This window comes from Psammomys obesus, unplaced genomic scaffold, assembly GCF_907164565.1.
Source record: "Psammomys obesus unplaced genomic scaffold, mPsaObe1.curated_primary_1811, whole genome shotgun sequence".
In the NCBI taxonomy this organism is placed as follows: domain Eukaryota; kingdom Metazoa; phylum Chordata; class Mammalia; order Rodentia; family Muridae; genus Psammomys; species Psammomys obesus.
The window spans coordinates 150,400-222,488 of NW_026585687.1; the positions used below are offsets into that span (position 1 = coordinate 150,400).

Below are 72,089 nucleotides of genomic sequence, written 5' to 3' on the forward strand. Positions count from 1 at the left end.
GTTGGGATTGGAATTCAGATTACTTGACCTTAAAGACTAAACTCTCTGATATATAGTTCTAAGTACTTTAAGTTATTTATTATTATGTATTAAAAATGGGATTTTATTATATTTATTTTTTCAAACTATTCCCTAGAAGACAAAAATTCTCAAAATTTCTTCCTAATAGTTTCCTCAAACAACCTTCTAGAGTCCAGAATCACATGAATAATTTTAGACAATTAAAAAATTTTAAGTATAAGGAGAATTAAGGTAAAATTATATTTTTTAGCTTTTTTTAATATTTTAAAGATATAGTTATTAGCCAGGAGTTGTGGCATATGCTTTTAATCCCAGCACTTAGGAAGCAGAGGCAGGCAGATCTCTGTGAATTCAAGGCCAGCCTAGTCTACAGAGCAAGTCCGGGACAGCCAAGGCTACAGAGAGAAATTCTGTCTCAACCCCTCCATAAAATCATTTATTTTTATTTTATGTGTGTGTGTATTTTCCACACATGTCTGTTTGTGTGCTGTATGTAGAGTTCCCACAGAGATCAAAAAATAAATCCGCTGGACCTGGAGTTACAGGCCGTCATAAGCCACCTGATGTGGCTTCTGGGAAGTGAACCCAAGTCCTCTGCAAGAACAGAGGACTTAACAACGAAGCCATCTCTCCAGCCACTATTTTTTCTAATTGTGTATGAGAATTTATGTCTGTGTCTGTGCACGGGTATGGCATGAATGAGTACAGGTGCCTGTGGGAGTCAGAAAAGGATGTCAGGACCCCTGGAGCTGGAATTATCAGGCTGTTGAGAACTGTCTGACATGGAGGACAGGAACTGAACCTGGCTCCTCTGCCAGAGTGTTATTACCTGAGGAGCTGTTTCTCCAGCCTCCATATCCTATTTTTAACATAGTTGGGACCTAAACTCTAGTACAGGACTATGCGGTGGCCTGAAAGACCCTTACACTAAAGATAGATCAAATGAACCTCCATCCCATTGCAACGTACTGAAGCAATAAGAGCCTTAAACTGTTCCCTGAGAAAAAGAGAAAGAGAAAGGAAAATGGACAACAATCCCTGTCATCAAGAATCCAGCCTGTTGACACACACACACACACACACACACACACACCCCGAGGGAAGAGCAGCCTTGCCAGGCCACAGAGGAGGACGTTGCAGCCAGTCCCGGTGAGACCTGATAAACTAGGGTCATATGAAAGGGGAGGAGAACATCCCCTATCAGTGGACTTAGAGAGGGGCAAGGAAGAGATGAGGGAGGGAGGGAGAGATTGGGCGGGAATGAGGGAGGGGCGCTACAGCTAGGATACAAAGTAAATAAACTGTTATATATATAAAGAATCTGGCCTGGTTCATACAGGCAGGACATATTAGTCTCTTGCTCGACATAAATTACTTGGGGAATGCAATATAATGAGACAAACCTGGGCCACTTAATTTTTCTAAACATATACTAAAGGTTAATATAAAATACCCCCATAGAGAAGTTAAAATGTGTGCATCCTTCTTTCGACATTGTGTACATGCTTACATGTGCACACGTGCACCTGTGGAGGTCAGAGTGCAGCTTGCAAAAGTGTGTTATCTCCCTGACCCTCTGGGCTCGGAGGATCAAACTCGGGTCATCAAGGTCTGTGTCAAGTTGTACAGTCTCACCAGCCAGGCTTCAACTGTTTTACTAAATATAACTTTATTTTTCTAGTCTTCCCAGATACAACTTAGCTAAGATTTATTGAGTTACTACTTATAAATAGTTCCATTTTTTTTTTTTGGCAGCATCTAATCTAGAGCAACCCTCTACTTTTTACATATCAAATATTATTACTATTTTTATTTATTTATCATAAATAAATAAATAATATTTACAGCCTGTTTCCATCCCCCTCCTTCCTCTCCTCCTAGCCCTACCTGCTTGTACCCCTTCTCCATTCCTCCACTCTTCTCAGAGAAAGAGAGGTCCCCAAGGGATACCAACCCACCCTGGCACCTGAAGTCACAGCAGGACTAAGGGCATCCTCTCCCACTGAGGCCAGACAGGGTAGCCCAGCTAGGGGAAAGGGATGCAGCACAACAGACATCCCTTACTCCCATTGTTATGGAACCCACATGATGACCAAGCTGCACATCTGCTTTATATGTGTAGGAGATCTAGGTCCAGCGCATGTGAGCTCTTTGGTTGGTGGTTCAGGCTCTGTGAGCCCCCATGAGCCCAGGTTAGTTGACTCTGTGGGTCTTTTGTGGTGTCCTTGACCCCTCTAGCTCTGCCTTTCCTTCTTCCCACTATTCCATAAAAGTCCCTAAGTTCTGCCTATTGTTTGGCTGTGAGTCTCTGCATCTGTTTCCATCAGCAGCTTGATGAAGCCTCTCAGAAGACAGTTATGCTAGGCTCCTGTCTGCAAGCATAGCAGAGTATCATTAATAATGACAGGGGTTGGCTCTCTGCCACGGGGTAGGTCTCAAGTTGGACCAGTCATTGGTTTGCCATTTCCTTAATCTCTCCTCCATCTTAATTCTTATACTTCCTCTCTCCCTGTCCTCCACACTCCCAACCCCCACTCCTACTCTCCTCACACCTCTTCCCCTCTCTTCTTTAAATATTCCACCAAAACACACAAAGACCAAAATCTGCATTATGTTTTAATACGTACGGATCCATTCTATGGTCCTCTGTAATATGCATTACCTTTCTCTGCAGTGAGGACTGGAAAAGGCTTGGTAAACCCCAGGTGCATTCCTTGCATACCTTTGACAGAGGGCACTGACATAAAAGTTATATTAATGGGTCCTGGTCTGCTATCAGGGTAAATCCTGAAGAAGCACATTATTTAACCATTCTAGCTCATGGAGACAACAGAAAAAGCCATGGGAAGCTCTAAGGTGCTACGCATTCTCTGCAAAATGGCAGGAGAGTCACCCACGTTCCTGATATTTATATGTTTGTTTGTTTTTACAACAGTGTCTCTCCATAGCCCAAGATGGTATTAAACTCCTCCATAGCTGAAGCTGGCCTTGAACTGCTCCTCCTTACGGATATCCACCCACCAAGTGCTGGGATTACAGGTGTGCACTGCCAACCCCAACTTTAAAACTATTTTTAAGTTACTTCTATTTTTTACTGCATACTAACAGTGGCACAAGAAAAAGGAACTAATAGTGGTGGTATAAGTTTGGGGGTGGGAGTAAATTTCAAAGCCAGCATTAATCATTGTGAAAAGTGTGCGGCTGTCTGTATTTACAAGCTGCACATTGGCAGAATCTCTCGTTTCTTTATAGGAGGTTGTTTTTCTACATACTTCCATTTATTGCAATTCCAAAGAAAAGCACCAGAACATCTATTATTATATTTGGGAGAAGGACTTGATTTTGAAAGTCTTATCTGGAATGGAATAGAAAAAGGCAAAGCTTTTCTTTTCTGCCTTGGTTGAACCAGACAGAAGGAAGAAAAATAGGCAGGGCTAGAAACTTACCTCTCTGGACCACAGTTTGAAGCAGGAGGCATGTTCAATAGTGGATAGAAGACTAAGTCACAGCAGGCCTTTTGTACTACTTAGATTCAGTGACATCTCACCACTGAAGATGGAAGCGTGGGTAGGCAGCAATAACAAAACTGAGTTAGCATTTCCTTGCCACTCACAGCTTCTTTTTTATTATTTCATAATTTTTTTCTTTATTAATTACACATTATTCACTTAGTATCCCCCTGTGGTTCCCTCCCTCCTCCCATCCCAATCCCTCCCTTCCTCCTTCCTCTGCATGCATGCCCCTCCCCAAGTCCACTGATAGGGGAGGTCTTCTTTTCCTTCCTTCTGATCCTAGTCAATTAGGTCTCATCAGGGCCACTCACAGCTTCTATGTGACATGAAAGTGACCAAGAAGGTCCCTTATCCTAGGGAGATAGATGTGATTCTCCATAGAATTTATCAAAAGAAGTCAAACATCTGACCAGCTAGATCCCACTGTCCCCAGTCAATACTTCCCTCCAGTGTCATAAGGTGATATATACAAGTGACACTGTAGAAGGATAGATAAGAAATTTAAAATATAGACTAGCACTTACATTATTGGGCAGTAATGAATTTATTGGATTAATTAAAATTAAGGATTTTGTTTCCCTGCAAGCCAATCTGGAGATTAAAATTAGATAAGTTATAAATAATTTTAGAATATGACTGTTAGACAGTGTTGGTAAATTTGCATATATATGTAAACACATACCAAAAGAACTATAGAAAATAAATTAAAATATTAACAGTGTTTATCTGGTGAAGTAAGAAAATGGCTTTTGATTTTAATGTATATTAATATTTTTTATATGTGTCTTCCAATGAACATACTTCCTTTATAGTTAAAATGTTTAATTTTTAAAACATAAAACATCATAAAATTTTTATTTATTTTATTTTTCAGTGAATGAACAGAATATGAAATATGTTTTCAGGAATGGTGAAGTATCCATTTCAATGAATGATTAAATATACTATAAAAGAAAAGTATACACTATAATCACAGTTTACACAATTACACAGATCAATATTTGCAGCTTTTGAAAATACACTAACTCACACTTCAATGGTAAACAGTAATTTCAATACAACTGAGGTTTATTATTTATCACAGTTACATACAATCAGGAGCCTTGCACAAGCTGTTAGCAATAATAAATATGATTTTGCCTGGAATTCTCAACTATATGCAGGCCTCTTAGGCATTAAATTTTTTAAATTCTACTGTATTTTTACTGCAAAATAAAGCCTATTGGGTAAAGCACTAAGAAAATAAGGGGAAACAGCAAAACACTCTTAAGTGGGTTACCAATATTTTCTTTGTAAACAAATAATCTCATGTAGTACATCTAATCTAATAATATCCACAGCCACAGATTAATAGCTACATGGCACAAGGACTTCAGAAGACTTATACTACCCACTATATTAATGTGTTTAATCATTTATTACAGTCTGCATGCCCTGAAAACATCATAGCACTATAATGCAAGGTCACATTAATTAGTATTTGAATTTTTAAAGTGGCATGACAGGAAAAAATACAGAACCCAAGACTATGATTAACTGCTTACATCTTCAGTAACTGCATGTAAGGGCAGCTAATTTCAGAAGCATCTACTCTGTTTTAGCGATCAATATCTTCTACCATTGCCTCAAGATTTTTGCAACAGGCTTTCACCTCCTCAATTGCAGCCATCCAATCATCATAAATAATCTTGTCATAAATTTCATCATTAACTTCCCTAACTACACCCTCCTGCTGAGATTCAAGTGCATCTCCTGAGAAAAACAGCACTGATCTCGGAATTATGTAAGTACGCAAATTATGACCAAGTAAAAAATCATCATTTTCATCCCCTCCGTTTAAGTTGATCCCATGAGGAGAGAAGAAATGGAAGAAAGAGTCCTTGGGAAAATCTTCAGTCACGGTTCGGACTGTTCCCCAGACGCGATGCCTCTGTTTTTTCTTGATGGTTCTCATAGTGACGTTCTTCCCTTCATTCCAATCTATGTCGCAGCCAGTGGCATACTCAATGGCAGTTCCCCTATAGGGGTGGGGATCATAGCACGCAAGCTTGGACTTCAGCACATAAGTCTTTGTCAACAGCTCATTTTTAAAATACTCATTGGGTTTGAAGTGAAATTCAAGCGTGAAGCTGAGAGGCTCACCGGGTTCCGAAAGCTTCACTTTAATATCTGTCAGCAGCCTCAGAATGGGCTCGTCATACTTCTTAATCAAAGGAGTGAGTGCTTCAACGTTTTTTAAAACAGTCAGCCAAAAATCCGGAATTCCCTTAGGATCTTCTTCGTTAGTCTCTTCTCCTCCGTTGGCTCCAGTGCTGTCATCTTCCTCCTCCTCTTCATCGTCATCATCATAATCATAATAACAGTCCTCATAGCCGTCATCTTCATCCACGTATTCATGCACCATGCCCTCTTCGTTGCCGTTCGTCTCTTCCTCCTCATCCATCTCCTCCTCAAAATAGTCCTCACAGTCTGATTTATATTCACATTCCTCTTCTGTGGGTTCATAGACTGCATTGATGATCTGACGTCTTTTTTCCAGTAAGGGTTGATACATTTCAGCAAACTTCCTTTCAATGTCATGAAATTCCCTCAGGAATTTCGATTCCAAATGAGCTGCTCTTGTTTGAAGCTTTTTAAGAGCTAACACGCGGTATTTAACTTTCACCGGGAGACTTTCAACGAAGTCGGTATCTAAAAGATAACCGATAAGTCCTTTTGGACGGTCTGAGTCTGAGTCATCAGCATCCTTGCTTTTCTCACCATCTTCCCCAGACCCTGCAGCAGCCTCATCACCTTTTCCCTCTTCCGGGACTCCAGCAGCCGCGGCTCCTTCACCGCCTTCCCCGCTAACTCCAGACTCAGCGGAGGCACCTTCACTGGGGTCCTGACTTTCCCCGGGCCCTTCCGCCATTACCTGGCTAGCAAGCTCTTCTTGGTTGCATTCAGACAGTTCCTTCTGTTCGGCTGACTCAGCCATTGTTTTCAAAAGATCGCCTGCACTTATGGTGGCTAAGCCCGCAGATCAGGAGACCTGACCTACGCAGGAAGACTCACCAGTATAGCAGATGCGCGGTGGCTGGTGGCTGGTGGCAGGACGGAGATGGACCAAGAGACAGCCTCGGCCGCGGGACTGCTGAAGTGATGACAGGCAGGAGACGATGCTGAAGCTGGGATGGCGGGATGGAAGGCGGGCGGTCTCGGCAGAGACTCAGGGCCGCCGATGGCTGCTGTGATGGCTGCTGCGGTGGACCCTGAAGGAGCAGGCTCGAGACTGCAGAAAGCCGCAGTGGGCAGACCTGCGCAAGCAGCTGCTCCAGCCACTGCAGGGGGTGGGGGCGGGGTTAAAAAAACCTGGTGCCGCAGTATGATTACGCAGTTGTCTCCTGGCTTTTTTTTTCAAGTGTATGCAGCTTGCTGCGTCACCCCTTCCCTCCCAGAACTCTTCACTAATCTCATTTGTCAGGCTGCAATGATTGACAAATCCTGAGCCAGTAAATTAGTAGATGAATCAAGTTTCCGACTCCACTTGACTTCCCAGGTTCTCTAATAGGGCTGATTCGTTCACCTATGGCTCATCTTCCACCCTTATAACTTGTGAAATTTTGCAGAAATGCTGTATCATTCATTCAGTTTTTCAACTGATACTATAATTTCAAAAGAGCTATATGAAAACAGTGACCGGGAATGAAAAAACAAACAAACAAACAAAAAAACTGGCAAGGCACCCACTCATTTTAAGTCTATTTCTTTGATTATAAACTGAGGCTCTAGGGAAGAGAGGAAGGTGGTGGAGGAGCTCACAAAGTGATTCTTTGAGATTTAAAAATACTGAAAATAAGCATAGGAAGCTTTTGGATGATGTAACTGACAATGGCTGAAATATCCTGTAGTTTGATTTTCTGTATTTTTCACAGCCTGTATATGGCTTTAAATTTTCAGATTTTCCAACTTAAAATCATACACTGTGAAAAAAAAACACAGGCTAACTAAAAAATTCTCATGATATTTCCTAGTGAAGAAGAGATGACAGATGAGCAAAGGTGAAACATTGGTCCTGTGTGTGTGTGTGTGTGTGTGTGTGTGTGTGTGTGTGTGTTCATGTATCTATTAAAGCCTGTGTAGAGAAGCCAGCTATATGACTGGTGAGCTTATAGGACAATAGCCGCAGTCCTAACTAGACTTCCCACTTTCGCTTTTGTGATGTTGCTTTAGCATGTAATTTTGTCCTTAAAAACAACAAAACAAAAGCCATTGGGATTTTAACAAAGAAAAACCAAATGTAAAGTACTATTTTGTTTGACATTTTGAAGTTTATTGGAAATAATACAAATCTCAGCACTAAAGAGATAGCTAAATAAATGATAGGATACTCATTAAACAGAATGCTATGCAATAAATCCAAATTTCCTCTAGGTGATGTCCCAGTGGATAAAGGGGCTTGCTACACAAGCCTGGCAAACTGAGTTTGCTTCCTAAACCCACGCAAATGTTAGAGAGAACTGACTCTATACAGTCGCCACCTGGCCTCTGCACATGCTTCTTAGAATTCACTACCCACAACAACAAATACAATTTTCAAAAATCGTTTTTAAAGATTATCAGTATAGTCAATTTTGGAAGGAAAGCCCAAACCATAACTAGATACAATTCCATATCTACTAAGAGAACTTAAAATACAGAAAATAGCAAGTTGTGGCGAGAGTCAGGACAGCGGAAATCGTTATAGCAACACCTCAAAGCATTAAACCATGATGATAATGTGAGCTGGCAATTCCACTTCTGGATATATATTGAAAAAGTTGAAAGCAGTCTCAGGTGTTCACACACCAGTGTCCACAGCAGCACATTCATATTAGCAAAAAGTTGGAACCAAAGCTGGGGAGATGGCTTAGCAGTTTAAAGCACTTATTACTCTGCCAGAGGAACCAGGTTTACTCTGCCAGAGGAACCAGGTTTGGTTCTCAACATCCACATGGCACATACAACTACCTGTAACTATGGTTACAGGTGATCAGACTTTCGCTTTTAACCTCTGCATGCACCAGACACACATTCTTTACATGTGGGTAAAACGTACATCTAAAAACTTTTTTTTAAGTCAGAAATAGACCAAATGTCTAGTGATGGATCAATAGAGAAAAAAAATGTTGATAATTTCTGTCACTGTGTTGCATTATCTTTTAATGCCTACTAAAATAGTGTTTTTGAACCCTATTTGATAATAAAATACTGTTCTGAATTTTGATAAGACTGATTTTACCATTTTTTTTGTGTATAGATGTATATAGGTTCAAGTACACATGAATGCATAGAGAGAGAGAGAGAGAGATCAGAGGTAAACATCAGATGTCTTCCTCAATTACTCTCTACTTAGTTTTTGAAAAGGGTCTCTTACTGGACCTCGAGCTCACTGATTCAGCTAGACTTGTCAGCCAGCTAGCTCCAAGGATCCTCCTGTGTCTTGCTTCCCCAGACCTCGGATAACAGGTGCACTGCAGCAGCTGACATTCATGTGGATAGCTGGAGATATGAACATAGATCCTCCTGTTAGAGCAGCAGGCACTTTATTGACTGTACTAGCTCCCCGGCCCAGTTTTGTTATTTTTAGTGGACTATGTTTAACGTCATAGGTAAGAAACCCCCATGTAATCTAAAGAATCAAAGACTTCCGGCATGCTGTTCTTAAAAAACAGATATGAAGACCCATAACCAAACCTTCAGCAGAATGCAGGGAATCATATGAAAGAAAAGGGAGTTAGTATGACCTGGAGAGGACAGGAACTCCACAAGGACCAAATATATCTGGGCACAGGGGTCTTTTCCGAGACTCTTTCTCCAAACAAGGACCATGCATGGATATAATCTAGAGCCCCTGCTCAGGTATAGTCCATGGTAGCTCAGTATCCAAGTGGGTTCTCTAGTAAGGGGAACAGGGACTATTTCTGACATGAACTCAATGGCTAGCTCTTAAATCTCCTGAGGGAGGGGCAGCCTTGCTAGGCCACAGAAAAGGACATTGCAGCCAGTCCTGAAGGGGAGGGTGGTCAAAGAGCCAGCCACTGAGTTCATGTCAGAGACAGTTCCTGTTCCCTTTACTAGGAAACCCACTTGGATACTGAGCTGCCATGGGCCACATCTGAGCAGGGGTTCTAGGTTATATTCATGAATGGTCCTTAGTTGGAGTATCAGTCTCAGAAAAGACCCTGGGCCCAAATTTTTTGGTTCTGTTACTCTTGTTGTGTAGCTCCTGTCCTCTCCAGGTCCCACTATCTCCCCCTTCTTTCATAGGATTCCCTGCACTCTGCCCAAAGTTTGGTTAAGAGTCTCAGTCTATTTTTAATTTTTTAAAGCTATAATCTCTCTAAAGCACAGTGTCCTGAAGGTTCATTCAAACCATCACTATTAGCAGTGTTTTCTTCTATTTTAAAGCTAAAATATATTTCATTGTATGTATATAACTAGCTTTCTTTAACATTCACCTGTTGAAAAGTGCTTAAGTTACTCCATGTATATTGGAAATAACATTGTTAGAGAATGGGAAAACAACCATTTTTAGATCCTGTTTTCTTTCCCTTTGGAAGAAATAATAGGGTTTACAAATGAGTATTTTTAATAAAAACTTCATGCAGATTTCTAATCTTCCTGCCCTACATCTCTCTCCACTTTGGACTTGTCTGAGGTTGCATTTCACAAACAAGTGCTGTAACCTGCTTAAACTCTATAGGCCCTCTATTGAGACCTACTTTTGTTCTTAGCATAACTATGGCTCCTCTGTGAACACCTGCTGTAGCCTTTAGCATATCAGAAGCCATTTTGATCAAGTCTCCATTTTGATCATAAGGTGAAATTAAGTTCAAGTTCTCAGGCCCTGCATGCCTGAGACCAGGATACAATTCAATAGTTCAGTGCTTGCTGCTTAAAATAAAATAATAGATGATAGACACATGTTATGCTTGAAGAAAAGATCAGAACATCCTGCTATGTTCCTTATTCCTAGAAAGCTGGAAAGCCCCAAAGAGCTCCCCTATCCTAAATCCCAGCCAATCTGCTTAAGTGCTTTGTCTAGCTACCTAGATACAACACAATATACTTGGAACAAAATTGATTATGTTTAGTTAGTCAAAATGATGTCATGCTGCCCCCTCATTTCTTACACTTGATTACCTGGTTACGGTTTTTTGTACAGAAAACCTGCCTTAAAAAGAGACTGTCATCATAGCCTGGCTCCTGAGTCCAGAGTATGGTCCTGACCAATCTTTGTTCAACATTCAAAAAACTCCCATCAGTCTGTCTCGTATTCAAGTGGTCAGTGTGTGCATATTCTTGAACCCATGACACGGCAGCATATGAAATACTTTGAAATACTTTACAAGAAAAAGCATAGTTGGTACTGAAGAATAAGGAGCTTAGTCGTATAGTAAGGGTATTAGGAACAACAGCCGCTAGCTTGTTAGAAATGCATGAATGGCTGCCATAGGACCCGTGGTCTTTCAAAGAGCCAGGGAAATAAGAATGGCAGAAGCCTCGGAATGACTATTATAAGAAATGGTATGTTTCTGTGGAGTAAGCCTTGGGCAGAATAGGGAGACAGGTTCTTGTATTTTTATCAGACCACCCATGGATTAAAGCTAGACTTCAAAAACAACAGAAACAAAAGAATACCTACAAACTCATGAAAACAACTCTCTACTTAATTACCACTGGGTTGGGGAGCAAATAAAGAGAGAAATTAAAGACATCCTAGAAATTAATGAAAATGAAGGTTCATCATACCCAAACTTACAGGAAACAATGGAAGCAGTGCTAAGAGGAAGGTTCATAGCACTAAATGCCTTCATAAAGAAAGTGGAGAAGTCTCATACTAACATCTTAACAGCACACCTGAAAGCTCTAGAAAAAAAGGAAGCAAACACACCCAAGAGGAGTAGACGGCAGAAAATAATCAATCTCAGAGCTGATATCAATAACCTAGAAACAAAGAGAACAATACAAAGAATAAACAAAACCAAGAGCTGGTTTTTTGATAAAATCAACAAAATAGACAAACCCTTAGCCAAACTAACTAAAAGACAGAGGGACACTATCCAAAATAAAATCAGAAATGAAAAGGAGGATATAACAAAAGACACTGAGGAAATCCAAAGAATAGTTAGATTGTACTTCAAAATCCTGTTTGTCACAAAATTGGAAAATCTAAATGAAGTGAATGATATTCTTGATAGACACCATTTACTAAAGTTAAATCAAGATCAGTTAACAATTTAAATAAACCTATGTCCCCTAAAGAAATAAAAGCAGTCATCAAAATCCTCCCAACCAAAGCCCTGGGCAGATGGTTTTAGCACAGAATTCTACCAGACTTTCAGAGAGGATTACCAATGCTCCACAAAACAGAAACAGAAGGAACATTGCCAACCTCATTCTATGAGGCTGCAGTCACCCTGATACCTAAACCTCACACAGACCCAACAAAGAAAATTTCAGACCCATTTCCCTTATGAACATTGATGCAAAAATACTCAATAAAATACTTACAACCGAATCCAGGAACACATAAAAAAAAAATCATCCACTATGATCAAGTAGTCTTCATCCTAGGAATGCAGGGATGATCAACACTTCACAATAGCCACAAATAATATAACATCTTGGTGTAACTCTAACCAAGCAAGTAAAAGACCTGTATAACAAGAACTTCAAGTCTCTGAAGAAAGAAATTGAAGAAGATTTTAAAAGATGGAAAGACCTCCCAGGCTCATGGATTTAAAGGATTAACAGTAAAAATGGCCATCCTGAGAAAAGCCATCTACAAATTCAAATGCAGTTTTCATCAAAATTCCACCATAATTCTTTACAGACCTGGAAAGAGCATATGGAAAAATAAAAGACCCAAGATAGCCAAAACAACTGAGTACAATCAAAGAACTTCTGGTGATATCAACATTCCTGTTTTCAAGCTATACTACAGAGCAATAGTAATAAAAAACTACATGGTATTGGCATAGAAACAGACAAATTTGATCAGTGGAACTGAATTGAACACCCAAAAATAAAACCACACTCCTGTGGGCACTTGATTTTCAACAAAGAAGACAAAACCATACAATGGAAAAAAGAAAGAATCCTCAACAAATAGTGTTGATCTAACTGGATATCTGTATGTAGAAAAATACAAATAGACTCATATTTATCACCCTACACAAAAATCAAGTCCAAGTGGATCAAAGATCTTTACATAAAACCAGAGACTCTAAATTTGTTAGAAGACAAAAGTGGAGAAAAATCTAGAACTCATTGGCAGAGGAGACAACTTCCTGAGAGAATACCAACAGCACAGGTTCTGATATCAACACTTAATAAATGGGATCTCATGAAACTCTGAAGCTTCTATAAGGCAAAGGACACTGTCAATAGAACAAAACAGCAGCCTACAGATTGGGAAGAGATCTTCAACAACCCTACATCAGACAGAGGGCTAATATCCAAAATATCCAAAGCATTTAAGAAACTAAACATCAACAAATCAAATAATCCAATTAAAATTGGGGTACAGGGCTAAATTGATAATTCACAACAGAGGAATCTTGAATGGCTGAGAATAACTTAAAGAAATGTTCAATGTCCTTAGTCCTCAGAGAAACACAAATCAAAATGACTCTAAGATTCCATCTTATACCTGTCAAAATGGCTAAGATCAAAAACTCAAGTGACAACACATGCTGACAAGGATGTGGAGAAACGAGAACACTTCTCCATTGCTGGTGGGAGTGCAAACTTGTACAGCTTCTCTGGAAATCAATCTGGCACTTTCTCAGAAATCTGGGAATAGTTCTACCTCAAGACTCAACTATTCCACTCCTAGGCATATACCCTAAAGTTGCTCCACTATGCAATAAGGACATTTGCTCAATTATGTTCATAGCACCTTTATTCATAATAGCCAGAAACTAGAAACAATCTAGATGTCTCTCAACCAAAGAATGGATAAATTGTGACACATTTACAGAATGGAATATTACTCAGCTATTAAAAACAAGGAAATCATGAAATTTGCAGGCAAATGGTGGGAACTAGGAAAGATCTTCCTGAGTAAGATGCACATGGTATGTATTCATTTATACATGGATATTCGACCTATAGTACAGGATATCCATACTACAATCCACAGACCCAAAGAAGTTAAGGAACAAGGAGAGCCCAAAGGAGGGTACCAGAATGTCACTCAGAAGGGGAAATAGAATATACCGCAGAGTGAATGAAGTGCAAGAGATGAAATAGGGATGGAAACAAAGGTGGGGATCAGATGTGGGGAGAATAGGGATGGAAGGTGAGAGGACTGGAAACAAAAAGGAACACTGGGGGGGGAGGCATCTCTTTGTCAGGCTGGAGGCCTGTGACAGGATCCTGGGAGGATGTGGGTGTGATTCTAGCTGAGACTCCTAACATAGGGGTGAGGGGCTGGACATGAAGACTGAATTGACCACCTCCTAACCAGGTAGGACTAGTGGAGGAAAGGGAACAACAATCCTCCCACAATACCGTTGATCCAAAAATTGCTCTGCCTACAAGAAGTGCAGGGATACAAAGACTGAGGGAAAGTCCAACCAAAAATGGGCCCAACCTGAGATCCACTCCACAGTAGAAAGCCAGCCCCTGATACTATTAATGATGCTCTGCTGTACTTGTAGACAGGAGCCTAACATGACTGTCCTCTGGGAGGCTCCATCCAGACAGATGCTGAGACTTTCACCCAAGCAGGGGGTGGAGCTCCAGGGCTCCAGTGGAAGTGTTGGGGGAAACAGAATGACAGGGAGAAGACAGAAACCTCACAAGAAGACCAAAAGAGACAACTAATCCAGACCCAAGGGGGTTTACAGAGACTGATATCAACTAAGGAGTATGCATGGTCTGGACCTAGGCCCCCTGCACATCTGTGGCCAATGGGCAGCTTGGTCTTCTTGTGGGTCACCTGGCAAGTGGAGAGGAGATGTTTCTAACATGGACTCTACTGCCTGCTTTTGGATCACCTCCTCCTCGTAAGGGTGCCTTGCCTGGTCTCAGGGGATGAGGACATGGTCAGTCCTGATGTGACTTGATTGCTAGGGAGGGTTGATACGGGGGGGGGAGGTCCCCTTTTCTGGAGGGAAATGGAGAATAAAAGGGGGAAGGAGGGAAGGACTGGGAGGAGAGGAGGGAGTCAGCAACCTTGGGATATAAAGTAAATAAACTGAAATGAAATAAAAATTTTAAAAAAACATACAATGTCATTGGCACAAAAACAGACATGTAGATCAACAGAACAAAATCAAAGACCCAAACATGTGCACACCCAACTCCAGACATTTAATATTTGATAAAGATGCCAAATCACATGCTGAAGAGAAGAAAGAATCTCCAACAAATGTTGCTGGAAAAACTGGATGCCCACATGCAAGAGAATGAAATTATTCCCCTATCTATCACCTTGCACAAAAGCAAACTCAAAATAGATCAAAGACCTAAACCTGAAACCTGGAAATCAGAAACTGCTAAAATCAACAACATAGGCAATATCTACTTGTTATAGATGTGTAAAAGGACTTCATGACTAGGACTCCATTGTCCCAGGACTTATGCCAACAATTGTCAACTGAGATTTCATGAAACTAAAAAGCTTCTTCTGCACAGCTAAAAGAACAATCGACCAGGTGAAGAGGAAGCCCACAGAACAGGGGAGAATCTTTGTTAGCTACACATGTGACAGAGGATTAATACCCAGAATCTTCAAAGAACTCAAAAACCAGGGTCAAATAATAAATGACCCATTTGAAAAATGGACCTAGAACCTGGTAAAGAGAAAGTTCTCAAAAGAAGAAAAAAAAACGGCAAAAATGGACAGTCATCATCCCTAGCAATTAGGAAAATACAAATCAAAACAGCTTTGAGATTTCATCTTTCCCAAGTTAGTTTCAAAGGTCAGTTGAACAACTGACAACAAATGTTGGAGGGGATGAAGGGGAAAAGAAACCTCTTTCATTGTTGTTAAGATTGCAAACTGTGCAGCCACTATGGAAATCAGAGTGGAGAACTCTCAAAGAACTAAAAATAAATGTACTACATGACCCAGCTATACCACTCCTTGGCATATGCTCAAAAGACTTGACATCTTACGCCACAGATACTTGCTTAGCCATATTCATTGCTGATCTTTTTATAATGGTTGGGAAATGGAAACACCCTAAATGTTCTACAAGCAACAAATGGATAATGAAAAGGTGGTCTATACACGATCTGAAATACTATTCAGTTGTAAAGAGAAATGAAATTATAAGCCTTGCAAATGAATGGATGGAACTAGAAAAGATCATATTGAATGAGGTAATCCAGACCCATCAAGACAAACATCCCATGTTCTCTCTTATTAGAGGCTCCTAGGACCAAATATTTAGGTGGGAGGACATACATAGCTTGTAGCAACTACAAAAACCAGGGAAATTAGATAGGACCATTGCCAAAGTAGATGGGCTGGGGAGCAATAGAGAGGGAAATAGGGTACATGTGATCTGATAAAGAATATGGTAAAAGGGCTTCTTAGGAGAAGGGAAGTAAATACAGAGGAAGGCTGGAGGTGGATAAAAGGAAATAACAGGACACAAGTGGTCTGAGTTTTTTTTATTACTTACACTTTATTCATTTTGTATCCCCCCATAAGCCCCTCCCTCCTCCCCTCCCGATCCCACCCTCGCTCCCCTTTCTGCATGCATGCCACTCCCCAAGTCCACTGATAGGGGAGGTTCTCCTCTTCTTTCTGATCTTAGTCTATCAGTTCTCATCAAAAGTGGCTGCATTGTCCTCTACCGTGGCCTGGTAAGGTTGCACCTTCCTCAGGGGGAGGTGATCAAAGAGCAGGCCAATCAGATTATGTCAGAGGCAGTCCCTCTTCCCATTACTATGGAACCCACTTGGACACTGAACTGCCATGGGCTACATCTGTGCAGGGGTTCTAGGTTATCTCCACAAATAGTCCTTGGTTGGAGTATGGGTCTCTGGGAAGTTCCCTGTGTTCAAATTATCTTGTTCTGTTGCTCTGCTTGTGGAGTTCCCGTCCCCTCCAGCTCTTACTATTTCCCACTTCTTACATAAAATTCCATTCATTTTTTTTTAAATGGGAAAGGGGGACTCTGTAGGAAAGGGGGAAGGTGGTAAATACATGAGAAGGCAGGAGATGGGTAAAATAACAATATAGCTATCTGAAAAGGCCACAAGAAATACTGCTATTAACTATTTACCTAAAAAACTACAATATATATAATTTTATACAGAAATGTACATATATAGTTTAATGAACTTTTCTTATCTTGCCCAATGGGGCTTCCTCCAAGAGCCTAAGACCATGTAAGGAAAACCCCAATACCATACAAAAGAAACTCTCTTTTGGGTTGTTGACCAGGACTATGCAAGAGATGCCAAAGCATACAGAAACAGGGCCCAGAAACCCCTGAACAGGAATTGAGCTGAATGCTCCCGCCGGGATGACTAGCTTTTACAATACCAGAAGCTGTCATGCAACGTTCTAAAGGAGGAAAGCAACCAATAGTCCTACTCCGCCATGATACCTATGAACCACATTAACATAATGGCACAATCAACCTAAGAGTGACACAGTGGCATGGTGGTAACCAATAGCTCTATAATTGGACTCAAGACCCACTCAACAAAGGGGAAACCATGTTGGTACTTGAAACCTAGTTAACTAGTCGTGCTAGTGAAGTCAAGGATATTGGAAAAGAGCCAACATAATTCCAACAATACTCTAAACATTTTTCCTCATATACACAGATAAGTGTAGTCTTTACCCCTCATCAAGGAATCTTCTCTTCACAACAGATGGAGACCGTGACAGAAAACCTCAACCAATCAAAATACAGAGTTGTGCTGACCAAGATACATCTACAATAGGATACATCTACAATACAACCCCGACACCTAAGGCTCGGAGAACATTTTGGAAGAGGAGAAAAGATTGTAAAAGCCAGAGGATCAGGGCGTTTGATGTAAGGTTTTCTCTTAATAATGTTGGAAGTGACATCCATAAAAATTTCACCAATAGGACTTCCTGAATATGAACTAAACAAGGATAGCACCATCAGACATGCTTTTGGCAAAAAAAAAAAAAAAAGCACACAAGGCGTCAACCCTAAACAAAGAACTACAGGCAACTAAGGCAACTAAGCAATGCTGAGAAGAGGAGAAATGGTCTTCCCCAGTGAAGAGCACAATTACACGTTATCCAATATCAAGTGGTCCTTCCTAAAAACATATATACAAGCAACATTATGCAGACTGAGCAAGTTCTATTTAGGAATATATATGTGTATACATACATGCATGTAATAACATTTCATGAAAAAAATGAGGTCATGAATGGGAAAGAGAGCAAAGAAGAGTATATGACAGGATTTGAAGTACAGAAAGAAACAAGAGAAATGTAATTTTATTATGTCAAAACTAAAAATTTTTAAATGTATCTTTAGTAACAGTATTTGCTCTTAAAATATTCTTTGTGTAATGTTATTAAAGGTATTCTAGTTATCTTAGGATTGTTGTGTGGTATACCATTTTTCATTTTCAACAGAAACTAAAGCTTACCTTTTATAGGAAAAAAAACAGTGATTTGAGGTTTGTTTGTTTGTTTGTTTTAGGTCTTCCAATCTTTCCCTTTGAACTGGATAATTTAATACATTTTAATGTAATGTCTAATAAGCAAGAACTTTGGCAATTTGCTGCTAGGGACCAGTGTCAACCAATTGTGGATCTCGAGATTGGGAGGAATGGATCAGTGCGAGAAAAACATCACTTCACACACAGGGGCAGGTACAAGCTGAAGGGTGACTCATTTCAAGAGAATGTTCTCAGGAGGCAGTCTCTCTGGTGTCTGCTCATTTTTTTCCTCCTCCTCCTCTTCCTCCTTCTTCCTTTTCCTCTTCTTTTTCTTTTCCTTCTCTTAGAGCAGAGTCAATCCCAGTCTTTTATTGTTAAATCATTTTCTTATATATTCTACATGATCAAAAACCTGTTTATCTTTTCCCAGAATACTGGCTTTTACCCAAAGATCCACAGATGAGAATAAACAATAGAGCAAGCTGTACTCTACATACACTGTACTGAGGTTACATTGCAAGCAAGTATATTTAATCATTAACTCCGTGCTTTTTTTCAGACAAACTTTCACATCATAGGTCATCTGGGCAAAATCTTGTGGTTACAATAAGTGGCATAAGAACAATGAGGTACTAAACAAACTGGACTCTTAACTCTCAACTTCTTTTTTTTTCTTTTTTTTTTCTTTTTACACACCACTTTATTATACACATTCTTCTTTTTTTTTCTTTTTAGTTACAATTTGTTAACTCTGTGTCCCAGCTGTATCCCGCTCCCTCATTCCCTCCCCTACCCCCACACTCCCTCCCTGGTCTCCCCCCTGCCCCTTTCCAAGTCCACTGATAGGGGAGGACCTCCTCCCCTTTCATTTGACCCTGTTTTATCAGGTATCTTCAAGGCTGGCTGCAAAGTCCTCCTCTGTGGCCTAACAGGACTGCTCCTCCCCTGGGGGGGGGGGGTCAAAGAGCCTGCCCTTGAGATCCTGTTAGAAATAGTCCTTGTTCCCCTTACTTTGGAAAACTACTTGGTTACTGAGCTACCACGGGCCACATCCGAGCAGAAGTTCTATGTTATATCCATAGATGGTCCTTGGTTGAGTGTCAGTCTCAGAAAAGGCCCTGTGCCCGGATATATTTGGTACTTGTAGAGCTCCTATCCTTTCCATATCATACTAACTCCACTTCTTTCATATGATTCCTTGCACTCTGCCATGGTTTGGTTATGAGTCTTAGTGTCTGCTTTGAAACACTGCTAGGTAGAGTCTTTCAGATGTTTGTAGCCGAGCAAGTTCTTGCTGAGCTCTTCTAAACATCTTTTGTAATAAGAGTGACCTTTCAGAGAGTCTCTAGTCCCTTCCTCATAAACTATACAAAGCTCCTGTAATCTCCCTATCTTATCCCAAGGAGTCATGTCCATGTGACCAAGTCATTCTAGAAAAAGACGTTAGTATGAGTACATTAATTTCTCTAGGGTCTGATTCCTTTCTGACTGCAGCAATCTGGGGGCTGAGTGTGTAAACGCAAACAATTCCTGATATTGTTTGATATCCATGAGCTGACTAAAGTTTTTCAGGGAACAATTCCCACAAGAGGCCTCTATAAAATCAATCGCTTGTTCAGATAATTCAGGGTTCACTGCCTTTACAGCCAGGAGGTTGTTTCTGAGCCGTTTCCTTCTCCCCCAATCCCCCTAGAAATCTTACCAGTTGATTAACTAGGGTTAAATTAGAGAAAAAAAACGGGCAGACATATAGGAAAAAGCAACACCATTTGTGGGGTGGTAATCCAGAGATGTTTTCTCCAGAGCAACAGTGCGCCAGTAGCCAGAATTATGTCAAGCAGCTGCTTCTGTAACCATGTCATAACTGACAATTTGCCATTCTTCTTAGTGTTTCATTTCCATAGCTATAGCCTGCTAGATATCCCTTATCTTGCAAATTTACCAATCTTGCCATTTCTTTCAGTATATAAATTGGGGTTTTTTTTTTCTCTTTAGCAGTTTCTTACAAGACTAAATTTATCATTGCTTTATTATTGCCACATGACTCAGAAATTTCAATCTTGGATTTTCCCAAGGAAAAAAATATTTTTACACATAATCTTGTGAATAAATATTTATCAGTTTAGCATATATAATCAAGAACTTGACATGATTTTTATATCTATTGAACAGCTGAATTGTTAAACACATTATGATACATATATGCCATGTATTGCTACAGAATAAGACGTTTTAAAACTCTTGTCTTAGTCACTGTTCTATTGCTATGAAGAGATACCATGATCAAGGCAACTCTTATAAAAGAAACATTTAATTGTGGGTTTGCTTATGGTTCTAGAGACTTACTCTATTATTATTATGGCAGAGAGCAGGAAGATACACAGACAGACAGGGTGCTGGAGTAATAACTGAAATTTCTATACGCTGATCTCCCTGAAGGCAACAGGCAAAGAGACTGAATTTGCATTGGGTTTTGAAACCCCAGTGACACACTTCCTTCAATAAGATCACACCTCCTAATCCTTGTAATCCTATCAGAGTTCCACTGCCTGGTGACTAAGTATTCAAATACATGAGTTTATGAGGACCATTCTTATTCAAACCACCACATCCTCTTTTAGGATATACAATCTTAACAAAACTGTCATAGGATTATGGCCATATCTTGGTTTTGATTTATGTTATAATATTACAAAGTATTACTACTGAGAAAAAGTGAGGAAACTGTTTGTGGTATCTCTCTGTATTCTTTTTTATATTTACACACAAACTTAGATAAGTAAAAATTCCAATACATAATCCCTGGGTGTGATGGTTAGTGTTAGTTATCAACTTGACAAAGTCTAGAACCATCTGGGAGTTGGGCCCCTTGGTATGCCAGTGGAAGAGTGCTCTTCTAGGCTTGCTTCTGGACTCAGGGTATAGCTTGGGTGGGTTATGAGGATCTCAATTCCGTGGTGAGTTGGAGGAGGGAAAGAGAAAGCATTTGCCAAGACGGTTTTCAGTGAGACAGTTCTTTATTGGCGGGGGGGGGGGGGGGGGGGGGGGGAATAAGGAATATGTAAACCTTGGAAAAGTGAGTAGAGGATTTCTGGCTGAGTGTATATCATTGGCTGGGGCTGCAGTGCTGAGAATGTTTTATTGCAAGAAGAGGAATTCCAGGTGCTAGCTGGGCATATCCTTAGAAGAAAATAGGAAGTTTAACCTGAAAAGTGGCCACTAAGTCTACATGACTACCTCAAGGGTGGCAGACATGAGGTTCATGAGACTAAGTGCACCAGGCCTAGAACAAGAAGGGAGGAGTCACCACTGTTGTCGGTCTCAAGATGAGATTTTCGGGGTTTGAACACATCTTGACCTTACTCTTGCTCCAAGCTGGCACTCCTGCCCCCACAGGAGAGCATTTGGATTGTGTTAATTGTTGTGGGAAGAGCCATCTAAATTGTGGGTGAGACAATTCCCTGGCAAAGAATTTTGGACTGCATATAATGGAGAAAATGAGCTGAGCACTAGTATGCATTTTTTTTCTGATGGTGGATGTGATATGACCAGTTCCTTCAAGCTCCTGCACTGTGGGCTAGAATAAACTCTTCTCCCTTAAAGTTATTCTTGTCATAATGTTTTATCAAATCAACAACAACAACAAAAAACTAAGATGATTTAACCAGAATTCTTGATTCTTGAAAAAATAAGTTTTGTGTTCACACAAACACTGTGCACTAATGCCCATAGAAAACACTTGCAAGAATAAAAACCAGAAATAATCCAGATAGCCTTCAACATGTGAATAAATAGAGAAACACTGATACATCCATACTTTCTAATATAACACAGTGATTTAAAATAATTATGGGTACATACTGATATAAGCATTCATTTAGATCAATACTCAAGAAGTTATGCTGAATTAAAAAGCCATTTACAAAATATCATATGCAATATTATTCCAATCATAACATTGTCAAAAAGATCAAATTTTTGTGATGGAGAATATATTAGTGCATATTAAAGATTAGTGACAAGAATCTTGTTAGAAGGCAGTAGATGTGACTATAAAATGGTAACATGAGGCATCTTTATGGTAATAGCATTATTATATCTCATGATTATGAAGAAGTATACATAAATCTATATGCACTGAAAATTTCAAAGCAAACATATGTACAAATGAGTACAAATAAAACATGAAAATTATAAATGAAATTGATTAGTTAATATTCTGATGTTAATATTAATATTAATGTTAATGTTAATATTCTGATTATGATATTGACCTATATATAGTTTTTCAAAATTTTTACAATTTAGAAAAATGTAGCACAGGTAACTTCTTTGTATGTTTTTTTTAAATTCTGTGACTCTTCAGTTATCTTGAAATAATCTTTCAACACATAAGCCTTCAAAACTTCAAATTGATCCACATGTAAAAAGACCAGTCCTCTTAAAAATTAAAAAAAAAAATCCAGCACAAAACAAGATCCAATTAACAAGAAAGATATTTGCTTTTAAAATTGTTTTTATTTTAATTTTTTGAAAAAGGATAAGTGCTTACATAATTTTCCATTAAGACAAATGACATTTCATATGAGATAAAATAAGTTGTACAAAGGGACTAATGGTAATTTGTCTCAAGAAACATGTGAGCTCAATACAGACAAGAATTCTTACTATGACTACTTTACATTAGTGATACTTTAGGCTAAGACTGATCCGGGTGTCCATTGCTCTCAGATTCAGCTTGCAGTGTTAGGGTGCAATTTCATCTGTAGGCTTAAATAAAGGCTGGCCTTGTGGTGGCGCTGTACTGTACCGATTTTGGTATGAATGGTTTTTAACCTCAAGATTATTAAATAAAGGTGCATAGGTGACAAATGTAGGAGTTGAGGGCATACCTATGTTGATCGTTGGTAGAATCTGGAATCTATCAATTCCAGGGTGATTCTGAGCTACTACTGAATCTGGTTGATCTTGAGAACTTACAGCATTATAATCAAAGGAAGAAGTCCAGGGCTCAGTTGTACCACTTTGTTTCAGAAGCATTCTATTTTTTAAAGGATACATATCCAAAGAGTCATTTGTTAAAAGAGACTCCATAGACAGACCTGTTTTGTTAGTAACTCCGCCTGAAGTAAGGAGTTCCCCAGGTCCCTCTTTTTCAGATAAAGGGGAATTTGGTGCTAAGTTGGCCTTACTTGCATGTTGATTCTTAGATCTATTTGACAAGGCCCTCAAAATAGTATTGTATTCGTATATATCAGAATCATCAGTTGTACCTAACTCTTTGGATTTCAAGGGCTTCTCTTTTTCATCTACAGGTGGAGTCCATTGTTTAATTATAGTTGCCATAATCTTATCAAAAGAGTCACCAGAATTATTCACTCCAGAATCCAAGGATTTAGTTCTATCAGATTTAGGAGAAGTATATGACATAGCTATGTCAAAAATAAGCTGAGATAATGATTTACTTGAATTGCCTATATTAGGTGGAGAGGTATTCTGATGATTCTGAATTAAATTCTTTCCAGAATTTTCTGGAACTACAGTAACAGGCGATGACTTTTTTTGTTCAGCTAAAAATCTGGCAGCTAGGGTGGTGTGGGTTTTATCAAGGAACAATGTATGAGTATCAGGAAAAGAATTCATATCACTAAAATTAAAGATTGTTGGAAAATGTTTGATACGTTTGGTTTGTCGAGAAGTGCCTGTGCTTCGTTGAGAAGACCTGGGGGAAGAATTACGGGAGGACGTGGTTGGGGTATAATTCTGGCGGTTTTTGATTTGGGGGACAAGTTCATCTTCATGCATTATCTTACAGTGTAAGGGGGAAGCAGGATTCAGTGGTTTCTTAGATGCCTTGATTAATCGTTTCATCCAGGAATGGTAGGGAGCTGTTTTAATGACGAGTGTGGGATTCTGACATATCCTTGAAGTTTTTTGTATGAGGCCCACCAGTTCCCAGCGGTTCTTTAGGAGACATAGGACAGGGCTGGCTCTCTGTATCTGAATAAGGAAACCAAGAAATATGTGTCACTTACTCAAGTCTACTATGCATACAATTCTTACACTATGTGAGGAAGAGAAAAAAATCAATTAATATTTATTATCAAGCAGCTCCCAAAAATTACCAGTGTAAGACATGGGCACATGCAGTTGAAATATATGATAAGAGAATGAATATAGAAAGCGTTTGTAGTAATTGTAAAATTTCAAATTCTTACAATCAATAATTTTATCAGCACTGATCATGGATTTCTAAGAGTTATATCAAACTTCATGTGAAAACCAAAAAGAACCAATGACTTTCTTCACGCAAAATCTTCCTTTGTTTTGTTTCCCTAGTAACGGTCACAACACTCTTTCAAAAGTCCGTTTAAAAATTAAAAAAAAAAAAAAAACTCAAAATCATCCTCATTGCCACTCCTTCCTCCACACTATGTTACCAGCCCATCAATAAATAATGATTCTATTACTTTAATTTCCAAAGAGTTATGTTAATATTTAAATTAAATAATTCTCACATAGGTGGGTACCTATTTTTGTTAAAAAAAAATATAGTGTCTTTACAAAAAGGCATAGTTCTTGTCCTTCTCACATTTGATCTGAACACAGCATCCAAACTTATCCACTTAAAATCTAAGGAAGACCACTACATCTTTCTGTGTAAAAACTCTCCAATAAGTGCTTTTAAGTCTTCACAATGTTAACAGTGGTTGTTTTAATAGCTTAGAAGGCCTTTGCAATGCTTCTTGCCACCTTTATGCCACCTACTGTTGTTGGCTTGACCAGGATGCTATAGCCACCTGACTTCTCTTTTCTGTTATTTAAATATTCCAGACGTATTTACATAGCAAAATCTTTGCATTGGCTCTTCCTGTACACCATACTTGTAACACTGCTCTGATATCCAAATGACTTGCTTCATCACATCTTCCTTAAGTCTGTTCAAACACTGTTATTGTTTTTTTAAACAAGTCCCTTTTCTGATTACCTAATTGTATTAAATGGGATTATATAGACAAAATCTCTTCTATCTTATGTTGCAAGTATTTTAGACTAATACTGTCTTGGAGTCCAGTTCTTTCAGGTAGCACACAGAATTCAAAGTTATAATAAGCCCTGCTCTATGTTTATTATATTTTAATTATTTTACTCAAAATATTTAATATCATTTGTGTTACTATTTACTTGTTCTTGATTACCTCTCAAAAATATATAAACTCATGAGACCATGAGCTTCCCTATCCTCACCGCCATTACCTTAGTTCAGATAAAGTTACTCTGTAAGAATGAAGAGTATATAAATATTCTATCTTGAAAACTGTTATTTCAAATTTCTCCAATTGTTATTTCATGTTTCTTCTCTTTTATGGCATCTTCACACCAACTACGAGTAAACTTCACAATATAAACTTTGTCACATTTCTGTTGTCAAAATCTTTGCATGTCTCCCCATTCCCTAAATAATACAGTTTATGTTATAAAGTAACAACACATTCGTAATCTTCCCTGTGAGTACTTGTCTCTCACTTCTCTCCTAACTCATACTCTGGATAACACATTTTCCCCTAAATCCAAGGTATTCTACATTTTTCACACTTGTCTGCTTCTGCTTCATTTGGCATGAATACCATCACTTCATTTTATACTTCTTATCCGATTTGGTAAATTGTTACTTGTCTTTAAATAGTAGTTGAAACATTGACTTCAACACATTTTAAAGTAACCTTCCTTTTACTCTCAGTGTTAATTTCATACTGTGGAGATATCTAGCGTACTTATTTGTCCTACGGGGATATTATTCTCTGCCTTCTGTACAAGAAGGTGAGCTCTGGGTGCTGGGACCATTGATGATTTTTCTACCACCTCTATACTACTGTAAGCTCTCTGAGGTTTGTGACCACTCTGGCTCCGTTATCTCCACTATCAGCCTGTCATTCTAAGGACTGCTCTCATCTGTTTCTTTTCTATCTAAGTAAACAATAGCCTCTCAGTGCTTGCTTGAAATTTCTTGCAACAGTGTGTTTCTAGAAACTAACTCAAGACCCGATATTCAATATATGGTTCCTGGAATAGTACTGGTATTCATCTCATCCCCTGCAATTATCTTCCACTAGCTACTAACTCTACAATTTCTCATGTGTTATTTCTTCATCTCAGTTTGAAAGAAGGTTTTGAACAATTTTCCGTGCATTTTTGCTTAACTAAGTACTTCTCATCTCTCAAGACTTAGCACTCAAGACTGGTCATCTCACTCAGTAATTCAGCCCAGGATCTCCACAGTTCAAGTTAATGCTTCCTTTGAAGTCTTTCAATATTATTTGCCTGTGAGATTTCAAATTGTCCAAGATATGTTAATATCTAAAATTTTTCTTGCATAGGGAATTATTTTCTATAGCTTTCCTACATGAAAGCTGAGTTACATCTGTGCCTTTTAAACATCCCCACAGCAAAGTTTGAGCTGTACTGTGCTCATTATAGTACCTACAGAGAGGCAATAATAAAATTAGAAACAGAAAGGCAAAATGTATTTGTGTGCCCATTGATTCTTTTTTTATTGTATTTCTCATTTGTTTTTAAAGCCTTCCTTGTGTAAACTCTATGCCTCTCAAATGTCTAAAGAAACTTCCCAAATTTGCGTATTTGCCTGGCACCAACTTCCTTATGTCCTGTTAGTATTTACTTGCATATTTAAAGACTTCTACATTTTTATGTTTCCTTCCTGTTCTTAATATTTCTCTGGTGTATGCTTACCCAGCAGTCTTCCTGTAGTTGACTCTGAATACACAAGCCCTCTCTTTTCTCCAGAGAGGAACGCTGATGGTGGCATTTTGCGTACTCTAACAGCTGCACTTCTATCTTCTTTACTCTAGTGGTTCCAAGCTTCTTGCTACCTAAAGGCATACACAAGGAATGATGCTGAGACCCAAAGCAGCCAGTCTCTGGTTTGTCACCACTCTCAATTCAATTGCATCATCTTCCCAGACATTCTTCTTTCCCTTCCTTTCCTTTTTTCTTTTTCCTTTCCTTTTTCCTTTCCTTTTTTCTTTCCTTTCCTTTTTCCTTTCCTTTTTCCTTCCTTTCCTTTTTTCTTTTTCCTTTCCTTTCCTTTCCTTTGCTTTTTCCTTTCCTTTCCTTTTTCCTTTTTCCTTTTTCCTTTCCTTTACTTTCCTTTTCTTTTCTTTCCTTTCCTTTCCTTTCCTTTCCTTTGCTTTGCTTTTTCCTTTCCTTTCCTTTTTCCTTTTTCCTTTCCTTTACTTTCCTTTTCTTTCCTTTCCTTTCCTTTCCTTTCCTTTGCTTTTTCCTTTCCTTTCCTTTGTCCTTTCCTTTCCCCTTTCCTTTTTTTTTCTTTCCTTTCCCCTTTCCTTTCTCTTCTCTCTTTAGCCATTTCCTTACCTTGTATTTTCTGAACCATTCACACCTTCCTCAACCTGTTGTGATGGTTTGTCTTTTCTTTTCTGTTTTTCAAGACAGAGTTTCTCTCTGTGTCGCCCTGGCTGTTCTTGAACTTGTTATGTAGACCAGGCTGGCCTTAAACTCACAGAGATCCACCTGCCTCTGTTTCCCAACAGCTGGGACTAAAGGAGTGTACCACCACTGCCTGGCTTGATGGTTACTCTCGATTATCAATTTGACTGGACTTAGAAACACCTTGGAGTACTAAGTAAAGCCCACCTCTGGGTATGTTTTATAGCCTTTCCAAACATCTAGCTCATGACTACTCTGAACAAAACAATGAATTAATCACTTATGGATATAATATGATAACAGTACTGAGATATAGTTAAAGGTTTAAAGTGTACCCTATTTGGAGAAGTAGCTAACTGTGGACATGCTCTTGGGCAAATGTCTTCCTTCTGCCCCTTCCTATACTCTTCCCTTCTCTCTATCTCCTGATCACCAAGAAGTGAAGAGCAGCCCCTACCACATGTTCCAATTGCTGTAGCGTTCTGCCCAGTACACAAGGACAAGCAGCCACATATGGAACCTTCTGAAAGCATAAGTCAAAATAAATCTCTTCTGGGCTGGAGAGATGCCGCAGAGGTTAAGAGCACCGGCTGCTCTTCCAGAGGTACTGAGTTCAATTCCCAGCAACCACATGGTAGCTCACAGCCTCCTATAATGAGTTCTGGTGTCCTCTTCTGGCGAGCAGGTGTACATGCAGACAGAACATTGAGTGCATAATAAAAAAATAAATCTTTTTAAAAAATAAAAAAAAAAATCTATCCTATCTCAAATCAACTGTTAGGTCTTTCATCACAGCAACAAGAAAGAGTGAAAATATCTGGGTATAGAAAGTTCTGTAACAAAAATAAAGACTTAAATCCAGGCATATCCCATTCCTTATGCTTTGGGTAGTCTTTCAGCTGATATGAACTAAAAGACCTCCACTATTTCTTTGAGATTATTTTTCCTACTTTAGAGACATAATTTCTTTAGAAAATGAGTCATATTACTGTAACCAAAATCATAAAACAATTTCACCTGACTCCTTTTACTTACTCTGATATTCATACACATCACAGCGTCTGAATTGACACCTGGAGCAGCTCTTCAAGGTTATATTAGAGGCCTGAGACAATGGTATCTTATCCCCAGTGATAGGCTGTTCAAGAATAATTACGCCAATATCTGCTTTTACCGGATCATTTTCATTTAGGGGATTAAACTTGGGATGGAGGCAGAGTCTTTGTCCATATGGAATACTTTCTGGGTCCTTAACTCCTGAAATGTCCAGGTGTGACAGTTTTCTAGGGTAAGATAAGGATATGCAACAATGTAATTAATAATAATAAATAATTACACATATATTATCTTATGAAAGGCATTGTTTGGCAGCAAAGGTCAAATTCACAGTTACAAAATAGACCAACTTTTCATTTATTTGACATCACAACCTTATCTTAATTCCAGGCCACATAGTGCCTGTTATAAGGCTTTTTATTGGCCTTTGGTTCCCTTACATTTCTACTGCTCCACTATCAACTATTTGATTCTCAAAAAGTTTCTTTGTATACTGGATCTTAATGAGTTCCAGAAATTGAGAAAAGAGGGACTGCATATTCAAAGTCTGCTTCAAATTTAACATTCTCCAAGTTGAAAATAAACCCAGACTTTCTACCTCAAACCCCCAGTGTCCACAATAGTCTCAGACTCAGGTAGGCAATTTCTGTTTTCCCTTCTGTCCTCCACTACAATCTCTCCAGTCTCATCCCCAATCTTGTAACAGACTGCTTGCATGTGCCTCTCCTCCTACCCTACCTTCCATCCTTGGGGACTCCACCAAACTTGCTTTGATCTAGCCTTCTATTAGCCAGTGATACCTAGAAAACCTTTTTATGTGGAGCCCCCTGTGAGCACACTGGTCTGGGATTCGGGTAGGTGATTTTTACTCTCTTTCCTGTCCTCCATTAAAATCTCTCCAGTCTCATCCCCAGCTCTGTAGTTGCATACTTGCAGGACCCTGTCCTCCTACTCTGCCTCCATTCCCTGGGGACTCTACCAAACCTTGGTGTGAACACAGATTTCTTCCTTCCTGTGAGCTCTCTCTCGCTCTCTCTCTCTCTGACTGCCTTGTATCCCATCTTCATCCTTTTCTGCTAACCCCTGATACTTCAAAACATGTTCTAGCCAGGGCCCCATTGGCCAAACCTGGTAGGAACTCAGGTATGTTATTACTCTAACCTTACTGTCCTCCTTGATAATATCTCTATTCTCACCCTAAGCCTGGTAACTACTTCCTTACAAGTGTCCCTTCTCCCACCTCAACTCTATTCACCAGACACTACAATACCTGGTTCAGACCCAAAGTTCCCCTAGTCCATTCATCCCTGTCTCTCCAGATTATTCTTTGTCCTCCTGCAACTTTCAAAATCTCCTCTTTCCACCCTACCTGTAATTCTCAGAAAGCCTGCCTCTCAGTGTAGACAGGATCTTCTTAGCTCTTTCCTGAAACCCCTTTAAGCCTTTCCTCTTAGTCACCTCTACTGCTTTCTGTCATCAACTGACATGAAGAAGCACTCTCTACCATGAAACCCACAACCACCACACATTTCCTAAGACCAAGAGAGGGAAACAGAAACCAAGGAATAGAACACCCACCCAACAAAGACAAGGCCAACACCTAGAATCACCTCAGTGATCCCAACTCCAGATACCTAGAGGTGAGCAGAAAAACACAAACATTAACAACCAAGGCAATATACCTCCATCAGACCACAGCAACAATCCTACTATAATAGGCCCTGAGAAATGCAATATAGCTGAAGCACAAGACAGTGATTTCAAAATAGCCTCTATGAATATGTGCAAGGACCTTAAAGAGGTTATGAATAAATACCTTAATGAAATATGTGAAAACACCAACAGTAGAATGAAATAATGAAAATGGTTCAAGACATGAAATTAGTAACAGAATCACTAAAGAAAACTTGAACTGAGATAAAACTGGAGATGAAAAATTTAAGAAGTCAAGAACATGAAAGGTAAACCTCATCAACAGAGTATGAAACATCGAAGAGAGGATCTTGGGCATTGAAGATAAGGTAGAAGAAATGGACAACTCAGTCAAAGAAAATGTTAAATCTAAAAATTCCATACACAAAACATCCAGGAAATCTGGAACACTAAGAAAAGACCATATCTACAAATAATATGTCAGAAACCACAGTCAAGGGCAGAAGAAATATTTTCAACAAAATCATAGAAGAAAATTTCCCCAAGATAAATAAGGGGATGCCTTATATCAAGGTATAAGAAGGACACAGGATAGCAGAAAAAAAGAGAGACTATGTCTACAGTCAGTGTTCTGATCTGTGAACATTTGAATGATTAGTAGCCTAACATTTCCTGAAAAAAAGTGAGCTTGAGATGATCACCAGTCTGGTGCCATGCAGGCCTGGATGAGCTCCCAGGAGCGGGGACAGTGGGTTAAAAGAACCCCACCTGGGACTACAGGCCCCAGGCAGGATGGAGACTGAGACACACAACACTCACATGAGACCACTTGGGCAGGCCTGGGAGAGGAGCAAGATCAAAACAACCACCAGATTGGCACCATGGGTTCCAGACAGGAAACTAGCCTGAGATTACTACCAATTTAGTGCTGGGCAGGCCTCAGGGTCAGACCATGCCAGAGATAACCTCTGCCCAGTTGTCGTCATGCATGACCAAGGCGTAACATTCCAGAAACAACTCCTGAGATGACCCAAATCAGATGACTCAAGATGCTCAGAGACCACAGGCACCACTGAGAATAACTAGTGGAGAAATGAAAGAGAAACAGAAGGATGTGAGCACAATGAAGAGAGACAGAACTGAGACTGGAGGATAGTGAGAGACAGCCAGATGTGAGTACCCAATGGTCCCACTTGGGACCATGATGGGGTCCTGGCCTGTGCTGTCACTAGCACATGTCACCAGGGCCATGTCTCTGGGTCCATGATCCTACAGTACCAGGCGTCTGTTACTACCAAAGGCCAGGCAGATATCCCTGGTTTGGGCTACTGCGTAAGGACATGTTGATGTCTGAGGGTTGTGCAGAACTGGCCCCACCCCTCACCTGGGCATTGTGGGAGAGCTGGCCCTGAGACCATAAAAGCAGCAGGAGATCTGCCTCTGCCTCTAGACAGCTGCAGTACTCAGGAGAGTGGGCCTTGCACATTACAGGAGTTGTGGGTCAGAGAGCCCCAAGAATATGAGCATGGGAAAGCTGGACCTACCACTCATCTTCCACGTGATAGCATGGATGATAGAGAGAAACCGTCCTTTCCCCTCACCTCTCACCATTTGCAACAGGTGGGAGACCTAGCCCTGGGATCATGGAAACAGGAGATCTGTCTCTGCCCCTCAGCAGCTGCAGTACTATGGAAGAACAGGCCCTGCACCTCACCTGGGCAGCACAGTAGAGCTGACCCCAGTGGTAGGGATGCAGGCAAGCTAACCTTGAGGGCATGAGGATGAGAGAGCTGACCCCACCACTTGTCTGCTGTGCAGTGACATGGGCAAGAGAGAATTGCCCCCTCTTATTCTTTGCCACCTATATCAGGGAGGAGACCTGGACCCAAGGTTATCCGAGTGGGAGAGCTTTCCCTCAACTACTGCAGCACTTGGGAGAGCAGGCCCTCTACCTCATCTGGGCAACACAGTAGGCCCATCCCTGAATGTGGGGGTTGCAGGTGAACCAGCCCCTGAGAGCATGAAAATAGAAGAGCTGGGGAGCTGACCAGCTCAGATATCTCTCAGATACCTCTCACACCCAGATCCAGGGCTTTGAATTGGCCACCCCAACATCTACACCATTGATGAACCACTGTAGTATATGAAGGGGCTGGTCCTACAGATCCAAAACTACAGAATCTCCACACACATGGTAACAACAGTAGTCCCAGTGAAATTACAGTATTGATGGAGTAGCAAAAGCAATGGAACATTTGCAAGCAAAAAAGTGTGGATAAAAGGGTATACTATGGGACATACTGTGATCTACTACAGCTTCCACAGTAAGATTTTTTTTTTCTGTGTTTAGGGGAGGGAGGTTGCAGTGGTGAAGAATGGGTATGAGAGGAAGGGTAGATGAGTAGGATTGTGGTGCATGATGTGAAATTCACAAAGAGCCAATAAAAACATTTCCTAAGTATACAGAACACCAGACAGACAGGATGAGAAATGAAATTCCCCATGATACATAATAGTCAAAACACTAAAGGTACAGAAAAAAAATAAAAAAATATTAAAAGCTGCAGGGGGAAAAAGACCAAGTAACTTAGGTAGGCCCATTAGAATAACACCCAACTTCTTAGAGGAGAATCTAAAAGCCAATAGGGCCTGAAATAATGTTCTACACATTTAAGGGATCTCAGATTTTCACACTAGATTACTGTACCCAGCAAAGCTATCAATCATAATAGATGGAGAAAGAAAAATATTCTATAATAAAACCAAATTTAAGCAGTATCTGTCTACACCTCCAGCCCTACAGAATGTGCTAGAAGGAGACCTTTAGTGTGAAGAGGTTAACCACACCAAGAAAACAGAAGGAATAAATAATCCCAGAACAGTAAATCAAAACTGGGGACTCACACCATAATAACAAAATAACAGGAATCAATAAGCATCAATACGCTCAAGTCCCCAATAGAAAGGCACAGACTAACAGACTGGATTAGAAAGTAGGATCCATCCTTCAGTTGCATCAATGCAACACACCTGAACATTTAGGATAGACACCACCTCAGGATAAAAAGATGGAAAAAGATATTCCGAGCAAATGGACCCAAGAAGTAAGCAGGTGTAGTTATTTTAATATCTGACAAAATAAACTTCAAACCAAAACTAACTAATCTGAAGAGATGGAGGACACTACATGCTCATGAGGGTGAAACTCCACCAAGAGAATATTGCGTTCTAATCATTTAGGCACCAAATAAAAGGGTTACCAAGCTTATAAAAGAAAACACTGCTTGAGATAAAATCACATATTGGCCCTCACACAGGAATAACGGGTAACTTCAGTACTCAGCTTTCACCAATAGACAGTTATCTATCCAGACAAAAACTAAACAGAGAACTGCTGGAGCTAACTGACAGCATAAATCAAATGGACCTAACATATGTACAGAACATTTTACCCAAACACAAAATAAAATACCTTCTTCTCAGCACCACATAGAACCTTCTCCAAAATGGACCACTCAGTTGGACACAAAGCAAATCTCAACAGGTTTAAGAAAACTGAAAAAAGGGACTGACTCTGACATGAACTGAGTGGCCTGCTCTTTAATTACCTCCCCCTGAGGGGGAAGCAGCATTACCAGGCCACAGAAGAAGACAACGCAACCACTCCTGATGAGACCTAATTGACTAGGATCAGAAGGAAGGAAAAGAAGTCCTCCCCTATCAGTGGACTTGGAGAGGAGCATGCATGCAGAAGTTGGAGGAAGGGAGGGATTGGGACGAGAGGAGGGAGAGAACCACAGGTGGGATTCAAAGTGAATAAAGTGTAATTAATAAAGAAAAAATGCTCTAAAAAAAAAAAAAAAGAAAGAAAACTGAAAAAGCACCCTGAATCCTGGATTAATCCTGATCACCATGGATTAAAGATGAACATCAACAATAGAAACAACAGCAAGCCAGATACAGTGGTGCATGCCTGTAATCCCAGCACTCAGGGAGGCAGAGACAGGTGGATCTCTGTGAGTTTGAGGCCAACTTGGTCTACAAAGTGAGTCCAGGACAACCAAGGTTACACAGAGAAACCCTATCTCAAAAACAAAAACAAAAAAAAATTGGCAAGTGCACAAACTCATGGAAATTGAACAAATCACTACTGAATAAAAAAAAAAGTCAAGACAGATATCAAGAAGGAAATTAAAAACCTTTTAGAACTGAATGAGAATGAAAATGCATACATGCCCAAACCTGTGGGCACAATGAAGGCAGTACTAAAAGGCAAGTTCATAGAGCTAAGTGCCTAAATAAAAAATTTAGAGATCTCATATTAGCAACTTAATCACACACCTGAAAGCACTAGAATAAAAAAAAGATATGCCCAAAAGGTATGGACCATAAGAAATAATCAAATACAGGGCTGAAATCAATCAATCAATAAAAAAGAAGAATGCCAAGAATCAGTGAAATGTGGAGTTTGTTCCTTGAGAAAATAAAAAGGACTAATAAACTCTTAGATAAATTAATAAAAAGCAGGAGAGAGAAGGTATAAATTAATTAAATTAGAGACAAAATGAGGACATCACAAAAAACAAAAACAAAAACAAAAACAAAAAAAACACAGTAAGGAAATCCAGAGAATCATAGGACACACTTTTAAAAAAATCTGTACTCTATGAAACTGGAAAATCTGAAAAAAAAAGGATAAATTTCTCTATATACACAACCTAGCAAAGTTAAATCAAGATCAGATAATCAATTCAAACAAATCTAAAACCCCTAGTGAAATAGAAGCAGCAATTAAAAGTCTCCCAAAACCCCCTCAAAAAAAAAAAAAAAAAAAAAAAAAACAGAGCCATATGGATTCATTACAGGATTCTAAGAATCTTTCAAAGTAGAATTAATGTCAGACGGGGACAAGATGGCAGCGCCAGGAGGACACTGTGTCTGAAGAGCAGGATAGTAGTGTTGGCACAGGAACCAGGAGACTGAACTCTGTGACCTAAAACACCAGCGTTTGTGATTGCCAGGTGAGAGGAAAGCCTACTGTGTGAAAATCAATTGCGAACGACCTCAGGTCACCCAGTCAATACCTGGAAAAGGTCCTGGAGACTGGCAGGAGCACCTGCTGCCCCAGATCAAAGCACACAGCCTCCTGCGGCGCCCCCAGCTGCCATCCAGGACTGGGACACACAACCTCTGGCCCAGAGTGAGGCACTCAGCCTCTGGACCAGAGCTGAGCCCTCAATTGCTGGCCCAGATCAGAGTGCACAGCCACTGGCCCAGATTGGTGACCCCAGCCACCATCTCAGACCGGGGGGGACACAGCCTCTAGCCCAGAGTGAGGCGCCAAGCCTCCGACCAAGAGTAGAGCCCTTAGTTGCCAGCCCAGAGAGGTGGGCACAGCCTTTGGCCCAGAAGGGGACACAAACTACCATCGAGATCAGAGCCCAGAGCCTCAGGACCAGAGTGGCGCCCCCGGCCACCATTCCAGACAGGGACACACAGCCTCCCGCCCAGAGTGAGGCACCCAGCCTCCAGACCAGAGCAAAGCCCTCAATTGCCAGCCTAGAGAGGAATCCAATGGGTAAAGGTCATCGTAAAAGCTCAACCAACAAAAAACAGAGCAATATGGCATCTCCAGAACCCAGCCATCCAGGGGCGAGCAGCCCTGGACACCCCAGCATAATTGAAATTCAAGAATATGACCTTACATCTATGCTGATGAAGAAGATAATACAGGAAACAAATAAAATACATAAAGAATTAGAGGAAGACAAAATCAAACATATTGTGGCCATCCGTGAAGAAATACAGGAAGATGCAGCGAAACAGTGTGTAGCTTTCAGAGAAGAAATAATTAAATCACTGAAAGAAATAAAAGAAACAGAGGAATGTTCAAACAAACAGTTGAAGGAACTAAAAGAAAAACAGGAAAATAAAATCAGACAGGTGAAGGAAATAAACAAAACAACTCAAGATCTGAAGATAGAATTGGAAAAATTAAAGAAAACACAAATGGAGGAAATAATGGAGAGGAAGAATCTAGGGAAGAAAACAGGAACTACAGAGGTAAGCATAACCAACAGACTACAAGACATGGAAGAAAGAATCTCAGGTGTAGAAGATACAATGGAAGAAATTGATGTATCCATCAAAGAAAATGTTAAATCCAAAAAATTCCTGACATAGACCATCCAAGAAATCCAAGACAATATGAAAAGACAAAACCTAAGAATAATAGGAATTGAAGAAAAAGAAGATTCCCTTCTCCAAAGCCCGGAAAATATCTTCAACAAAATCACAGAAGAAAATTTTCCCACTTAAAGGAGAGGCCTATAAGGATACAAGAGGCCTACAGAACACCTAATAAATTAGACCAGAAAAGAAAATCTTCCTGTCACATAATAATCAAAACAGTAAGTATACAGAACAAAGAAAAAATACTGAAAGCTGCAAGGGAAAAAGGCCAAGTAACATATCATGGCAAACCCATCAGAATCACACATGATTTCTCAACAGAGACTATGAAAGCCAGAAGGGCCTGGACAGATATCATGCAGACCCTAAGAGAACACAGATGTCAGCCTAGGCTACTATAACCAGCAAAACTCTCAGTCCTCATAGACGGAGAAAACAAGATATGATATTCAACGACAAAAGCAAATTCAAACAAAACCTACAACCAAATCCAGCATTACAGAAGATACTAGAAGGAAAAATAGAACCCAGGAAAACTAACTACATTCAAGAAAACACAGGAAACAAATAACCTCACTATAGCAAAACCAAATGTAACCAAGCACAGAAACACACTACCAGAGTGAACAACAAAATCAAAGCATCTAACAGCCACTGGTCATTAATCTCCCTTAACATCAATGGACTCAACTCTCCAATAACAAGACACAGACAAACAGAATGGATACGTAAACAAGACCCAACAATCTGTTGCATACAAGAAACACACCTAAGTCACAAAGATATTCATTACCTGACAGTAAAGGGCTGGAAGAAGGTTTTCCAAGCAAATGGACACAAGAAGCAAGCAGGAGTAGCCATTCTAATATCTAATAAAATCAACTTTCAACCAAAATTAATCAAAAGAGGTGGGGAAGGTCATTTCATACTCATCAAGGGAAAACTCCACCAAGACGACACCACAATTCTGAACATCTATGCCCCAAACGCAAGAAAACCTACATTTGTAAAAGAAACTAATAAAAATGAAACCACAGATAGATCCACACACATTAATAGTGGGAGACTTCAACACCCCACTCTCAACAAAGGACAGGTCAACAAAACAGAAATTAAACAAAGAAACAATGACTCTAACAGAGGTCATGAATCAAATGGACCTAACAGATGTCTACAGAAGCTTTCACCCAAACACAAAAGAATTTACCTTCTCAGCACCTCATGGAACCTTCTCCAAAATAGACCATATAGTTGGTCACAAAACAAGTCTCAACAGATACAAAGAGACTGAAATAATCCTATGTATCCTATCTGACCACCATGGACTAAAGGTGGATCTCAACGACAACAGAAATAACAAAAAGCCTACATACACATGGAAACTGAATAACTTGCTACTCAATGACAGTTGGGTCAGGGAAGAAATAAAGAAAGAAATCAAAGTATTCCTAGAATTAAATGAAAATGAATGCACAACATACCCAAACTTATGGGACACAATGAAAGCAGTGTTAAGAGGAAAGTTCATAGCACTAAGGGCCTACAAGAAGAAATGCGAAACATCTCATGCAAGCAACCTATTAGGTCACCTAAAAGCCCTAGGAAAAAAAGAAGCAGACACACCAAAGAAGAGTAGACAACTGGAAATAATCAAACTCAGGGCTGAAATCAATAAATTAGAAACAAATAAAAGAATAAATGGAACCAAGAGCTGGTTCTTTGAGAAAATTAACAAGATAGACAAACCCTTAGCCAAACTAACTAAATGGCAAAGAGACATTATCCATATGAACAAAATCAGAAATAAAAAGGGGGGCATAACAACAGACACTGAGGAAATCCAAACAATCATTAGTACTTATTTCAAAAATGTATATGCCACAAAATTTGAAAAACTAAATGAAGTGGACAATTTTCTGGATCAATTCCACTTACCAAAGCTGAATCAAGACCAGGTAAATCAATTAAATAGTCATATATCCTCTACAGAAATAGAAGCCATCATCAAAAGTCTCCCATTCCAAAAAAGCTCAGGACCAGAGAGTTTCAGCACAGGATTCTACCAGACCTTCAAAGAAGAGCTAACTCCAATTCTTTTCAAACTATTCCACAAAATAGAAACGGAAGGAACACTATCAAACTCATTCTATGAAGCCACAGTCACCTTGATACCTAAACCTCACAAAGACCCAACAAAGAAAGAGAATTTCAGGCCAATCTCCTTATGAATATTGATGCAAAAATACTCAAGAAAATACTTGCAAACCGAATAGAACAAATCAAAGATATCATCCATTATGACCAAGTAGGCTTCATCCCAGGTATGCAGGGGTAGTTCAATATATGGAAATCCATCAGAGGGATCCACCATATTAACAAACTGAAAGAAAAAAACCACATGATAATCTCCTTAGATGGTTAAAAATCATTTGACAAAATCCAACGTCTATTCATGTTTAAAGTATTGGAGAGATCAGCCATACAAGGCACATATCTAAACATAGTAAAGGCGATATATAGCAAGCCTATAGCCAACATCAAACTAAACGAAGAGAAACTTAAAGAAATCCCACTGAAATCAGGGACAAGGCAAGGCTGCCCACTTTCTCCATATCTCTTCAACATAGTTTGGAAGTCCTTGTTAGAGCAATAAAACAACTGAAGGAGATCAAGGTGATACAAATAGGAAAGGAAGAAGTCAACGTATAACTATTTGCAGATGATATGATAGTATACATGAGTGACCCCAAAAATTCTACCAGGGAACTCCTACAGCTGATAAACACCTCGAGCAAAGTGGCAGGATACAAAATTAACTCAAAAAAATCAGTAGCCCTCCTATATACAAAAGACAAAAGGGCTGAGAAAGAAATTAGGGAAACAACACCCTTCACAAAAGCCACAAAAGACATAAATTACCTTGGTGTAACCCTAACCAAGCAAGTCAAAGACTTGTATGAAAAAAATTTCAAGTCTCTGAAGAAAGAATTGGAAGAAGATATCAGAAGATGGAAAGATTTCCCATGCTCATGGCTTAGGAGGATTAACATAGTAAAAATGGCCATTTTACCAAAAGCAATTTACAGATTCAATGCAATTCCCATCAAATTACCAATGCAATTCTTTACAGACCTGGAAAGAAAAATTCTCAACTCCATATGGAATAACAAAAAACCCAGAATTGCTAAAACAATCCTCTACAATAAAAGATCTCTGGAAGTATCTCCATCCTTAATCTCAAGCTGTATTATAGAGCAACAGTAATAAAAACTGCATGGTACTGGCATAGAAACAGAATGGTGGATCAATAGAATCGAATAGAAAACTCAGAAATAAACCCACACACTTATTGACACCTGATTTTTAATACAGATGCCAAAACTAAACAATGGAAAAAAGACAGCATCTTCAACAAATGGTGCTGGTCTAACTGGATGTGTACATGTAGAAAAATGAAAATAGATCCATACTTATCATCTTGCACAAAACTGAAGTCCAAGTGGATCAAAGACCTCAACATAAAACCAGACACATTAAATCGGTTAGAAGAAAAAGTGGGGAAAACCCTAGAACTAATTGGCACAGGGGACAACTTCCTGAACAGAACACCAACAGCACAGGCTCTAAGAGCAACAATCAATAAATGGGACCTCATGAAACTGAAAAGCTTCTGTAAAGCAAAGGACACTGTCATCAAAACAAAATGGATGCCTACAGATTGGGAAAGAATCTTCACCAACCCTCTATCTGGCAGAGGGCTAATAGCCAGTATATATAAAGAACTAAAGAAGCTGAAAAGCAGCAAACCAAGTAATCCAATTAAAAAATGGGGAACAGAGCTAAGCAGGGAATTCTCTGTAGAGGAACATCGAATGGCAGAGAAGCACTTAAAGAAATGCTCAACCTCATTAGCCATCAGGGAAATGCAAATCAAAACGACCCTGAGATTTCACCTTACACCCATCAGAATGGCCAAGATGAAAAACTCAAGGGACAACACATGCTGGAGAGGTTGTGGAGAAAGGGGAACCCTCCTCCACTGCTGGTGGGAATGTAAACTTGTACAACAACACTGGAAATCAATCTGGCGCTTTCTCAGACAACTAGGAAAAGTGCTTCCTCAAGATCCAGCTATACCACTCCTAGGCATATACCCAAAAGGAGCTCAAGTACACAAAAAGGACATTTGCTCAACCATGTTTGTAGCAGCTTTATTTGTAATAGCCAGAAGCTGGAAACAGCCCAGATGCCCCTCAACTGAAGAATGGATGCAGAAATTGTGGTACATCTACACAATAGAGTATTACTCTGCAATGAAAAATAAGGAAATCATGAAATTTGCAGGTAAATGTTTGGACCTGGAGAGGATCATCCTGAGTGAGCTGTCCCAGGAACAGAAAGACACACACGGTATATACTCACTCATATAGACATATAATATAAGATAAACCTACTAAAATCTGTACATCTAAAGAAACTAATCTAGAGGGAGGACTCTGGTTAAAATGCTCAATCCCCATCCTGAAAGGCAAAGAGGATGGATATCAGAAGAAGAAGAAAACAGGAAACAAGTTCGGAGCCTCCCACAGAGGGCCTCTGAAAGGCTCTGCCTTACAGACTGTCAAAGCAGATGTTGAGACTTATGGCCAAGCTTTGGGCAGAATGCAGGGAATCTTATAAAAGAAGTGGGAAATAGTAAGATCTGGAGAGGACAGGAGGTCCACAAGGAGAGCAACAGAACCAAAAAATTTGAACACAGGGGTCTTTTCTGAGACTCATACTCCAACCAAGTACCATGCATGGAGATAACCTAGAACCCCTGCACAGATGTAGCCCATGGCAGTTCAGTGTCCAAGTGGGTTCCATAGTAATTGGAACAGGGACTCCTTCTGTCATGAACTGATTGGCCTGCTCTTTGATCATCTCCCCCTGAGGGGGGAGCAGCCTTACCAGGCCACAGAAGAAGACAATGCAGCCACTCCTGATGAGACCTAACAGACTAGGATCAGAAGGAAGAAAAAGAAAGCCTCCCCTACCAGTGGATTTGAGGAGGGGCAGGCATGGAGAAGGGGGAAGAAAGGGAGGGGTTGGGAGGGGAGGAGGGAGGGAACTAGAGGGGGGATACAAAGTAAATTATGTGTAATTAAAATAAAATAAAATAAAATAAATTTAAAAAAAAAGAATCAATGCCAATTCTCCTCAAATTATTTCACAATAGAAACATAAGGAGCATTGCCTAATTCTTTTTATGGGAGCATGATTACCCTGATACCCAAACCACATGAAGGAAGAGAATTACAGACCAATTTCCCTTATGAACATAGATACAAAAATGCTCGATAAAATACTTGCAAACAGAATCAAAACACACACACACAGAATGGGGAAGGGTATGTGAGGGTGGGACTGTGAGGAGAGAAGGGAGGGGGCTGTGATCAGGCTGTAAAGTGATTAAATAAATAAATTAACAAAAACATACACACACACACACACACACACACACACACACATCAAAAATATCATTCTCCATGATCAAGTCAGCTTCATCCAAGACATCTCAGGATGGATCAAGATACATAAACTGATAAATGAAACCCATCACATAAACAGAATGAAGTAAAAAAAAAAAAAAAAAAAAAACAAAGATTATCTCATTAAATGCAGAGAAGGCCTTTTACAAAATCCAACACTCCTTCATGATGAAAATCCTGGAGAGACTAGGGATACAAAGGATATATACCTAAGCATAATAAAGGCAATTTATAGCAAGCCTATAGCCAACATCAAATTAAATAGAGAGAAACTCAAAGCATTCCCACTAAAATCAGGAACAAGAAAAGGTTGTTCGCTCTGTCCATATCTATTCAATATAGTACTTAAAGTCTTAGAGCAATTAGACAGCTGAAAAAGAGCAAGGGAATACAAATTGGAAAGGCAGAAGTCAAAGTATCTTTATTTGCAGATGATATTATTTTATACATTAAAGACCCCAAAAATTCATTAAGAAACAGCTGATAAACACTTTCAGCACAGTATCAATATACAAAGCTAACAATAGAAAATCAGTATCCTTACAATGTACAAATGACAGACTGAGAAAGAAACCAGGGAAACAATACCTTTCACAGTAGCCTCAAAAGAAAAATACCTTGAGATAATTCTAACCAAGTAATTGCAAGACTTTGATAGTAAAAGCTTTAAGACATTGAGGAAAGAAATTAAAGATGATATCAGAAAATGGGATGATTTTCCATGCTCATGAATAGGTAGGATTAATATAGTGAAAATGGCCATCCTACCAAAAGTAATCTACAGATTCAATGCAATCTCCATCACAATTCTTCACAGATCTTGAAAGAAAAAAAATCCCAGCTTCATATGGGAACAAAAAGACCCAGGGTAATTCAAACAGTCTAGAATAATAAAAGAACTGCTGGAAGTATGACCACCCCGGTCCTCAAATAGTACTCCAGAGCTACAACAATAAAAATAGACCAATGAATTAAATTGAAGACCAAGACATAAATTTACATACCTATGGACACCTAATTTTTTATAAAGAAGCCAGAAATTGACACTGGAAAAAAAAAAAAAACACAGCATCTTCAAAAATGGTGGTGGTCAAACTGGATGGCCATGTGTAGAAGAATACAAATAAGTCTGTAATTATCTTAATGAACTAAGGATCTCAAAATAAGCCTAGATACTCTGAATTTGGTCGAAGATAAGGTGGGCAATAGCCTTGAACTCAATAACACACGAAAAGACTTTTTGAACAGAGCACCAATATCACAGGCACTAAGATCAACAATTGATAAATGGGCAGTCATGAAGCTAAAAAGCTTCTTTAAGGCAAAGGACACTGTCATTTGAAGAAAGGGAAAGCCTATAGAATGGAAAAAGATTTTAACCATCTCATAGAGATTTAAGATCTAAAATATATTTTTAGAACTCAGAAAAGTAAATATCAAAAATTTAAATAATACAATTTAAAATAAGTATGAATCTAAACAGAATTCTCAACAGGAATCTAATGACTGAGAAACACTTAAAGAAGTGTTCAATATCCTTAGCTATCAGGGAAATGGAAATCAAAACTACTTTGATATTCCATCTTACACCTATCAGAACTGCTAAAATCAAAAACTCAAATGACAGCTCATACTGACCATGATATGAACAAATGTTCATGGTCAAAATGGCCACCCTATGAAAAGCAATCTATAGATTCAACACAATCCCATCAAAATTCCAACCCAATTCCTCACAGAAATTGAAAACATAATCTTAAATTTCATTTAGAAACATAAAAAGCAAATACCTCAAACAATCCTGAACAACAATAGAAATGTTGGAGGTATCTCCGTCCTTGATTTTAAGTTGTACTACAAAACTATAGTAATAAAACAGTATCATGCTGGCATAAAAACAGACACATTGATCAATAGAAAGAATTGAGGACATATTAATAGGTACATGGATCTAACCATTAATAACCACTTAATTCTTAAGATATTTTTATTTTTATTAGTTACAGTTTATTTACTTTGTATCCCACCTGTAGCTCCCTCCCTCTTCCCCTCCCAATCCCACCCTCCCTCCCTCTTCTCTACCCTCCAGTCCACTGATAGGGGAGTTCCTCCTCCCCTTTTATCTGATCCTAGTCTATCAGTCCTCATCAGGAGTGGCTGCATTATCTTCCTCTGTGTGACCACTTGATTTTTAACAAAGAAAATAACAATACTCTTTAGAGAAAAGAGCATTTTCAACAAATGGTGGTGGTCAAACTTCATATCTATATGTACAAGAATGAAGTTAGATCCTTATCTCTCATCTTGTAAAACTCAACTCCAAATGGATCAAGGATCTCAACATAAGACATGATATCCTGAATCTGATTAAAATAAGAAAGTAGGGGATATGGTTGCATTTATAAGTACAAGAAAGATTTTTCTGAACAGGACTCCAACAATTGACAAATAGGATCAGGTGAAACTAAAAAGTTTCTGTACCTCAAAGGATACCGTCATTCAAGTGAAGAGGCAAACAACAGAATGGAAAAGAATCTTTACCAGCTATACATCAAGGTTATACAGATGTTAGTGTCTATATAAAGGGTTAGTGTCTAGAATATACAAAGAACTCAAAAAAACTAAACATTAAGAACACAACACAGGAGGGCCAAGATGGTGGTGCCGGGAAAACACCATGTCTGAGAAGCAGGACAACACACTCTGTGCAGCGACCAGGAGACTGAACTCTGGGCCCTAAAACAACAGCGATCGATCGTGTTTCCCAGGTGAGGGGAGGCTCCCACGGCGTGGGAATCGGTCGGGTCCACTCTCGGCTGCCCAGCCAGAACCCGGAAGAGATCCCGGGTAACGCGGGCTTTGGGTCTCCAGGCTGGTGCCGCAAGCCTGCGTGTCCCGATCACTTTCCCAGGCTGATTGGTGGGCACAAGGGTGCCTAAGGCTGGGAGTCCCAGTCGCAAAAAAAACCCCACGGGGAAGGAAAGTTGCCAGACTGGTCACGGGTCACCCAGTCTTTCCCTGGAAGGTCTCTCGGACCACCGGTACCTGCCGCCATCACAACTGAGCTCCCGCCGCGCACGGATTGCAGCTGCGTGCCCAGCTCAAAATCCCTACTCCCTCTTGGGAGGAGGCAAAAGGCGGCCAGCAGAATCTGCCACAGACCACATTGTCTGTACCCCAACCCGAGATCGGGGCTGAGAAAACCCAATCCTTTCGGGCACTCCCCCAAATGCCCCCATAACCCTGCCGCAGCGGAGCAGAAGGATAAAGAGGCGGACAGCGGCTTCACAGTGCCGGAACTCCAGTGCTGCCGGCTGCTCCTAGCAAACAAACTACAGCTCGGGATCTGGGACTGTGGTCATTCTACACGTCCTGAGATTCTCCTGGGTCCAGCGCAATAAGGTCTAGCAGCAAGTTCTATCACCGGCGCCCCCCCCCCCCGACCCCTGGCAGAGAAACGCCGGCTCAGGATCCAACTGAGAAGCCCCAAACCCTGCTGGCACTCCCCTGAGAGCACCTCCATAAGCTTGCCCTAGCAGAGGGGAAGGTCAGAGGGGAAGGACAGAGAGGCAGCCTGCCAAGGACACAGCACCCTCTCTCCAGCTCACCCAACGGCCCCTAGCAGAGAAACCCAAGCTCTGGATCTGAGGACACTCAACCCTACCTGGTACTCTTTCGGGATCAGCAAACATAGATTCTACTGCCAGGCTGCTTCTGGCAGAGAGGTCTGGGCCCAGGATCTGGAATTGAGTACACTCAACCTAACTCTTTCCCGCACCACCCAGGGACCAGTCAACATAACCCATCCTGGCAGAGGGAAAGGACAAAGAGGCAGCACACAGGAAAAGTGGACACCGAGTCCTGCGGCCACAGTGTCACAGAGCTGACTGTTAGCCTACCCGTTTACTCCCGAAGCAGGACTAAATCAGAGAGTAGTGAGCAAGGGGAACTCCTGTGCATTCCAACTGGTCCTGCAAGAGAGTGGGTGAGCCTTCTAGGGAGAGTTTGCCCCAGACCCAGGGCCTCTCCACAGAAACAACCAGACGAGATCCCTGCCACCCATACCCCTAGTGTGGGCATCATAAGGATTCTTGGGATAGTGACCCCAGCATTGAAGCCTCTACCTTACGGGTCCACCAGTGTAATCCAGGCAAACAATTCCTGGATCTCAGTCAGAACTGCCTAATAGTGGCTTGCAGGCCACTGCAATAGTCAGAGAATCCTCGCATGCACACTGCGCCCGCTAAAAGCTCACGCGAATAGCACCAGCGTCACACTCCTTACTTAGGCAAAACTGAAACCATAGTGCACACTCCCAAACCAGTGAACCTCTCTCATCTTACTGAAAAAACAGTCCAGAAAACAGAAAGAGAGGATCATAGCCCGAACTACAATCTCGAGGAACAAACAGTGAGGATTATAAATAACCAGATGGCTAGAGGCAGACGTAAGAACACTCCCAACAAAAATCAGGACATAATGACCTCACCAGCAACCCCACAAAAAAATGGACACTTCAATTCACTAGATATACAAGAAAACGACCTCAAAACTATGTTTCTCCAGCTGTTAGAGGCCCATAAAGATGAAATGAACAAAGCCCTCAGAGAAATAACCAAAGAAATCGAGACTAACCAAGAGGAAACAAATCATGCTCTAGAGAAATGACCACGAAAATTGAGGCAAACAGAGAAGAAATGCACAAAGCTCTCAAAGAAATGTCCACACAAATGAAGGCAAATAAAGAAGAAATAAACAAAGCTCTCATAGAAATACAGGCAATTATACCCAAAGAAGTAGAGGCACAATTAGTGATACATGGAGAGGAAACGAACAAAAAAATAGAAGCTATCATTGAAAAGCAGGAGTCCACATTCAAACAGATGAAGGAAATTGTGCAAGACATGAAAACAGAATTAGAATCAATAAAGAAAACGCAAATAGAGAAAAACCAGGAGCTGGAGAACATAGAAAAAAGATCAGGCACCACAAAGGTAAGCATCACCAACAGAATACAAGAGATGGAAGAAAGAATCTTAGGAGCCGAAGATACACTTGCGGAAATTGACACATCTCTCAAACAAAAAATAAAATCAGAAAAGTTCCAAACACAAAACATCCAAGAAATCAAGGACACCATGTAAAGACAAAACCTAAGAATAATAGGAGTAGAAGAAAAAGAAGACATCAGGCTCAAAGGTCCGGAAAATATTTTCAAGAAAATTATAGAAGAAAACTTTCCCAACTTAAAGAAGGAGATGGCCATAAACATACAAGAGGCCTACAGAACACCAAGTAGACTAGACCAGAAAAGAAATTCTTCACGTCACATCATAGTCAAAACACTGAACCTACAGAACAAAGAAAAAATTCTAAAAGCAGCAAGGGGAAAAGGCCAAGTAACATATGAAGGTAGACCTATCAGAATCACACCAGATTTCTCAACAGAAACTATGAAAGCCAGAAGGGCCTGGACAGAAATCATACAGTCCTTAAGGGACCACAGATTCCAACCCAGACTACTATACCCAGCAAAACTTTCAATCAACATAGACGGAGAATTCAAAATATTCCAAGACAAAACCAAATTTAAACAATATCTACATAGTAACCCAGCTCTACAGAAGTTACTAGAAGGGAAACTCCAAACCAAAGAAAACAACTACATCGAAGGAAACAGAGGAAATAGATAACTACACAACAAAAAAACAAAACAAGACAAGCAATGAAACTCAGTGACACCACCAACCCCACATCTAAAGTAAGTAACAATTGTTGGTCACTAGTTTCTATCAACATCAATGGACTCAACTCCCAAATAAAAAGACACAGACTAACAGAATGGTTGCGGAAACAGGATCCATCATTCTGTTGCATCCAAGAAACACACCTATGCAACAAAGATAAACACTACCTCAGAGTAAAGGGCTGGAAAAATGTCTTTCAAGCAAATGGTTCCAGAAAACAAGTGGGAGTAGCCATCCTAATATCTAATAAAATAGACTTTCAACCCAAGTTAATCAAAAAAGATAAGGAGGGCCACTATATTCTCATCAAAGGAAAAATCCACCAAGAGTACATCACAATCTTGAATATCTATGCCCCAAATACAAGAGCACCTACATTCGTAAATGAAACAATATTAAAACTTAAATCACACATTGATGCTAAAACCCTAATAGTGGGAGACTTCAACACTCCACTCTCACCAAGGGACAGATCAACTAGACAGAAAACAAATAGGGAAATAAAAACACAGAGACCCTAAATAAAATGGACCCTAATAGACATCTACAGATCTTTTCATCCAAACTCAAAAGAGTATACCTTCTTTTCAGCACCTCATGGCACCTTCTCCAAAATGGACCATATAGTTGGTCATAAAGCAAGCCTCAACAGATACAAAAAGATTGAAATAATCCCTTGTATTCTATCTGACCACCATGGACTTAAGCTGGACCTCAACAACAGAAATAACAAACAGCCTACACGCACATGGAAACTGAACAACTTGTTACTCAATGACAGCTGGGTTAAGGAAGAAATAAAGAAAGAAATTAAAGACTTCCTGGAATTCAATGAAAATGAAGGCACAACATACCCAAATTTATGGGACACATTGAAAGCAGTACTCAGGGGAAAATTTATAGCACTAAGTGCCTGCAAGAAGAAATTCATAACATCACATACAAACAACTTAATGGCCCAACTGAAAACCCTAGAAAAAAAAAGAAGCAGATACACCCAAGAGGAGCAGAAGGCTGGAAATAATCAAACTAAGGGCTGAAATCAATCAATTAGAAACAAATAAAACTATTCAAAGAATCAATGAAACAAAAAGCTGGTTCTATGAGAAAATCAACAAGATAGACAAACCCTTAGCCAAACTAACTAAAAAGCAGAGAGAATCTATCCAAATCAACAAAATCAGAGATGAAAAAGGTGACATAACTACAGACACTGAGGAAATTCAAACATCATTAGATCATACTACAAAAGCCTATATGCCACAAAATTTGAAAACTAAATGAAATGGACAATTTTCTTGATAGATTCCATCTTCCAACATTAAGTCAAGATCAGGTAGAAAGACTGAACAGCCCTATATCCCCCAAGAAAATTGAAGCAGTCATCCACAGTCTCCCCTCCAAAAAAAGCCCTGGGCCAGATGGTTTCAGAGCGGAATTCTACCAGACCTTCAAAGAAGTGCTCACACCAATTCTCCTCAAACTATTCCACAAAATAGAAACAGAAGGTACATTACCAAACTCATTCTATGAAGCAACAGTCACACTGATACCTAAACCACACAAAGACCCAACAAAAAAAGAGAACTTCAGACCTATCTCTCTTATGAACATTGACGCAAAAATACTCAATAAAATACTTGCAAACCAAATCCAAGAACACATCAAAGATATCATCCACCACGACCAAGTAGGCTTCATCCCAGGCATGCAAGGGTTCAACATACGGAAATCCATCAATGTAATCCACCACATAAACAAACTGAAGGAGAAAAACCACATGATCATCTCCTTAGATGCTGAAAAAGCATTTGACAAAGTCCAACACCCATTCATGTTTAAAGTCTTGGAGAGATCAGGAATGCAAGGCACATATCTAAACATAGTAAAGGCAATATACAGCAAGCCTATAGCCAACATCAAACTCAATGGAGAGAAACTTAAAGCAATCCTACTGAAATCAGGGACAAGACAAGGCTGCCCACTCTCTCCCTACCTCTTCAACATAGTACTTGAAGTCCTAGCCAGAGCAATAAGACAACTAAAGGAGATCAAAGGGATACAAATCGGAAAGGAAGAGGTCAAAGTGTCACTATTCGCAGATGATATGATAGTATATATGAGCGACCCCAAAAATTCAACCAGAGAACTCCTCCAGCTGATAAACACCTCCAGCAAAGTGGCAGGATACAAAATCAACTCAAAAAAATCAGAAGCCCTCCTGTATACCAAAGAGAAAAGGGCCGAGAAAGAAATTAGGGAAACAACACCCTTCACAATAGCCACTAATAACATAAAGTACCTTGGGGTGACACTAACCAAGCAAGTGAAAGACCTGTTTGAGAAAAACTTCAAGTCTCTGAAGAAAGAAATTGAAGAAGATCTCACAAGTTGGAAAGATCTCCAGTGCTCATGGATTGGTAGGATTAACATTGTGAAAATGGCCATCCTGCCAAAAGCAATCTACAGATTCAATGCAATTCCCATCAAAATACCAACTCAATTCTTTACAGACCTTGAAAAAAAAGATTCTCAGCTTCATATGGAGAAACAAAAAACCCAGAATCTCCAAAACAGTCCTGTACAACAACAGATCATCTGGAGGTATCTCCATCCCTGATCTTAAGCTGTACTACAGAGCAATAGTAATAAAAACTGCATGGTATTGGCATAAAAACAGAAAGGAGGATCAATGGAACTGCATAGAAGACCCAGAAATAAACCCACACACCTATGAATACTCGATTTTTGACAAAGCAGCCAAAACCATTCAATGGAAAAAAGACAGCATCTTTAACAAATGGTGCTGGTCCAACTGGATGTCCACATGCAGAAAAATGAAAATAGATCTATATTTATCACCCTGCACAAAACTAAAGTCCAAGTGGATCAAAGACCTCAACATAAAACCAGATACTCTAAATCTGTTAGAAGAAAAAGTGGGGAACAGCCTAGAACTCATTGGCACAGGAGACAACTTCCTGAACAGAACACCAACAGCACAGGCTCTAAGAGCAACAATCAATAAATGGGACCTCATGAAACTGAAAGGCTTCTGTAAAGCAAAGGACACTGTCATCAAAACAAAACGACTGCCTACAGACTGGGAAAGAATCTTCACTAATCGTTTATCTGACAGAGGACTAATATCGAGTATATACAAAGAACTAAAGAAGCTGAAAAGCAGCAAACCAAGTAATCCAATTAAAAAATGGGGAACAGAGCTAAACAGAGAATTCTCGACAGAGGAATATCGAATGGCAGAAAAACACTTAAAGAAATGCTCATCCTCATTAGCCATCAGGGAAATGCAAATCAAAACGACCCTGAGATTTCACCTTACACCCATCAGAATGGCCAAGATGAAAAACTCAAGTGACAACACATGCTGGAGAGGTTGTGGAGAAAGGGGAACCCTCCTCCACTGCTGGTGGGAATGTAAACTGATACAACCACTCTGGAAATCTATCTGGTGCTTTCTAAGACAATTAGGAATAGCGCTTCCTCAAGACCCAGCTATACCACTGCTAGGTATATACCCAAAGTTTGCTCAAGTACACAAAAGGGATATTTGCTCAACCATGTTTATAGCAGCTTTATTTGTAATAGCCAGAACCTGGAAACAACCCAGATGTCCATCAACGGAGGAATGGGTACAGAAATTGTGGTATTTTTACACAATGGAATACTACTCAGCAATCAAAAAGGAGGAAATCATGAAATTTGCAGGCAAATGGTGGGATCTAGAAAAGATTATCCTGAGTGAAATATCCCAGAAGGAGAAAGACAAACACGGTATATACTCACTTATATAGACCTATAAGATGTGATAAACATAATGAAATCTGTACACCTAAAAAAGATATTCAAGAGAGCGGACATGGAGTAAGATGATCAATCCTCATTTAGAAAGACAGATGGGATGTGCATTGAACGTGTGACAGGAGTCTACTGAGCGCATTTGAAAGACTCTAACTAGCAGTATTTTCAAAGCAAAGTCTCATGACCAAACCTTTGGCAGAGTACAGTGAATCATAAGAAAGAAGGGGAGTTAGTCTGATGGGGAAAGGATAGGAGCTCCACAAGGACCAAATATATCTGGGCACAGGGTCTTTTCTGAGACTGACATTCAACCAAGGACCATGTATGGATATAACCTAGAACCTCTGCTCAGATGTAGCCTGTGGTAGCTCAGTAACCAATTGGTTTCCCATATTGAGGGGAACAAGGACTATTTCTAACAGGAACTCAATGACTGGCTCTTTGGCCTCCCCAGCCCCCAAGGGAGGAGCAGTCCTGTTAGGCCTCAGAGGAGAGCTTTGCAGCCAGTCCTGAAGATACCTGATAAAACAGGATCAGATCAATGGGGAGGAGGTCCCCCCTATCAGTGGACTTGGCAAGGGGCACAGTGGAGATGAGGGAGGGAGGGAGGGACTGGGAGGGAATGAGGGAGCGGGACACGACTGGGATACAGAGTTAATAAAATGTAACTGATAAGAAAAAAAAATAATATTTAAAAAAAAGAACACAACACAAGGGGCTGGAGAGATGGCTCAGAGGTTAAGAGCACTGTCTGTTCTTCCAAAAGTCCTGAGTTCAATTCCCATCAACCACATAGTAGCGCACAGCCACCTATAAGGAGATCTGGTGCATAATGAGATCTTGTATATACATAATAAATAAATAAATCTTTAAAAAAAAAAAGAACACAACACAATTAAAAACAGGACATGGAATGAAACAGAGTTCTCAAAAGATAAAATGCAGTAGGCTGGAAAAAATAGTTTTTTCTCAATGTTCAGCATTGTTAGCCATCAGGAACATACAAATTAAAAGTATTTTAAGATTTAATATTGCCATAAGCAGAATAGCCAAGTTCAAAAGAGTGACAGTAGATGCTGACATGTATGTAGAAAAGGAAAATGCTTAGTCATTATTGGTGTGAGTACAAAATGCTGCAGTCACAATGAAAAGTAGCGTGGTGGTTCCTCAAAAATAAATAAATAAAAGAGAACCACCACATAATCCAGTTATACCACTTATTAATATATATCCAAGGGACTGTATATCTTATAATCCATGTTATACTTATAATCCATGTTCATTGTTTCTTTATTCACAATAGCCAGGAAACAGTAACGGCCATTAAATAGTGAACGGATAAGAAAAAGGTGGGACAGTCACACAATGGATGAAATGTTATTCACATGTTAAAAGAAATGAAACTATAAAATTTTCAGATAAATGGCTGGTTGCAGTGGTACATACCCATAGTATTCACTGAAGGATGCTGAGGCAGGAGGATCATGAGTTCCAGGCCAGCCAGAGCTATACATTTTTAAAGCTGGGTTGTGGTGGCACATGTCTTTAATCCCAGAACTCATGATTTCTGATTTAGAGGCCAGAATGATCTACAAAGCGAGTTCAAAGACAGCCAGAGCTACACACAGAGAAACCCTGTAAATGGATGGGGTATCATCCTGGATGAGGTAACCCAGACCCAGAAAGACAAACATAACATGTATTCTCTTGTATGTGGATATTAACTTTGAATCTTTATATTTGTGTGTTGTGTTTTGTTTATCCCTAGAAGTTGTGAAACCAGTAGTGGCCTAGGGGGAGAAGAGGATCTTTCAAGGGAAGGAATATAAAATATAGTGTTATAGAGGGGAAAAAAAATAATGGGACAGGAAGGATTAAATGGAGCAGGTAATGGAAAAACAGGAGAGGTGACAGAACATAGGGATGGGAACACTACAGGCATTTTGGAAAAGCCGTAGGAAACCTGCTACTGTAGATGCTTCCTAAGATAAATACATATGTATATACAAAAAGCTTAAGTCGAGTTACCTTGTAACAGGGGAGATAATATTCCAACTAAGCACCACATGCTATAAATTAAAAAACAAACAACAACAACAACAAAAAAAAAAAAACAGTACCAAGAATGGGTTACCTCTTTTTCAGTTGTTGGTCAATGGTGTTCCATAGTTCCCCAAGTGATTGTTACTGTTATTGATCTTGGTTACCCCCCCAGAAATTGATGGTAAGACTGACTCTATTGCAGAAGACACACATAATTGGGTTATAAAGATGGAATAATCAAGCTGATACTCATGTGGCGGCATCATCCCTATGGGATAGCTTTCCTAGTGCTGGAAGGTGCTGTTATGCACGCTACCAGAGAAGAAAAGTAATCATCAGTGTTAACCAGCTGTGAACCTGTTAATCTATAAAAAGGATTGGTCTGGAAAGATATGCCCACCACCCAATGTTATTAGGGTAATCAACCAGTTTCTGATCATATTTAAGGCCTGGGAACCCATACCTAGCACCATTAACAGGACCAAGAACCTGTGGCTAGATAAGTCATAGATCCAAGGGAGGAACCTTCTACTCTTATTTTGCTAAAATGAACACAGTATTAAAGCCACCCCTAATAACTTATTGCTATACCCATACATCAGTGCATCTCTCAACTCTCATCAGAGAAGCTTCTTGTGGAAGATGGCATTTAACAGAGAACAACAACTGGTCAGCAAGTAGAGAATAGGAGACTGCAGAGTGCTCAGCCCTTAATATAACATTTAATTCGCACCTCTATTCTAAGGGTCAGGGATTGTCACAGAAGAGGAGACAAAAAGTTAAGAGCCAAAGGCCAAGGGAACAGTGTTTTCCAGGTATAACAGCAAAGTTGCATATATAAAGTCAGCAACTGTAACAGTATGCATAAGACCTGTGCAAACTCAAGCTAGAAAAAAAGACTTAATATGGAAGGTAAAAAGGTTGGCATTAAGTCTCACTCCTATTTGCAGAACTGCTGACATTTGGTAGCTACTGGAAGAAGACTCTGTTTGTTTGTTTGTTTGGTTGGTTGGTTGGTTGGTTGGTTTTTAAATGGTAGGATGACCACATCCAAGGGTAGGCACCCCACACAAGAGTAGTTGAAGAATACAGTTTGGACTCCATGAATCTTAAAATAGAAAGAGTAGATAAATTTGGGTGGTTAGGGAGGTGGGGGTGGACCTGGGAGTGGGTGGAATTATATGATCAAAATAAATTGTATGTAAAGCCTTGAAAATTAATTAAAATATTAAATTTTAAAAAGACAAGAAGAATATAAGTGATAGACTAAAGAACAGTTATGCATCATGAATATCTGAATTAAAGCAATGGCCATATGGAATGGGGACAAAGGTGCAAATGACATGACATTAGAGAGAAAAGGATGAACAAGGTTTTGTAACTGAACTGATACAAGATTAAATAAATATGAACAAATTCTGGTTATAACATCAGTTAATATTGCCATATCCCAAACTAAGATTTCTGTTTCTTGTTATATGTGTGATAAAATCCAACCTCTTCAGATGGCACAAAAGACCTTCCTTTATTTTTGATGAAAGACTAATGCCTTCAAGAATAAAGGTTGCATCTTTCCTTTTTTAAAAAAAATCATTTTATGTTATTAATTCATTTATTTTTATGTATGCCTGTGTATATACATGCCACATCAAGTGTATAGCACTCAGAGAACAATTTGCAGGAGTTCACTGTCTTTCCAGGAATCAAACTCAGGTCATCAGGTTTGATTATAGGCACATTTTAACCACTGATACACTTCTCCTACCCTAGATATAATACCTTTCACCTATGACTCCCCAGAACTTAGTTTTGAGCATGACCATGGTGGGTATTCAATTAATTTTCAATAGAATGAATGAGGAAGAAAAATGTGGAAAAATAAAGTGTGAGAAGACAGGTGTTGGCTACATAAAATAACAAGCTCATTACATCATTTCAGTACCAGAAAGTGATTCTTATCGGCATCTTCTTCATTAAGTTTCCCTGAAATAAACCCCCAGCAGGAGTCCCAAAAAGAAAAATTCACTTAATCATATCCAAGACACAAGAACATTCTTTCTCTCCAACCCCTACTTACGATTTCTTCAGACAGTTAGCTGTAGAAAGAATCAGCCATGGAGTCATAACAATACCCTGGCAATTTCCAGGCATAGATGCCAGCCATGGTAAGTTAATATTGTTATCCAATGATGGTAGTTCTTTAATTGTTGCATTTGAATTCACATTCTGTCCCTCAATTTGGAACACTGGAAAAGGGTATGATAGGAATAAGAATGAATGAACATAACATTAAAAACCTTTTCAATGCTGATGATCTTTCTCATATTTTAGTTAATCTACTCAAATTCAGCTAGAAAGTTTCTGTTGCATATTCAATGTGGCTTAACTTCCTTCACATGTGTCATTTTTTTGTATGTGAGTAGATATAAGTGTTATATTTCCACCATGACCACAACCTGATGCTACATCTCTTCTCCCTCTTCTACATTTACACATCCTCTTTCCTTCCTTTCACTTTCTTCTCTCTCCCATGACTTTCTCACCTGCTTTTTTAATTCCTCTGCATCAGACAGGACATCTTTGCCTACTTTTCCTTGCACAAATCTTGTTTTAGTTTGGTGTAAATGTTCAGAGAAGAGAATGAGAGGGGGTGGAGAAGGAGGAGGTTGAACTAATTCAGAAAGGGACAAGGAAAATGGGGAAAAGAAGAACAGGATAATGGTCTTTGGACATAGAAAGGAAAGAATACATAAGGATGCCCAGGTAGCTATGACTTACGAGCACAGCTGTCGCCAACAAAACACAAAATAAAGTAAAGCCAAAGTAGAGCCTTCATTCTGGTTCAACTGGCAAGATCTGTGTTGTGGAAATCCCGAGGCAACAGCAGTTCTAATATACTCTAGAAGCAGAGTTCAAAGGTTATGGAATGTATGACATCATAAAACCTACTATGAGATTCATACCCTTGTAACCTCCTTAAAATGCTTAAGATAGGGAACTAGAGACAGCAGCATAGTTAAAAATTAAGCATTATTTCATGTTTAAATTTTTGGGGCTTTTTTATGATTTATATGGTTAGAGAAGAGCTGATATTTGTCCCAGACTACTGTGAGAAGCTCATTTCTCTAGTGCATAGAATGAGTGATTATGATACTACTAGCATTTTTGGGGTAGTTCCCACAAAGCTTCAGTCTTCATTGAATAAGCTAGTACGTTCTAAACATGGTTTACACTTCTTTCTTGCAGATTTTATGATGATTCACATACTGTTGCCAGTTGTTTAGGTGCATAATCTGCCATCTTGGTTTCACTGTATTTTTAAAAATTATGAAACAGATCAGTAAAGAAAAATTAGTTTATTCCTAACCTAGCCAAATCAGGGTGAGTAAGAAACCTAATTTTCTCCCCGACATGCCTGTGATTGTCATATAATTTCTAGAATGTCATGGAAAAAAAGGGTAGAAAATATGTATACTCAAGTTTGGGGAAGGTTACCCAGTCCTTTCCTAAGTAAAAGAGAATGTAGGCCTGTGTTTTCCAGTTTGCTATTACAGAGACCGTTTTTCATTTGTCCTAGCCAAGGATAATGGGGATCTTTTTAATTTCTATTTTATTTTTATTAATTAAAGTTTATTCGTTTTATGTATCCCAGCTGTAGTTCCCTCCCCCATCTCCTTCCAATCCCATCCTCCCTGCCTCTTCTTCTCCTATGCCCCTCCCCCTGTCCAATGACAGGGGAGGTCCTCCTCCTCTTCCCTCTGACCCTAGTCTATCGGGTCTCATCAGGAATGGCTTCATTGTCTTCCTCTGTCCACTGGCAAGGCTGCTCCCTACTCAGATGGAGGTGATCAAAGAGCCAGCGCCTGAGTTCATGTCAGAGATGGTCCCTGTTCCTATTACTGGGGAATCCTCTTGTACACTGAGCTGAGCTGCCATTGGCTACAGCTGTGCAGGGGTTCTAGGTTATGTCCATGGATGGTCCTTGTTTGGAGTATCAGTCTCACAAAAGAGCCCTATGTCCAGATATTTTGGTTCTGTTGCTCTCCTTGCTGAGCTCCTGTCCCCTCCAGGTCTTTCTGTCTTCCCCTTCTTTCATAATATTCCCTGCACTATGCCCAAAGTTTAGCTATGAGTCTCAGCATCTGCTTTGATACTCTGCAGGTAGAGTCTTTCAGAAGCCCTCTGTGATAGGCTCCTGTCTTGTTCCTTGTTTACATCCTCTTCCCATTGGCCTTTCTGAATGAGGATCACACATCTTACCCAGGGTCCTCTTTCTTGCTTAGCTTCTTTAGGTGCACAGATTTTTAGCATGTTTATCCTATATTATAGGTTTAATACCCACTTATAAGTGAGTATATGCCATGCAGGTCTTTCTGCTTCTGGGATACCTCACTCAAGATGACCTTTTCTAGATATGACCATTTGCCTGCAAATTTCATGATTTCCTTGTTTTTAATTGCTGAGTTGTATTCCATTGTGTAAATGTACCACAATTTCTGTATCCATTCCTTAGTTGAGGGACAGCTAGGTTGTTTCTAGCTTCTGGCTATTACAAATAAAGCTGCTGCAAACATGGTTGGGCAAATGTCCTTGTTGTATACTTGAGCGTGTTTTGGATATATGCCTAGGAGTGGTATAGCTGGATCTTGAGGAAGCATTATTCATAATTGTCTGAGAAAGCACTAGATTGATTTCCAAAGTGGTTGTACAAATTTACATTCCTGCCAGCAATGGAGGAGGGTTCCTATTTCTCCACATCCTCTCCAGCATGTATTGTCACTTGAGTTTTTTATCTTAGCCATTCTGATGGGTGTGAGGTGAAATCTCAGGGTTGTTTTGATTTGCATCTCCCTGATAGCTAAGGACATTGAACATTTCTTTAAGTGTTTCTCTGCCATTCTATATTCCTCTACAGAGAATTCTCTCTTTAGATCCATATCCCATTTTTAATTGGGTTACTTGATTTGTTGCTTTTAAACTTCTTGAGTTCTTTATATATTCTGGATATCAGCCCTCTGTCAAATATAGGGTTGGTGAAAATCCTTTCCCAGTCTGTAGGCTGTCATTTTGTTCTGATGACAGTGTCTTTTGTTTTACAGAAGCTTTTCAGTTTCATGAGATCCCATTTATTGATTGTTGATCTTAGAGCCTGTGCTGTTGGTGTTCTGTTCAGGAAGTCGTTTCCTGTGCCAATGAGTTCTAGGGTTTTCCTCACTTTTTCTTCTAACTGATTTAATGTGTCTGGTTTTATGTTGAGGTCTCTGATCCACTTGGACTTCAGTTTTGTGCAGGGTGATAAATATGGATCTATTTTCATTTTTCTGCATGTAGACATCCAGTTGGACCAGCACCATTTGTTGAAGATGCTATCTTATTTCCATTGAATAGTTTTGGCTTCTTTGTCAAAAATCATGTATCCATAGGTGTGTGGGTTTATTTCTGAGCCTTCTATTTGGTTTCATTGATCCACCATTCTGTTTCTATGCCAATACCATGCAGTTTTTATTACTATTGCTCTGTAGTACAACTTGAGATCGGGGATGGAGATACCTCCAGATGATCTGTTGTTGTACAGGATTGTTTTGGAGATTCTGGGTTTTTTGTTTCTCCATATGAAGCTGAGAATCTTTTTTTTCAAGGTCTGTAAAGAATTGAGTTGGTATTTTGATGGGAATTGCATTGAATCTGTAGATTTCTTTCTGCAGGATGGCCACTTTCACTATGTTAATCCTACCAATCCATGAGCATGGGAGATCTTTCCATCTTCTGAAATCTTCTTCAATTTCCTTCTTCAGAGACTTCAAATTATTTTCAAAGAGGTCTTTCATTTGCTTGGTTAGAGTCTCATCAAGGTACTTTACATTATTAGTGGCTATTGTGAATGGTGTTGTTTCCCAAATTTCTTTCTTGGCCCTTTTGTCTTTAATATACAGGAGGGCTTCTGATTTTTTTGAGTTAATTTTTTTTTATTTTCATGTATTGTTTTTTTATTGATTATATTTAATGAGATGGTATAATTATTATTTCCCCCCCTGGTCTTTACAGTAGTAGTTAAAATTCTCCAGAAAGACAAAAGCCAATAGAAATTTTACACACACACACACACACACACACACACACGCACACACACACACACATTGATTTTCATGTGTAGCTTACAAAGTCTTAGCAGTTCCTGAAATCTGTATTCTGTATTCTGAGAAACACCCTCACAAACATGCCTGGAGTACTGTCTAGCCATGGAGCTAGGCAGCCTGCAGCCCAGACATGTTGACACATGATATTGGTACCCTATTTTTTTTTTCAGAAATAAGTTGTATTTAGTCCATTTTAGAGCAAAGAAAATTCCCCGTTAGAGGATTGAGGGAGGGTTTTGTCCAAGTTTGTGCAAGTTCACTCGCGAGGGGTTAATTTGGAACCAGCAGAGAAGGCTTCTGAGTTCTAGTATAAAATCATCTTCAGACTGTTGCCAGCAGAGACTCTACAGCATCTCTAATTATGATGAGCCAGAGTTCTTTTTAAGAAATTGATATTCTGGGCTGTAGAGATGGCTTAATGTTGAATAGAGCTTACTGCTCTCTTGGAAGAACAGAGTTCGAATCCCAGCACCCACATGTTTGCTAGCAACTATCTGTCATTCCAGTTCTAGGAAAGCCAATATCTCTTTTGGCTTGAGTTAATTTTTTATCCAGCCACTTTGCTGAAGGTGTTTATCAGCTGAAGGAGTTCTCTGGTTGAATTTTGGGGGTTGAACATGTATGCTATCATATCATCTGTGAATAGTGATACTTTGACCTCTTCCTTTCAGATTTGTATCCAGTTGGTCTCCGTTAGTTGTCTGATTGCTCTAACAAGGACTTCAAGTACTATGTTAAAGAGATATGGAGAGAGTGGGCAGCCTTGCCTTGTCCTGATTTCAGTGGGATTGATTTAAGTTTCTCTCCATTGAGTTTGATGTTGGCTATAGGCTTGCTGTATATCGCCTTTACTATGTTTAGATATGTGCCTTGTGTCCCCGATCTCTACAAGACTTTAAAGATGAATGGGTGTTGGATTTTGTCAAATGCTTTTTCAGCATCTAAGGAGATTATCATGTGGTTTTTCCCCTTCAGTTTGTTTATATGGTGGATTACATTGATGGATTTCCATATATTGAACTATCCCTGCAAGCTGATATGAAGCCTACTTGGTCATTGTGGATGATATCTTTGATGTGTTCTTGTATTCCGTTTGCAAGTATTTTGTTTAGTATTTTTGCATCAATGTTCATAAGAAAGATAGTCTGAAGTTCTCTTTTTTGTTGGGTCTTTGTGTGATTTAGGTATCAAGGTGCCTGTGGCTTCATAGAATGAGTTTGCTAATGTTCCTTCTGTTTCTATTTTGTGGAATAGTTTGAAGAAAATCGGAGTTAGCTCCTCTCTGAAGGTCTGGTAGAATTTTGCACTGAAACCATCTGGCCCTGGGCTTCTTTTGGAAGGGAGACTTTTGATGACTGCTTCTATAGGGGATATATGACTATTCAATCTTTCTACATGATCTTGATTTAATTTTGGTAAATGGAATCTATAAAGAAAATTTTCCATTTTATTTATTTTTTTCAACTTTTGTGGCAGATAGGCTTTTGTAGTAAGACCTAATGATTGTTTGGATTTTCTCAGTGACTGTTGTTATGTCCCCCTTTTCGCTTCTGATTTTGCTGATTTGGACAGTTTCTCTCTGTCTTTTAGTTAGTTTGGCTAAGGGCTTGTCTATCTTGTTGATTTTTTCAAAGAACCAGCTCTTGGTTTCATTGATTCTTTGAATTGTTTTATTTGTTTCTAATTTATTGATTTCTGCCCTGAGCTTGAATATTTCCAGCCATCTACTCCTCTTGCGTGTGTCTGCTTCTTTTTTTTCTTCTAGTGCTTTCAGTTTCAGCTATTAAGTTGCTTGTTTGTGATGTTTCAAATTTCTTCTTGAAGGCACTTAGTGCTATGAACTTTCTTTCCTCTTAGCACTGCTTTCACTATGTTCCATAAGTTTGGGTATGTTGTGCCTTCATTTTCATTGAATTCTAGGATGTCTTTAATTCTTTCTTTATTTCTTCCCTAACCCAGCTGTCATTGAATAGCAAGTTGTTCAGTTTCCATGTGTGTGTAGGCTTTTTGCTATTTCTGTTGTTGTTGAGGTCCAGTTTTAGACCATAGTAGTCAGATAGGACACAAGGGATTATTTCAATCTTCTTGTATCTGTTGAGGCTTGCTTTGTGACCAACTATGTGGTCCATTTTTGAGAAGGTGCCATGAGGTGCTGAAAAGAAGGTATACTCTTTTGAATTTGGGTGAAAAATTCTGTAAACATCTATTAGGTCCATTTGATTTAGGGTCTCTCTAAGTGTCTTATTTCCCTGTTTAGCTTCTGTCTTGGATCATCTGTTCCTTGGAGAAAGGGGAGTATTGAAGTCTCCCTCTATTAAGGTGTTGGGATAGTTGTGCAATTTAAGCTTTAATAATGTTTCATTTACAAATATAGGTGGTCCTGTATTTGGGGCATAGATGTTCAAAATTGTGATGTCCTCCTGGTGGATTTTTCCTTTGATGAGAATGAAGTGCCCCTCCTCATCCTTTTCTATTAATTTTGGTTGAAAGTCTATTTTATTAGATATTAAGATAGCTACCCCTGCTTGTTTTCTGGGTCCATTTGCTTGAAAAACATTTTTCCAGCCCTTTACTCTGAGGTAGTGTTTATCTTTATTGCAGAGATGTATTTCTTGGATGCAGCAGAATGTTGGATCTTGTTTCAGTAACCATTCTGTTAGACTGTGTCTTTTCATTGGTGAGTTGAATCCATTGATGTTGATAGATAATAGTGACCAATGAATATTATTTCCTTTTATTGTGGAGTTGGTGGTGTTACTGTGATTCATTGCTTGTTTTCTTTTAATTTTTGTTGGGAAATTATCTGTATCCTATGTTTTCTTGGGTATAGTTGTTTTCTTGTATTGGAATTTTCCTTGTAGTGTCTTCTGCAGGGCTGGTTTGCTGTGTAGATATTGCTTAAATTTAGTTTTGCCATGGAATATTTTGTTTTCTCCATCTATGTTGACTGAAAGCTTTGCTAGGTATAGTAGTCTGGGTTGGCATCTGTGGTCCCTTAGAGTCTGCCTAACATCTGCCCAAGCCCTTCTGGCTTTCATAGTTTCTGATGAGAAATCTGGTGTGATTTTGATAGGTTTATCTTTATATGTTACTTGGCCTTTTTTCCTTGCTGCTTTTAATATCTTTTCTTGTTCTGTAGATTTAATGTTTTGACTACAATGTGACGTGAGGAGTTTCTTTTCTGGTCTACTCTACTTGGTGTTCTGTAGGCCTCTTGTATGCTTATGGACAGCTCTTCCTTTAAGCTGGGAAAATTTTCTTCTATGATTTTTCTGAAAATATTTTTTGGACCTTGAAGCCTGGAATTTTCTTTTTCATCAATTCCTATTATTCTTAGATTTTGCCTTTTCATGGTGTCCTTGATTTCTTGGATGTTTTGTGTTTGGGACTTTCCTGATTTTACTTTTTCTTTGAGAGAAGTATCAATTTCTGGAAGTATATCTTCAGCACCAGAGATTCTCTCTTTCATCTCTTGTATTCTACTGGTGATGCTTACCTTTGTGGTTCCTGATGTTTTCTCTAAGTTCTCCAACTCCAGGGTTTTCTCAGTTTGTATTTTCTTTATTGATTCTAATTGTGTTTTCATGCCTTGAACCATTTCCTTCATCTGTTTGAATGTGGATTCCTGTTTTTTTTTTATGATGGTGTCTTTTTGTTGTTGTTCACTTCCTCTCTATATGCCACTATTTGTGCCTCTACTTGTGCCTCTATTTGTTTGGTTATAATTGCCTGTGTTTCTTTGAGAGCTTTGTTCATTTCTTCTTTATTTCTCTCCATTTGTGTGGTTATTTCTTTGAAATATTTGTTGTTTCTTCTTAATGTGCCTCTAATAACTGATAAGCACAGTTTTAAAATCATTTTCCTGTGTTTCCAATGAATTGGAATATCCATTTATTTGGGGGGTTGCTGGTGAAGCCATGATGTCCTGATTTTTGTTGGATGTGTTCTTACGCCAACCTCTGGCCTTTTGCTTATCTGTAACCTTCACTGTTTGTTCCTGGATTCTGCAATTCAAACTGGTACCTTCTTTCTCTGGTGTCTGGAGAATTCTTCAGGAATATGAGAGAGGTCCAGTGGTTTCAGCGTGTGTGTTGGTGTTTCAGCTGTACCTAACAGAGGAAAGTCCGTGGGCGCAGAAGGACAAATGCGAGCAAGCGTGTGTGTGGAAGTGTGCCTTGAAGAACAGGGTACTAGAGAATGTAGAAACCTGGAGTGTGAGGCAGGGGTGCCTTGCAGACACTGAAGGAGTTGCAGGCACTGACGGTAAGGTACTGGTGGTGACTGAGGGTGCAATTTGCTTGTGCAGATTCCCTGAATACTTCAGTGGCCTACAGACTACTGGTATTCAGCTCTGACTGAGCTCTAGGAGTTATTTGCCAGAACTCCACTGGTAGACCCGCAGAACAAGGGCTTCAATACTGATAACACTGTCCCAAGAATCCCTCTGTTTCCCACAGTGGGTGTGTGGGTGGGAAGGATCTGATTTCTAGCTGCTAGCTTAGAAGGACACTGGATCTGGGGCTCTGCAGGCTCTTGAAGGCTCTCTCACTCTCTAGAAGTTCAAATCAGAAAGCACAAGGATTCTAGCTTTTCTCTACTCTCAGGTTTGGGCCTGCTGGAGCAAATGTGGGTGTACAAGCTCCGTCAGCTCAGTGGTGCTGCAGCCACCAAACTTGGAAGTCCAAGTTCTGTGGGAGGCTGATTCAGGTACCTGCTGGAAAGTCCTGGGTAGCCACAAGAGTGGTCCACAGACCTAGGTGGCCTGGCGAGCCTGGTATACCTGGGTGGTTTGGTGGATCTGGTGGACTTTGGTGGCTCTACAGCTGGCTGTCCACCACTGAGGGATTGGGCGGCCGGTACAGTCACTGGCTGGGAGACTCTGCAGGGTCCATACAGCCACTCACAGACTCGGTTCCTGAAAAGCTGGTACAGTGCATCTGAGACCTGGAAAGCTAGTACAGCTGGCAGCCTCACCTGAGGAGCTGGGAACCCCACCTCTACTGTCTCAGTCCCCAGGCAGTGAGTTCTGTGCTCAGAGTCTTTGGCATTGTGGGCCGGCTCCACTGAAGAGGAAGGAGGTCTGAAAAGGGAAAGTGCAAGGGGTTCTAATGTTTGCCACTCTCTGACCCCAGAGAAGTCCGCAGGTGACCTGAATCTAAATGGTCTCAGCTCATGTGATGTCCTCTCTCATTCAGGAAGCTTCAGTATTGATTTTGTGGCTTCAGCTGCCCCTCCACTCACCAATTTAAGAGTTTCAGATCCTCTGCCTCACAGATACAGTATGCGTTGGTCGCCGCCATCTTGGATCCTCCTAGTGTTGTTCTTATGATTGATAAAGGTTCTGAGTAGTTGGAGGAAGGGGAGCCAGAGATGAATATGATCAAGATACATTGTATATATGCATAAAGTTTTCAAAAAATAAATTAAAGGAAAAAATTGGGGGAAGAAAAGAGGTGTGGCATGGACCCAGGAGATAGCTCAGAAGGTTGATTGGTTGATTGATTAATTGATTGATTGATTGATTGATTCACTTTACATCCCATTCGTAGTTTAAAGAGGTGTTAACTAATTGGAGAGACTTGGTCATGAGGCCTTGAAGGAAATAACTGGATATCAGCTCCTCTCTTTTCCTTTTCTCCTGTGTCCCAGCAATCAGGTGAGTCATTTTCTACCTTACCTGGATAGAAAAGTAAATGAATGGCCATTTTAAAAGAGAAGGAAGAGGCATGAAAGAAATAACAAGAAGCCAGAATAATTCCAAGAAGTAATTGCTAGTGTCAGGGTTCTGAGACTGTTTTACTTTCTCAATACAGGTAGAATATTTGGAGTTTATTAAGACCTATAGTTGAGCATCAAAGAAAAAGGATATATGGGTGACTTTTTAAGAAGTGCAGTCTTACCAAGGAGACAGATCAAGACAAGTAAGTGACCTGACTTGAATAAATTGAGAATTTTAGAGTTTGTCACACATGTTGACAATGAGAATTGATTGTTCTTTTTAATAAACATGTTATTTTTGTCTTAGCTAATGGGAAGGTCAAGTTCCACGATGAGAAGGTGACTACAGGAGCATCTTTTTCCTTGAAGCTGATAGCCTTAGTAGAAATTGGGGGGGGAGGGGTAGCAAGAGAATGGCATCTGTCAAGACTTTATCTGACTTGTCAAGACACATCTGACAAGTGAAGAAGTGTAATTTGTGTCCATATTCAGTCATAAGTATGTTGGAATAGATGATAAGTTCAGCAAGATATGGTTTCCACTGGAAATGTGTATGAAGGGAGACTATCAGTTGGATCTATTTAAATGAAGTAGCTGGGTATGCACTGCCAAATCAGTTAGGAGTTAATGGTTAGCAAAGTCAGAAGTCCTCTACAAGAGCATAGTTTCATTTGATGTGAAAATGAGCCTTTTAGAGAAGGTGATAATGAACATGACAATTTGCTAATATGGTATATAACACATCATTCTTTGAGCTTTAAATGATATTGAGACCTTCAGTAAAGTTTGTTAGGGTTCTTAAGAGCAACTGTGACAAAAGTGATTGTGAGCATCCAGGAATAGAGTTACCCCAGACTTTGGTAGGAACTTGTTAAGTAGTTTAATGGTCTATAATAAAGACTATAAACAGGAACTTTAAGGTTCCAGATAGGACTGGGACACTTGGTGTTCTGATGTTTAAATATGCTGTTCCTAGACAGGGTATGGTGGTTCAGTGGTCCCTACAGGCTCATATGTTTGAATGCCTGGTCAACATTTAGTGAAACTGTTTTGGAAGAATTGGGTGTAGACTGGTTGGAGGAGGTGTGGCCTTATTGGAGGTGTGTCATTGAGAATGGGCTTTGATGTTTCAAAAGCCCATACCAGGCCTAGTCACTTTCTCTCTTTCTTTCTCTCACTCTCCCCCGTGAATTAGGATGTAAACTCTAGGTGATGCTCCAATGCCAGGGATGTTTCCCATCATGACATTTGTGGTGCTTTTAATAAAAAATAGCCCTTGTAGGTCCATAGGCAATCGCAGTATTAAGAGATGTGGTCTTTTGGAGGAAATGTGCCACTTGTGGTGGGCTTTAAGGACTAAAATGCTCAAGCCAAACCTATTGTAAGTGTTTCTTCCTGTTGCATGTTGATCCAGATGTAGAACTCTCACCTATCTCTCTAGCACCATGTCTACCTACATGCCACTATGCTTCCTGCCATAAGAATAATGAATTAAACCTCTGAACTGTAAGCTAGCCTCTAATAAAATGTTCTCATTATCAGAGTTGCTGTGGTCATAGTGTTGCTTCACAACACTAGACATCCTGAGATAATAATAATGGAGTAACCTTCTGTGCTGGCTAGTTTCGTGTCAACTTGACACAAGCTAGAGTCATCTGAAAGGAAGAAATCTCAACTGAGAAAATGCCTCTATACTATCTGGCTGTAAGGCATTTCTTAATTAGTGACTGATGGGGGAGGGCCCACACTATTGTGGGTAGTGCCATCCTTGGGCTGATGCTCCTGTGTTCTATAAGAAAGAAGACTGAGCAAGCTATGAGGAGCAAGCCAGTAAGCAGAACCCTTCCATGGATTCTGAATCAGCTCCTCCCTCCAGGTTCGTACCCTGCTTGAGTTCTTCTCCTGACTTCTTCAATAATAAACAGTGAAATAGAAGTGTAAACCAAACAAACCCTTTCCTCCCCACGTTGCTTTTTGTTTCTGGTGTTTCATCATAGCAATAGCAGCACTAAGACACTTCCTAAAACTGTAAGTAAATTCCCAGTTAAATGCTTTCTCTTATAGCTTGCATTGGTCATAGTGACTCCTCACAGCAACTGAAGCATAACTAAAATGAAATTTGGATCAGGGAGCAGGGTATTGCTGTGACAGACCTGATCATGCTGTTTGTTGAAGGAATATGGAAGAATTTGGAGCTCTGATCTCGAAAAGAGTTTGGATACTTTTCCTGGGGATTAATGAGCCATCCTAGTAGAAGCATGGAAGATATTAGTGATGTGGACTATGCAGGCCTAGCTCAAGAGGGTTCATGGAGGAAGAACGAATACTAACAAGCAGCCTGAAGACCATTCATGTGATATTTTGGCAAAGAATGTAGCTTTCTGTCATCCTAAAAATCTGCCGAAGGCTAAATTAAAAAGTTTCTGACTAATATCATTGGCAGAGAGGATTTCAAGACAGCCTAGTAGTGACTGGTCACGTGGATATTAAGTTTTAAACCCCAGAAAAAAGCATTAAAGGTACCTATTTCACACATTCAAGCAGACCTGGCCTCCAGATTCTCTCAGCATCCCTCAGTCTCTACCTATTACAGGATGCGGTTGGCACGCCCTTCCCTCTACTCTGAAATCTCCAGCCCCGGGCTGGGCTCTCCTTCCCCCAGAGGTTCTTCCCTATACAATCCAGACATTTTGGTTACCCGACCTTTTGTACCTTTGGGCTCCTGGTTGTTGTACTTGGCTCCTCTCTTTCCCTTACTGCTCCCCCACTGCACACATGGTTTAGGGTTATGACCAGTCTGGACTCTCCCAGATGTGTCTACCTCTGGCTATGCTCTACCATATATCTATAATAAACTTTCTCTTCCACCATACCTAGAGGCAGTCATGTGCTTCCCTTCCTTTCTTTTCTTATTCAGTTTTTAATGATCACTCTTATGCAGAGCTACAACAAAAATGGGCAAGTGGATCAAAGAGAAATAAAAAATAAATGTACGGTTTGAAGAGAAAAAAAAAAAGAGCACCAGGGAATGTAATGTTGAAGCCAAGTCCTGTGCTCAAAGAGATAAAAAAAAAAAAAAATCAAAGAAAGGCCTAATTCAAAATGGAATAAAGGAAGTGGTGCCCTAAGAGTAAGACCATACCCAGCTAAATTTCCAACTTATGAAAAAGAATTAAAGGAAAGATTAAGCAGCAAAGGAAACCATCATCAACAGAAAGCTGACACAAATGTAATTCATGGAAGAGGTCAGATTTCAGCCCTAACAAGCCAAGAAACTTGGAAACTCTGGCCACGTAGTTTTGGATTTAGAGTCAGAAAGGAAATAGGAAAAGGGCTGGTAATCTTCCTCTACAGTTAAGAAAAGCCACTGAGACCAGGCATGTAACAGGAGAGTCCTTGCATAGAAGTCTGGAGAAACCATTATGTGAAGCTTTTAATGGTGAAGCCCAGACTGTCTCGGAGACACCAATATGCTGGAGATGCCAGAGTCATAGCATATCTGCTAAAGAGAGCTTCAGACAGCGTGTGAAACCAGCAAAAGAGACAGAAGGGTGTTATAATCAACAAAGCTGGAAGCAAAGCCATCTAATAAACCCTTTGACATCAGACATGGAATTGCGGGGATTGGAGTTTGTCCTGCTGGTTTTCAGTCTTACTTCATCCAGTATTTCTTCACTATGTCTCCTTCCCTCCCTATTCCATGCCATTGGATGCTGGAAGTATGTAATCTACTTTCTTATGTGATTTTAGAGGTTACAATTAAGAGATGGCCTTGAGTCTCAAAAGATTTGGGCTTTTAAGTGGTCTTGAACTATTAAAGGCTATGAGAACTTCTGAAGTAGGCATTTTGCTTCATGATATGGCTATAAGATTATGTGTCCAGGGAGTGGAAATGCGGTGGTTTGAATGAGAATGTCCCATGTCCCTGTATGTATGAAGGCTTGCCCCTCAGTTAGTGGAACTTTTTGAGAAGGATCAGGAGGTGTGATATTGGAGAAAGTATGGCCTTGTTGAAGGAGGTCTATAACTGGAGGTGGGCCTTGAGGTTTCAACCCCCCCCCCACCTCCTACCTGCAGCTCAGGATGTAAAGCTCTCAGCTGCTGTTCCAGTGCCTTGTCTGTTTGCTTCCAGCCATGGTGATTGTGGACTAACCCTCTAAAACTGTAAGCAAGCCCCAATTAAATGATTTTTCTTTTAGGTTGCCTTGGTCATGGTGTCTCCACAAACAGTAAGAGAGAGAGGACAAAGGAACAACTAAGTGGGTTTAGAAGGAAATTAATGAAAAGATGGTATTTGTTTGTCATATAGGTTAAGATCAATGTTAAGTAAGCTTGTTAAGGCTTGTCATTAGTAACAGTAAGGATGCCTATAGACTGGATGGTCAAACAAGAGGTCATCAAGGAAGAAATAGTCCCTCTCATGTCAGTAAGGAATATAAGCTTGGTCCCTGCCACACTGAGGGTTACTCAACACTTTTCCACAGAAATAGTGAATACAGAAACCTCTCCAGTCCTCAAAGGGAGAAGGATTTCTTGCTTCACTAAGCTCCTCATAGTCCAGGAACAAAGTCAGGGGCATTTTTCCTTTTCCATGTTTGACCAGAGAATAAAGTCCTTGGGTGGAGGCTGGCATTCCCTCACAGAGGATATAGGGACATTATCTTTTCCAATGGTGCTTCACTTTTCAGATTAGACATAGCCTTGGTAGAAGTTTATCACCTAGTTATTTAAGGTACTCTCAAAGTTCTGACTGAGGAAAGTAACGGGACAGTCTGAAGCTGTGTTGGTCCCTTTAGAATGAACCAGTTCACCACTAGATGGCACTATAGGATTTTCTAGGATTTACCCATAACATGGTTGACACAGACATAGACTGACCTGTTTATCTCCTTCATTTTCCAGTTTATCCCTCTCTCGCTCAAGATCTCCACTCAGTTATCAAAAGGGATTGGAGTGGAGTAGGGAGAAAAAGGTAAAATAAATGTAAATAAAACTGTTTTTAAAAACAAACACCAACACACATGGCATTTGATTCTCTATAGAACTGAATTCAGTGGTTTATACTGGATAGATAACTCAACTGTTCAGCCCAGTGACAACTGACTGGACCCAAAGGATATGTCTTTTTTAGACCTGCCTAGAAATTTCCGAATGAATTTTACCTGCTGGATTATGTGTCAGGAATGGGGGCAGAAAGCATCATCTTCCTTTGAGGGTATTATAAGAGACAGAACATTTCATCTTAATGGGTCTGATCTCTTTAGACTTCATGGGGTTAATGGTTTTCTGCACCTCGATTGAGCAGGATCAAGCTGACATAGGTATCTGCCTCTACCAGTGTCTACCATGAGATTGCCACTGCTCACTCTTGGTGTGCCCAGCTGCACATAAACCTGTATCCACAATCATTTTGTGTATCTACAAATGGCTGAAGACAACCTGAGGAACTGAAGTAAAACAATTGGTGCATATAAGAGAGCTATTTTCTCCTTGCAGATTTGCTCTTCTTGGTTCCTTGGTATCCATTCTTTTCGAAGGAAAGGAAATTTTAATGATTGCATCTGCCTCTATGCTTATATTGGGCTTTCATATATTCAAGAGTTGGCTCTCCCTGTGGCCCTCCAAGGGCAAATGGTTTCTCAATTATTGACAGTCATTCAATAAGAAAAAATGAATAAGGTTAAGGACAAATGGGTCAACTTTGTATTAAAAATTTGTCCCTACAACTTTAAAGAGAGGTAGAATGTTGTCTTCACTCATTTTTATTATATATTATATGAATGACATTCTGCTTTCTTTAGAAAATAATAAAATGCTGAATTATCTACTCATAAAAATAAAAATTGGGTTAACCCTTTAAACTTGTATTCCTTATGACAAAAAAAATGGTAAAAATTTTTATTAAATACTTTGATGACTTAACAAAGGTTTTTGCCATATATTCCTTTCAAACTGATAATCATTTTTCTCCTAGTAAATTTAATGATTTTGCATCAAAGCATGCTATTTTATTTCCTAAAAGTACTCAGCCTCAGCTGATATTCTGCTCCAGTAGTATTTTTATATGCCACAGAAGATGGTAAGGGTGCTCTGATCTCTAGAGATGCTTCACTGAGTTTTACTTAGCCAGGTGCTTTTGCAAAACAGATGGAATTGCACATAATATACATTGCGGTAAAATGTTCCCCTCAACTTCTAAACTCATGTTCTGATTCAAAACATACAATCCTGGCAGTGCAGCATCTAGAAACAGTGTGGATCACTTCTTCAGGCACCTCTTTTAATGATTTATTACAACTAATCCAACAGGAATTGCAGACACAGAAGAACCCAGGTTATTTTGACCATATAATCTTTAAGGACCCTTGTCTGAGGGAACTGCAAAAACAGATTCCTTTGAACATTGTCTCTTTTCCTGGGAATTAACAACCTAAAGGGAGCACAAGAATCTCGTGTAAGCTTTCATCCAAATGTTTTGGCATTGAACAAATGGTTTTCACTAACAAAAAAGCAGGCTCACTTGACAGTTTAGAAATGCCCTTTATGTGGGAA

General features: G+C 39.7%; 2 protein-coding genes and 1 pseudogene across 2 annotated transcripts; 1 reads left to right on the forward strand and 2 right to left on the reverse strand.

The window, feature by feature from the left end:
- Positions 1-4,410: 4,410 nt before the first annotated feature.
- Positions 4,411-6,866, reverse strand: Nap1l2 (nucleosome assembly protein 1 like 2). Its single transcript, XM_055592002.1, has one exon. The coding sequence runs from the start codon at positions 6,508-6,510 to the stop codon at positions 5,131-5,133; it is 1,380 nt and encodes a 459-aa protein (XP_055447977.1). The 5' UTR covers positions 6,511-6,866; the 3' UTR covers positions 4,411-5,130.
- A 16,682-nt stretch (positions 6,867-23,548) lies between these two features.
- Positions 23,549-56,518, reverse strand: LOC129665298 (uncharacterized). The gene is made up of 6 exons (XM_055591870.1): positions 56,461-56,518; positions 55,760-55,928; positions 28,674-28,921; positions 26,925-27,064; positions 24,027-24,173; positions 23,549-23,551 (listed from the first exon to the last, which is right to left on the reverse strand). Exons 1-6 carry the CDS (start codon positions 56,516-56,518, stop codon positions 23,549-23,551), a joined length of 765 nt encoding a protein of 254 aa, XP_055447845.1.
- LOC129665979 (small nucleolar RNA SNORA17) lies at positions 30,939-31,017 on the forward strand (annotated as a pseudogene).
- Positions 56,519-72,089: the final 15,571 nt, after the last annotated feature.

Bases quoted from the DNA above. Each gene is read 5' to 3' on its own strand.
- Nap1l2 (XM_055592002.1), bottom strand. From the start codon at position 6,510: ATGGCTGAGTCAGCCGAACAGAAGGAACTGTCTGAATGCAACCAAGAA.
- LOC129665298 (XM_055591870.1), bottom strand. From the start codon at position 56,518: ATGAAGGCTCTACTTTGGCTTTACTTTATTTTGTGTTTTGTTGGCGAC. The intron at 55,929-56,460 runs GTAAGTCATAGC...ACCCTTTTCCAG, and splicing joins TGTTGGCGACAGCTGTGCTC to TGTTCCAAATTGAGGGACAG. The intron at 28,922-55,759 runs GTAAGTAGGGGT...ATCTTACCCTAG, and splicing joins GCTAACTGTCTGAAGAAATC to AAAACTGTCACACCTGGACA.